Here is a 71,485-nt window from a genome sequence, read left to right on the forward strand (position 1 = left end):
TGACTTCCATAGTATTTTGAGTGATAAAGAACAAAATCCGTACTTTATAGAAGTTACCATTCACATTTTTTGGACTTGCAATTTTTCCCGAGGATACCACGAGTCATTTCTCCGTGAAACTTTTCATACGAGTATTACGCTATGTCAGGTTGGTTACAAGTTTCAAAAACATTTTGACTCCTTTTTACTTTTTGTAAAATTGCTTTTCCAATTTGGGTGCACTGGCTTCATGTTCGAAAGATCCACATCGATAATACACGAAAAGTCAATGAAAGCAACTATCATCTCTACTTTTTTATGAAAAAGCCCAAGGCTATGTATTAAATAAGACCGACCCTTATAAGAATATGAAATTATAGCTAAGTACTTGAAAATTTTAGCTTCGTGGTGGTGCGTCGTGACCTGAGCTCGTTATCTCCTTTGAACCTCCATCTTACCCCAACAACCTTGTTGAAAATCAAGGGCTTGAAAAAGCATCGGCCAAAAATACATTGGCGCTGGAGTGGAGCACGAAACCTTTTATCCTAGAGTTGGATTGCATCGGGAGCATGGCCTTAATCGGTCCCTGGTAGCAGGTCCCTGATAGCAGGCCGGGTGGAGGAGTCCAAACGCCTGCTACGATCTTGGCATGAGCAACCTTTTTTGAAGTAAAACTTTCAATCTATTCATCATCAATCATGATAGTACAACGAATACCAGAAATAATAAAAAATACACCTAAATCCATAGAACACCTAGCGACGACTACAAGCACTAAAGTAAGCCGAAGCAGCGCCGCCGCCGCCGCCCCTTTCTCACTCGAGCCGGGTAAAACTTGTTGTAGTAGAAACAAGAACTCAGTAACTCATGCACTTGCTCAGATGGGTAAGACGTCCTCTCACATGGCAGTAAGAGCATCTAAAGCCGGACGTCTCAAACCATCCCTCATACGCCCGCGGGCGCGCCCGGTCAGTGACCGGACATGAGAAAGAAGGAAAAACGTGACACAACCGGACCCCTCATATCATCCCTATATACCCGGGCTGTCCGTGAACCCTCATATACGCACTACATTATGAAATGGAGGGAGTACAACTTTAGTGCTAAACTTTTGCTAAAAATACTCCATCCAATCCAAAAAGTATCGTTTTAGTTCAATTTTGAAAAACTCAAACCACTACACTTTTTTGGATCGGAGGGAGTACAACTTTTAGTTGTTGACCGGTTTGGACGATTTAAACGTGTTTATGACAGATGAGGCCCACCCGTCAGAGTTGACGTGGCAAGAAAGTCAACTCCGTTTATTGTGAACCCTATATTTACCATTATTACAGGTGAAACCTACAGTCAGTTATATTTTTTTTACCCTTATAGGGATTGTAAGATGGAGAGCACCGTTGCAAAGGCTAAGCTCCATGGAGCTCGTTCGTTTTGCCAAAAAATATCAATATATATTTAAAAGTTTCAAAAAAATATCATATTTTTTCTACAAATATGTATGCATATTCTTCAAGTGTGCATAAAATTTCTCAACTAATTGTATTATTCGCATGCTACACAAAAAGACAAATATCTTACCCAAATACAACAAAAACCTATTTTAATCTGTGTATTTGTCTTTTTTGTGTACATCGCATATGAATATATATATGAAATTCTGTACATGTATACTAAAAATATATTTCAACCTGAACACTTTTTTTAGATTTTTCAGAGATGTGGAAAAAGGTATTTTCACTGAAAAAATGAAAGAGCTCTATGGAGCTTGGCCTTTGCTTGCACTTTTCGTTGTAAGATGTGCGAATCAGAAGGGCTGCTTCGTAAAAATTACAGGACGAGGTGGGTCCTGCTCGCAGTCCAAGGCCTCCCGCGGCCCTGCTCCTTGCACGGTTCTCTCGGTCTCTCCCCTGTACCGAAGCATCGCGGCTCTTCCCCCCGTTTGATAAGAGCCAAGCGGGGACGGTTAGGGTTTCACCTCGTTGCCCCCAATCCCCACCGCCGCAGCTGTCACCTCCCACCTCCCACTGACGTATAAAATAGGGACACATGTGATAATATGAGATTCAGGAAAATACCTGGGCTAAACTAAAAAAATGTCATGCCACCATGACATCCATCGTTGCCACATAAATCCGAAGAGCCTTACATAAAACTGCCCATAGCCTTGAGTCAGGTACTGCTGACGATAGGGCTCACACCTGGGCTGAAGGGACGGCTCTATCGCCGGGGATGACCCGTGCACTACACCGTGGGTGGCTCTTTATGGTGGTCGGAGGATGGATGATGCCTGGGAGAATTTGTCGACCAAGGCATGACACTGGAACAACATAGGTTGTCGTGCACAAGAGTACATCAAATCCAATTGGAGATCACATCTTATTTCTTCCCTCCTCTGCTCGGTTTTAGTTATCTAATAATCGTTGTTCTATTTAAAGTAGCCGTTGTGCTCTCGGTTAAAGCAATGCTGATAACGTGTTAGTTGTCATTGTAACTAGAGACGGACAATGGATTAACCATGATCTTTTTATTAATTGATTGATGATGCTGAGTGTTTACACATGGTGAAAAGAATTGAACCCATTAGCAGTCGCGCAATGTGCGCTCGCTCGTCGTGTCCACGTCGGTAGCTTGCATTGTGCGGGTGAGACCAAAAAAATGCAGCGATTGGTCAGGTTGTGGCCAATGAATTTCTAGGAAGCTTCCTCGTCCTTGTTTCCTTCGCTACCAAGCCAGCTCCACATCGACCGGCTCTCCTCTTCTCTCACAGCCAGATCCTCTCTCCCTCGCCTCGTCTCCGACGATTTTGCCTCTCAACAACAAATCCAGATCCGGTGGATGCCACGCTGGGAGGCACCAGGAGCAGGAGAGGTCGCGACCGACGGCGGGAGGAGAGGCCCCAGCGGTGGATGAAACGCTGCAGATCGCCGGCGTCTCCGCCACTCCCCCGCATGCCGCCTCCTCCACTCCCCTTCCCTCACAGCCCCACCCCCTCTCATCTCGTCTGCTACCCCTTTTTTCCTCTCAATACACTCAATAATGAATCCTGATCCATGGAGATGGATGGCAGAGTCCCTATGGTCGATGGCGCCGGGGAGGAGGCAGAGCGGCAGGACGGGTTCTGTCATGCTGGGTGGAGCGGCGGCCGGAACGGGTCACCGGCGTGAGAGGGTGGGGTCCTTTCGTTTGGCCAGGTAAGCAGATATCTAGCTGGTGGTGAATTTCTGAAGATGGTGTGAAGCTAGTCCGGCTTGCTGTGCTGAAATTATTCCTACATTTGATATACATTCTGTACAAGTGTCAGTTAATTCATTCACAACCCATTCATGATTCTTGTTTTTGATTGACTACGACATACTACAGAAATACTCCTATGATATGATTCTCATGCAGCTTCCCTTTTCTAACAGAAATATTCCTACGGACTACATCGCCCTTACTTTCAGAATGTCATACTATAGTTTGCATAGAGCGGGGCATGCTCAGTTTGGAGGCCAAGATGACACCAGATGGACCTTACTTTCAGAATGGCATATCGCTATCTATTCTATTTTCTAAATTTAATCTCTTGAAAGAATCACATCTACTGTATATTCTGATTCTACTGACTTAATCAATAGTTGTTGATCCATATTCCTTGCAACACCGTTGATCTCTTGGTGCGGTGGCGCGAGGCCAACCTGGGTTTGCCGGGGCGATCTCCCTGTCACTGGACGAGGAGGTTGACAAGGACACCGTGGTGGAACTTGGCGACGCAGACCACAGGAGGTAGGAGGAGAAGAAGAAGAACCGGCGCAAGAAGAGGAGGAAGAAGCAGCGGAAGGAGGACGCCACCGCAAACAAGGAGGTTAAATGTTGCAGGCCTATGCTCAGCTCGTGATTATGCAGTATCATGTATTTATTTTAGCAAAAGAGGATTTAGTAGCAATGTCATGTAAAATCACTTTAAATTGGAAGCTACTTTTTCAACTGCATGAAGTCTGAGCTCACTGGAAGTTTTTTTATGTGTGGATCTAGAGGAGCATGTCCGTTGCTTTTCTTTGGTAATGCTATTGTATTGCTACGGTCATTTGTTTAAATATGCCTTACTAGGATTCAATGGTCAATACTATCCAATTTTCTTTTTTTTTCGGACAATATAAATGCAAGTATGTTGTTTCCTGTGCAAAACGCACATACTTTTTGGTTTCGTGAAAATCAAAATGATGCAATGTTTTTGTTTTAACCCATTAAAAGTTAGTGAAACATGTGTGTGCACACTGAAACATTCATGAACTGAATAGCGAATTGAAAACCTTGCATGTGTAGTACAACTGATTTATCTTAGTGACTCGACATCTGTGTTTGATCTTCATGGAGCTGTAGTTGATGAATATATGCCTTTGATCAACAATTATGCAGTACGATTTCTGCTTGTATTGACATCAGTTCTTTCTTTGCACAATTATTAGTTTTGCTGAACACCACAAGATTTGTTTTATGTTTCTTCTTTTTTATGATCCATGTAGCTATTGCAAGATAAGTACCGTTGAAATAGAACTTCATTGTTGCTGCCTCCAGTTCAAAAATAACAAGGTACATGTAGATTGACAGCCAGCTAATATATTGACGACCTACCATCCTCGCATAGTCTCATCCTTGGTGTCAACTCTCTCTCTCTCTCTCTCTCTCTCTCTCTCTCTCTCTCTCTCTTACAACATACCATAAGTTCATCCATCTACGTGTGGGTAAATAATACAGAAAGAACAATCTTAACCTATTAGAGAATTCAGGAATAGCTAATTTCTGGAACACACATAAGGTCATCCATCTAGGTGTGGATAAATAATACACATAGAACAATGTTAACCTATTTAGAGAATTCAATAATTGCTAATTTCTGGAACACACATGCTCTTTGTCAGGTGAAATAGAAAAACATCACGATATGCAATCTGCTACTCAAAGTAAAGAAAGACGAGCATAAATGAGTTTTATGTTTTGCTATGTTACATGCATTCAATTAATTGCTGTTTGTATAAGAGCTATGCCTAAAACTGGAGTGAATTGCTGAAACTGATCATTTAAAAAGCATAATGAATTTGAATATGCAAAACTCCACCAATATTTAACTATTATTCTAAGTTTTTGTGTGCAAGGTCTTGCTGCTTGAAAAACTAATTCTACTGTCATCAACAAGTTGTGAGTGTTATGTGCATAAGAAGTTAACAATTCTTTTTTCTTGTCTATATCTTCTTACAGATATCACATTTGGTTCCAAATTGGTGCTGTGATGTATGCTTCAAGAATTGAAGATCGACACGGTGGCTGAGGGTTGTGTGTTGGCTGTCGGGGCTAGCTGTAGCGGAGGCGACAGCGGCCATTGCTAGCTAGAGGTATTGGCATGCGTCAGCTGGCACACAGCTGCAGCACAGGAGGCATGGTCAGAGGCAAGAAATAAGGAACTCTCTAAAGTATAGTATGAATCTCTCCCTGCACTATTAGCTTGATTTACTTGGTTATCTAGGTCACAGAGCATGTCACTGCTGTTACATGTTTCACTTCACTGTTTTTTTTTCCTTTTTGTAGAGATGATTTCAGTACTCTATCAGTGTGATGTTAATTAGCACCAAGATGCATGTGTCACTCGTTCCATCAAGTGTGTGATGAATTTTGTATTTTGTTCCTGGTGATCTGAAATCCCGGTTTTGTCCCGGCTAAATGTTGCTTAATATACACCTGATATTTTCAATCTGATGCAATAACAATAGATAATGTAAACAAGAAAGTGAAAGGAGCGCCTCCCACCACCGCTTAGCTTTCTCTCACGAGGCGTCACCAGGTGGCGCCCCAACCGCTAGTACAAACCAAGAGGTGATAAACCATCACGGCCTGGCAAAAGACACCTTTTCTTTGTAACACTTGTAGAGGGAAAGTGTGGACGTAGCCAGCAATTGGTCAATCAATACTCGGCGTTCGGCATGAGGATCAGTCTCTCAACCGAGTGTGGCTAGCGTAGCGAGCGACTGGTCCATCCTTGCAACACCCGAGTGAACAGTCCACATCATTGTTGTTAGTTTATCTCCAATATCTCAAAGAATTGCTGCGAGCGTGTGACATATCAGACACACACACACACACATGCCAAGTAGTTCAATCCATTTCTGGATCTCTACCAAGATGATCGAGAACGGCGCATGGTGTGGATTTATGTAGGAACCGCTCGTTGCCAGGATTACTAGAAGAGCTCTCATTCACTTTGTGTGTTGGGACTTGGGAGGCATGCCAAACGGATGCGTTGGCTCTTTGGCTAGCTATAGGAGCAGGCTGCATGCATGCGTGATCGAACTCAACTTGCAGCCCGGCTCTTTTACCCTCCCTCACCCGAAGCACACGCCCTTCTTTTCTTGTTCCTAGAAGCACTACACGATCTTGGCATCACACGTTTTCATTTTATTTTTTTGGTTGATCTCAACATGAGAACATGTAAAAGTAGTTTAACCAAATAGATTGACCATAATGCCAAAAAACAAGTTTTTTTGCAGTTTCAGAAATAAAAAAAAGGATGAATGGGCTCAATGGACCAGCCCAGCGCGGGAGGGTGGCGCGCCCGTTCATGTACAACGTATACGTATATGGTGGGCGTTTCTAAAAAAATGTATATGACAGGTGAAGATTTATAAAATATGACTATCGTGCCCTTACTTATGAAGAGGTATGGGCTAATCTAAGTCGTTTTTGTGTTTTTTTTAAACGGAGGCAAAAGAATTGCCCCATCGATTAATTAAGAAGAAAATAATTGCCCAATTAATTTACGGAAAACTGGGCGAAAACTGATTCAGACAAACTCACTCAACACGAAGCACCACGGCCACTTAGATGACCTGCCAAGTGCTCCCAACACCCAACAAGAATAACCTTCAACACTTCTATAATGCAACGGAACCCAGGGTGAGAAAATGGCAATGATGACTCAAAATACCAAGGCCATGTCGACAACACAAGAAAACAAGCACAATCCATCATGACATCGCGGATGCCTTCCCTCTCGCATCATCAACCATAGGAACCTCCAGCTGTTCACTTGACAAAGGTGAATCTTGTCCCTCGCTCGAGGTCGTCGACGTGTCCACCTTCATATGATCCACTGACAAACTCAGACATAGCTCCCTAAGCTCGGGCATGACCTGCAGTACCGGAGCCACAAGCACGGCAATGGATTCGCCCTCAGTGGAAGACAACATAGGATGGGAGGTAGGCATCGAGGATGAATTGTCTCCAACACGAGGGGAGAAGGAGCCATATAACTCCACCCTCCTATCCTCCACGGAGAAAACACCGGCCGCACAAGGAGAGTGCGGCGTCAGAGAGGTCTGCAACATAGCTGGCGCAAGGGAGAGTCTACTCAGAGCAGCCTCCGCTCGCTCTAAAAAGCTCCCAACACGCGCCAAACAACCTTGCAGCAACACAATCTGATCAGTCAAAGCGGACTGCAACATCAGCTCCGACAAGGTTAGTGAGCCAGCGGTACCAGAGACGACAGACACCCAAGTCCAACGATGAAACGGACCCTCACATGAAGCAAGAGCAGGACGATGCACGACGTCGAGCTGCAACATGCGCCACACATCAAGGCATGGCAGTGAGCTTAGAGGACGCCATGGGTTGCAACATCCACACGCACGATGACAGTTCTCCAAACAACGGGAGCACCGCAACGGCTCTTTGCAAACAGCCGTGCGATGACCATGAGCGAAGCATCTGTAACATCTACCGCGAAGCCAAGCGGAGATGGGACGAGGAGCCATTGTCGAGGAAGGAAACGAAGCCGGACGACACGGGCCGCGCCGCGGTAGCACCTCCTGCCAACTCTCATTTGTGTTTGCGTCATGCCCCCACGCACACCCCTCTAGAGTCGAGGGCCTTGGTGGCAGCCGGCGGTGTCTAGGGAGCCAACTCCTCTTCGTCATCTTCATCGTCATCGTCGTCAGCAGCAGAGGCACACAACACGGCCCGTGGTGGCAGCGTCATGACCATTTCCTCTTCACAGCCTACGGCGTCCCCATTGACAGAGGCAACTGAAGGAAATATGCCCTAGAGGCAATAATAAAGTTAATATTTATTTCCTTATATCATGATAAATGTTTTATTATTCATGCTAGAATTGTATTAGTCGGAAACATAATGCATGTGTGAATACATAGACAAACATATTGTCACTAGTATGCCTCTATTTGACTAGCTCGTTGATCAAAGATGGTTATGTTTCCTAACCATAAACATGAGTTGTCATTTGATTAACATGGTCACATCATTAGGAGAATGATGTGATTGACTTGACCCATTCTGTTAGCTTAGCACACGATCGTTTAGTATTCTGCTATTGCTTTTTTCATAACTTATACATGTTCCTATGACTATGAGATTATGCAACTCCTGTTTACCAAAGGAACACTTTGTGTGCTACCAAATGTCACAACGTAACTGAGTGATTATAAAGATGCTCTACAGGTGTCTCCGAAGGTACTTGTTGGGTTGGCATATTTCAAGATTAGGATTTGTCACTCCGAATATCGAAGAGGTATCTTTGGGCCCTCTCGGTAATGCACATCACTTAAGCCTTGCAAGCATTGCTACTAATGAGTTAGTTGCGGGATGATGTATTACAGAATGAGTAAAGAGACTTGCCGGTAACGAGATTAAACTAGGTATTGAGATACCGACGATCGAATCTCGGGCAAGTAACATACCGATGACAAAGAGAACAACGTATGTTGTTATGCGGTTTGACCAATAAAGATCTCCGTAGAATATGTAGGAGCCAATATGAGCATCCAGGTTCCGCTATTGGTTATTGACCGAAGACGTGTCTCGGTCGTGTCTACATAGTTCTCGAACCCGTAGGGTCCGCACGCTTAAAGTTCGATGACGGTTATATTATGAGTTTATGTGTTTTTATGTACCGAAGGAGTTTGGAGTGCCGGATGAGATCGGGGACATGACGAGGAGTCTCAAAATGGTCGAGACGTAAAGATTGATATATTGGACGACTATATTCGGACATCGGAAAGGTTCCGAGTGATTCGGGTATTTTCGGGAGTATCGGGGAGTTACAGGAATTCGAATTGGGCCTTAATGGGCCATACGGGAAAGGAGAGAAAGGCCTCAAAGGGTGGACGCACCCCTCCCCATGGGCTGGTCCGAATTGGACTAGGGAGGGGGGGCGCCCCCTTCCTTCCTTCTCCTTTTCCCTTCCCTTTCCTTCCCTCCTACTCCTACTACTTGGAAGGGCTCCTAGTTCTACTAGGAAAGGGGGAATCCTACTCCCGGTGGGAGTAGGACTCCCCTAGGGCGCGCCATAGAGAGGGCCGGCCCTCCCCCTCCTCCACTCCTTTATATACGGGGGCAGGGGGCACCCCAAAGAGACAACAATTGATCTCTTAGCCATGTGCGCTGCCCCCCTTCACCATAATCCACCTCGATCATATCGTAGCAGTGCTTAGGCGAAGCCCTGCGTCGGTAGAACATCATCATCGTCACCACGCCGTCGTGCTGACGAAACTCTCTCTCAACAATCGGCTGGATCGGAGTTCGAGGGACGTCATCGAGTTGAACGTGTGCAGAACTCGGAGGTGTCGTGCGTTCGGTACTTGATCGGTCGGATCATGAAGACGTACGACTACATCAACCGCGTTGTGCTAAAGCTTCCGCTTTCGGTCTACGAGGGTACGCGGACAACACTCTTCCCTCTTGTTGATATGCATCTCCATGATCTTGCGTGTGCGTATGGATTTTTTTGAAATTACTACATTCCCCAACAGCAACAGAGGCCGACAACAACACATCCGAGGCGGCATCGGCAAGGACAGGGGAGCCCGGCGTCGGGGCCGAAGCAGTCTCGGCGGCCCCCCGTCTCTCGGTTCGCCCGGCAATGCTGCTCGCCCGAGCCTCCGCGGCGGCCACCACTCCATCGGCATCTCCGGCTGCTGCACCCGTCGTCCTTCCGCCGTCTGCGTCGTGTGCTCAGGCTGCAGGCACTACCCCGATCGCCGGTGTTCTCCCTCGACCGTGGCCGCTGCCCCCAGCTTCCAGGTTCAGGAAGGAGGACAGGGGTGTTAAGGCTGCGTGCATGCCCTGTTCGAAGTCTGTGTCGTCGTTCTTGTGTTTAGAGGGGTGTACTCAAGCAGAAGTGTTTAGACATTTGAGTAAAATCTATCACTGGTGGCGGCAACGTTTTAGTCTGTTACTTTGGATTGATTTTTTCTTTTTGAGATCCATTTTGTATTGAATTTGACACCCTAAACTTTGGCATGTGTGGTCACTTTGTCCAAAATCAGTCAGGGAGTCCAACACATGTCACCATTACCTGCTGACTCACGCTATAGACACACGTTACACCTCAATCAGCTATGCAGATTTGCAAAAATGGAATCGACCTTTCCAATCATTCCTGTAGCGTGTTATACATATTCCTTTTGTCCAATCCCTAGCAACAATCTGTTTGGATGTCGGTAGTAGGCAGATTCAATCAATCATGAGCCTCCATACGAGCGATCAGCCTGTCCACCAAGTTGATCTCCTGCACCTCCCTCTGCCCCATCGCGACGGTGACCAAGCAATGAATCATCGTCGACGTGGTTAGTTTATCTCCAATATCTCATTGAATTGTTGCAGTGTGTGATATAATATGGACATATATCCATCACATCGATCTCTACCAAGACGAACGAGAGAGGCGTTCGGTAGTGTCTTATGTAGCCATTGTCATTGCCAAGTTTCTCACCCGGTTTGTATTTCTATATGAATGCCAAACAGATGGGCTGGCTCTTTGACTAGGAACAAGCTGCATGCTCGGAAGATCAGCAACTTGCAGATTGCAGCAAGGCTCTTTCACCCTTCTTCCTCTCAAGCACACTTTTCTTTTGTTGTTTCTAGAAGCACACGATCTTGGCATGTGGCGTACAAAATTTCCAATTTTTTATTTCCCATTAATTTCAACACAGAAATGTGAAAAAAAAGGTTAACCAAACAAACCCGCCAACACACACACAATTTGATAAGCGAAACATTTGTTTCTTTAGCTAGATAAGTGAAACATTTTGGTTCATCAACATGCAAATAGTTAAGTCGGCACCTTTCTCGATCCCTGACAGGAGTGGTCACTTTGCAAAAACATACAACCATGACGTGCTAACTCAGATGGTAGACACACACTACAAACCTCAACAGGACCCTTTTAAATCATCCTCTAACGTGTTATACATACTCCTTTGACCGAATTCCATGCAACAAGAAATTCTTCACTTGCTCGTCAAAATCACTAGCCCCGCTTCTCCTCGTTCTCCATAATATTTCAAATCCCTGCCCCATGGTCTACTCCAGTCCAAAACGCTTCTGTTCAATGTTTTCTTACTCATCCAATCACTCACATTTTAGTGACATAGTACACCGGGAAGAGCCAATGGGTCTCAGGTCCCAATGCACCCGAAATAGATTCTTTCAAAAAAATATATCAAAAAGAGTATAAAAAAATGAAACCTTTTTTATAACAAACATGACTTAGAGTGATATTTGTGTGAAAAGTTTCATAAAGAAATGACTTCCATGGTATTTTGAGCGATAAGAAACAAAACCTGTACAATATAAAAGTTATTATTCACATTTTTTGGACTTGCAATTTTTTTCTTGAGGATACCACGAGAGTCATTTCTCTGCGAAACTTTTCATACGAGTATTACGCTAGATTGTGTTGGTTACAAGTTTCAAAAGCTTTTTGACTCCTTTTGACTTTTTTGTAAAATTGCTTTTCCAATTCGGGTGCATTGGCCTCATGCCCCAAAGATCCGCATCGATAATACACAAAGAAATCAACGAAAGCGACTATCTTCTCTATATATTTTTTCGAAAAAAGCCCAAGGCTATATATTAAATAGGACTAACCCTAAGAATATGAAATTACAGCCAAGTACTTGAAAAAAATAGGGTCGTGGTAGTGCGCCGTGACCTGAGCTTGTTGTCTCCTTTGGATCTCCATCTTACCCAGCAACCTTGTTGAAAATCAAGGGCTTGAAAAGGCACGGGCCAAAAATACATTGGCGCAGGAGTTGAGCATGAAACCTCCTATCCTAGAGTTGGATTGCATCGCAAGCATGGCCTTAATCGGTCCCTGGTAGCAGGTCCCCGGTAGCAGACCGGGTGGATGAGTCCAAACGCCTGCTACGATCTTGGTGTGAGCAACCTGTTAGTACATGTACATAGAAACAAGAACTCAGTAGCTCATGCACTTGCTCAGATGGGTAAGAGGATGTACATAGAAACAAGAACTCAATAGCTCACGAACTTGCTCAGATGGGTAAGGCGTCCTCTTGCACGGGAGTAATCTTTCCTTAATAATAAAGCACGGATTGATTTCGTGGGTTCACCGTCACAATACGCTTTCGCCCAGTCGCAATACACTTTTAGGATTCGTATAGACAAAATCGTAATATAAACGAGGTGGTACTAATAGCATGATGTTAGCACGTTTTCACCGTCGCGTCTTTTCTACACAAAGGTCACTGTACTATTTAGTAATTCGGCTCGCAGTCCTCATATTAACTGAACCTGGAGCGGTACGAGTGATAGAATAGAAAAACAAACCCAGCCTTCCTCTCGATCTCATCTGGACATCCAGCCCCGCCCCGCCCCTCACAGCCGTCCGCCGCCGCCTCCTACCCCGCCGCCGCGCCTACCCCTACACCAAGTGCCAACACACTCGCACCCATCCACTACCGGGGACCCGCGGCCTTCTACCGCCGGTGGCACTCGACGTCGCGGCCATTGGCGGCTCCCCGACCTTGCTACCATGGCGCCTCCGGGACTCCTCCCCGCTGCTTCCACCTTGACATTGGTTTCCCCAACACCGCTGGCTTCGCCACCAGCCACTCCTTCTAGGCACACTCTATCTGCCGTCGGACCCATCCGCCTGGTTCCAATGGTGAACATCGCCACCACCCTATTGTGAGGCGAGGTGATGTTCTTCGAACTGCCGGCTTGATTCTGCCTAGGTAATTTCTTCTTTCTACTGTACCACTTCATAGAAAAATTTGACTGCCTAAAAATTCCCCAATTTGGTACACTTTTTTTTTTATCAGAGTGAGCTTTTCAACGGAAATTATACTTTGATCCTATCCAATCTTACTGTGACAGTAATATATTCCCCTTTCCTTTATATGAAAGGAAAATTGCGGCTCTTTATCATATTGTCATTATATTGTAACCGTGTGCAAGTGTGTTCAGTTCAACTAGATGCAACTCATTGACATATGAGATTCCATTGAGCCTGATAATCTTGAATTTTGCTTCACAATTTAAAATGTAGTATTAGACCTAGAGTTTTTATGTATTACAGAACCTGTCCTATAAATATGCCAGTTACAAATAAAGGTGATATTGATGTGGAAACACAACACATATGTAGTAGATGAATTGTACGAAGTAAATCGCCTTGGAATGATGGTTGCTGAATGTTACAATTATAGTCATCTACCTGGACGACCTTCAAGCACCAATAACTTAATCCTTTTAGGTTTTGCTCTTCTTTCTTCGGTACAAACATAATATTGTTTGGTGCTTCCCAATACTTGGATGTGAAAAATAAAGAAGTTTTACATTTTAAGAACTAATAGATTTTTAACAAGAAAATATGGTCCAAGTGGGACTACTACTTCTAAATATTTTGTCTTTCACAGAAGGGGATATCATACTTCTCCTAATCAGGATTGTTGTGTAACGGAATGATGGTAGGATGGTAAGTAACTACATCCTTTTTTGGTATGGCAAAGAAAAAAATACATCTTACCCATTAGATGATTTGCATCTGCAGCTGAATAATAATGGAAGAAAAAGGAGTACAGGCTTTACCTAATGTACCTACAGCAACAATGGGTTGCCCCACCAAACATCACTAGAGGACTAGGAAGGAAAACGGTGATTTCTCAATCAGGTTCTATTGGCCGTTCTAGCATTAGCATCATGAAGATTCTGGAACAGTGCACGACATGCCCAATCCCAAGGTCTTCCCTTAGCTGGTGAAGCACATGAGCCGGTGTCAAGCAATATCCCCTGTATACTTTGTCCTTGTGTTCTTTCCAGGTATGCATCCATATCAGCTGCATCAGGGAGCTCCATGCACAGTGGTACTACTTCCGAACGTGTAGAACATGCAATTGTATGTAAATCGCCTTGAAATGATGGTTGCTGAATACTGCATTATGCTTGATAGTCGTCTACCTGGACGACTTCAAGCGCTAATAGCTAAATCCTTTTAGATTTTGTAGTTCTTTTCAGTACAGAGATAATTCTGTTTCTTGCTTCCCAATTTTTGGACGACAAAACAGAGAGGCTTTACATTATAAAAGTTACAGTAATAGATTATAAATAAGAAAATAAGGTCCAAGCCAGACTCCAACTTATAAAGGTTTTGTCTTTCACGTAAGGGGATATCATACTTCATCTAATCATGGTTGTCGTGTAACCTAATGATGGTTAGTTACTACATCCATAGAGAAAATGAACATGGAGATATTCTCATGTCCATAGTTTCCAGCGATGAGAATGGGCTACCCGGCATTGCTCGGCTGCTGAAACTGAGCAAACTTTGTGTAGTTATTCATGGTAGAAATTCCTACTTAAATTATCTATTTCGCCAGATTGAGAAACTGCATACATGCCTTCGTCAATGCGCAATCGAACAGCCGTCAGGTGGTGATGAGAGGACTACTAAAAGCAAGGGAAACACACTTAAGTTTGCTATCCACAGTTTCTTCAGAATCTAAATACCAGTGGCATCACAAGTGGGCTTCTCAATTAATCCAAAAGATCCATCAGGTTGCAAAGATAAAAACAATGAACAGAACATATCTGAAAGCGGCCCAAGCATCCTCTACTACTTTCGTTTAGATGTTATTTATCTTGCTCTGTGTTGACATATTTTCTTCTTCCGTAGATGCAAAGCATCCAGGATGTGATCAATCATATGCTGGAGAATGGCATTGAGACCTTACTTCACTGGATAATGGCATTTATATGCGATTCCAGTCCTTTCACAGTGCAGGTGAACTGGAAATTCTATCAAAGACAACTGTCCTTTCTTTAGTGTACATGCATGATATTACATGATTAAACATACCATTTTTAACTTCATTTAGTTGTCTATATTATTCTCTATGTGCTATTACCAACAAAAATAGTGTTACCTCCGTACCAGGCCTTCCAAATATCTTATATTTTGGTACGGAGGTAGTACTTTTAGCCTGCAAAGCGACTTCTATGCCCATTGTGGCAATAATGTGTTTGCACCACTGAAGAGATAACTTATTTTTTTCATTGTAAGAAACACATCATGTTTCTTCCCCATCATTTAAGTGTGTGCCATGTTATCTTTGTTCATGTTGCTGGCTGTACATTTTCAGTATTCTCAGGATATATCTGATTATGATGATGTTCCGTACTGCTCTGGAGCCGACAACTTTTTGGACTGCTCGATGTTTATAACCAATGAGACTACTTTTTTGGTTGTTGGCTGGAGCTATCACTATGACTGAAATTTTCTTTTCACCCAAGTAAATTTATATGGTCATCAAAAACCAACGACAGGTCAACACTTGTCAGCAGTTTGCAATTTGTATTACAGTATGCCTAAGCCAATGTTCAGACAATGTTGTTTTAGTTAGGAAATGTAGAAAACATGGTCATGATTTATGTAGATTGGACAGTCCCTTCAAACTGCAGTCTTTGATCTAGAGTGGACAATCTAACTATATGTTTCCTTTTAGAAAATGACTATATGTTCCATGAATTCACTGCTTATTTTGGCCAGATCAGATTAAACTAGGTCTTGATTTCAAGGTTCAGTTAAGGCAGTTGGTGCAGGTTTGTTTGCTGTAATACTAACTGTGCTATTTAGACAGAGACATTTGCTCTTTCTCATTCCTCGACATTTTCCTTTGCTACCAAGATTTTTCATTCTAGGTTGTGGAAAACGCATGTAGCGTTCCTTCTACAAGTCGTCATGAGCTGGGACATAGAAGAAGAGAGCCGACGAGAAGTCGCAAAGCGGTTCGCTCCGGTGTTGCTGCCAATGGCGCTGCACAAAGTGCAGATTGCAGGCTAGATGCGTACAAGTCCGTCCCTACTTCCACGACGTGGAAGCAAAGGAAATTTAGTCAATTAGATAGTATATTTGGTTATGAAAGTTATCTTTTGTGTATGCAGTTTTGCCATCATTTTGTAAAAGCTTTGAGTTTTTTATAATGTAATTGTCTTACTAATCACACTTTTAATTGATTTGTGCCAAGGCTAATAGTCAAGTTATGCACAAACTGTTCATGTTTCCTTGATGACTGCTATTGTCAGAAGATTCTTTTCAGCATTTAAGTAATACCGATCCCACTTTCAGTTATGTGTGCAAAGGCCAGTAGCAAAATAATGACTGCTCCCTGCTGGTCGGATATTTCCTACTTCCAGGATATCTCATTATGCTTTCCGCAGCATGCTGATTTGTGAACGAGGACCTACATGATCACCCACCCTGATTTGTTAATTCGTAGTCACATCCAGACACTCAGGTATGCAATATGGTTTTGCTCTTTTGTGTGATTGTGAGCATTCCCCACTGTTTTTTACGATCAGAGAAAAACAAAAGAAGATTTCACTCTACAATGGAGGTCTTTCTCCCAGACATATGTAATTTCACCTCTCTTATTGCCATCTATCTTTGATGGCGACGATGCTCTACCTCAACGCGGTCCAAGTCTATCTCCGCCAGGTACGGTGCCATGAGGAAACACCCAAGGTACATGTGTGTGTGGGCGCTAATATAGATTAACTACAGATATGTACATCGATCCCATCAGTGATCGCCTTGTAAATCAGCAGCAGCCAGCAGTACACGAATTCTCTTATAAATACTAAAAAAACATCCTACTTATTTTAACTCAAAATTAAGCTACTATTGTTCTAAAAATAATAAAATCACTTGACTTCAAAAACAATATTCTGGTTGAATTTAAGGTGACTTGCAAAGTATCATCGTATATTCTTGTCGTTTTCCTTTACCCAAAATTAAGCTACTACTTAATGCTTTAGTCTAATCTTTCAAAGTGGAAGTTTAAAATACTTATTTTAAATAACTTCAACATTAAATGTTGTTGAACATGCCATAAGTTGGTGATGCTTGAACCGAAAACCGTCCATGATGCATGCATGTCTCCGTATAGTGTGCTAATGTATCATCGTATATTCTTGTCGTTTTCCTTTACCCACAATAACACATTATTCCGCGCATGTCTTGAATAAATGGATTATCGCTAGCCTGTTTGTATGTACTTTTTAAATCTATATGCAAGGCATGTTGAAATAGACGAGCTGGAATTGTGGAACAGATTCCTAGATTATATACCACCTTTTCTAGATTAGAAGAGAATGTGATATATTTTTCTCCCGTTCCAACTCCATAGCTCACGAACTTGCTCAGATGGGTAAGGCGTCCTCTTGCACGGGAGTAATTGATAAAAAGAATATATCACATTTTGGGTACCGTTCCCTTTCAAATTTGTGACTAAAACATATTCCCTCCGTTTCGAATTACTTGTTTTGGATTTGTCTAGATACAGAGGTATCTAGCACTAAAATGAGTCTAGATACATCCGTATCTACACAAATTCAAGACAAGTAATTCGGAACGGAGGGAGTACAAATTTAGTGCTAAACTTTTGCTAAAAATACTCCGTCCGAATCCAAAAAAAAGGTGTAGTGGTAAACTAAAACCACGACACTTATTTGGATTGGAGGGAGTACCACCTTTACTTAGTGACCGATTTGGACGATTTAAACGTGTTTATGGCAGGTGAGGCCCACCCGTCAGAGCCGACGTGACAGGAAAGCCAACTCTGTTTATTTTAACCCTTCTATTTGCCGTTATTACAGGTGGGACCCACTTGTCAGTTACGGTATATCTTTTTGACCCTTCTATGGATTGTAAGATGTGCGAATCAGAAGGGGCGCTTCGTAAAAATCACAGGACGCGGTGGGCCCTGCTCGCAGTCCAAGCCCCCCGCTCCTCGCACGGTTCTCTCGGTCTCTCCCCTCCGCCCAAGCGTCGCCGCTCTTCCTCCCGTTTGGCAAGCTCCAAGCGGGTAGGGTTTCACCTCGTCGCCCCCAATCCCCGCCGCCGCAGCCGTCGCCTCCCACCTCCCGCCTCCCTTCCCGCCGCAGCCCCGCCCCGCCCCGCCCGCGCCATCTTCCGCCCACCGCATCCTCCAGCCACATCTGCCGAGCTCCTTCACCAGCAGGTCGCCGCTGCCGGACCCGTCCACCCCGTCTCGCCGCCGCCGGACCCGTCCACCCCGGTCTCCCGTATCGCCGCCGTCCAGATCGTCCTCGGCCTCCAGCTCGCCTCCGCTCAGGTAGACCTCGGCCTACTTTCTTTGATTATTATTGGCCAATTGGAAATAGGCAATGCGTGAGTGACACACTAGCCTGCCTGCCTGCCTGCCTGCCTGCCATGTTAATTCGACAAATTGACGAGTGCCCCGTGATCAACAGAATCAAAGTCATGTGTCAAACCTGTTATAAAACCGCACGCCTGCTGTTAGTACATCCTAATCCCGTAACCGAGGACACAGGCACGAAAGGCTTACTCATTTGTTGTGCTATGTTTTGCAGTTTAGCTGGACTTACAAGCTTGGAAAAAGAATGTTTAAGAATACATTCCAGTCCGGGTTTCTGTCGATTCTCTACAGCCTTGGGTATGCAGCATGGTGGCCTTGTATTGGTCTCACTAGTTACAATGCTTTCTTTTCTTTAGTCTGGATACCTCATGTCTTGTGTTTTTCTCTGTGTTATTTGGCCAGGACCAAGCCGTTGCAGATATGGGACAAGGAAGGTGAGTCAGTAATGCCTGGGGTTCTCTAAATTTCACTTTTTACTCCTATGCTGTAGAATGCAGATACTTTTCCCCTGGCAACCTAAAGCATTATTTGCTTCTTACAGCGAAGGCAGGTCTGGTATAGTTAACTCTGCAAGCTGTTAGTCTTTTGATGAATATTGTGTTTAGGGTGGACTGTTCTGCCTCTCTGCATGCTAACAACCTATTTGAGACCTGAGCCTAATATATTACTATGGTAATGATGTGGGAGTAGCTATGGGTAACATAATTCTAATAGTTTATATTGGGCAGTTAAGGACAGTGGACTTACTTTCGAGTATGTATGTACATGTGCTTCAGCCTTTTACTTAGCTTGTCCTGCATGAAAGTCAGGTTTAGTTACTTAATACCTCGTCTGCTTTGCAGTTGTTGATGGGCACATTAAAAGACCCCAGGATGAAGATATTAAGTCTAACGTACTTGAAATTGTTGGAACAAATGTGCAATCAACATACATCACTTGCCCAGCTGACCCTGCTGCCACTCTTGGAATTAAACTTCCATTTCTTGCCCTTGTTGTGAAGAATCTTAAAAAATACTTCACATTTGAGGTCCAAGTTTTGGATGACAAGAATGTTCGCCGACGATTCCGAGCATCAAATTTTCAAGTCTGTAAGAGCTATGGTTCCATTTAGAAGTAAATTCTGTGCGGTGCTTAACTGCTTATTGCTTATCTATTACTCCCTCCGTCCCACAATGTGAGACGCTTTTGCAAGGTATGTTAGCTTGCAAAAACATCTTATATTGTGAGACAGAGGGAGTAGATTTGGAAGTGTTCCTTCACCGTGCCTTTCCTCATGTTCTTTTGATTTGTATTTGTCAATTTAATCGTTATCAAATGCATTTTACTGTTAAATCCATTGGTTGAGCTTTCACTGTATTAGTATTAATAACTGCTACCTACAATATATCAATTAGATTTGTAAGTGTTCCTTCACTGTGCCTCTCCTCATGTTCTTTTGATTTATATCTGTTAATTTAAGCGTTATCAAGTGCATTTTACTGTTAAATCCATTGGTTGAGCTTTCATCATATTGGTATTAATAACTGCTACCTACAATATTCTCATGCATACCTTGAAGTAGTATGATTTCTGCTAACTTTGCAAACTAGATTATTTCTTTGAGCAATGCCAATATGGCATCAACCCGTGCAGAAGTTGTTTATCTCAATTTTGCCCTTGGAATCAAGAAAGATAATTTACGCTCCCACTTGAACTCGTCAGCTTCATACTCAGATAAACCTCAGTTCATTATAGTTCTCTTCTGTTAATGCTAATCTCCAATTGCCCCTTTCTGAAGTTCATACTCAGACGAACTCAGATGTGTATATGCATTTTTGTTAATTTTAACTTCTGTGTATGATATGGTTGTGACAATTTGTATTGTGATGTGCTTGATTCGTGCTAGAAAGTGTGTGGTGTTTGATGTGGTTTCTTTTCCAATGTAGATTTATGTCTTCCAGGCATGCCTGATTTTTAGCAATGTTTATTTTAAATTTGAAATCGCATAGGTCACGGGTGTCTACGTTTTGTTCATGCAACCACCGTATACTAACTTGTAGTGACATACATTCTTTGTGCAGTCCGTCACAAGGGTAAAGCCATACATCTGCACGATGCCGTTGAAGCTTGATGATGGCTGGAACAACATCCAGCTGAATCTCACCGACCTGACAAAAAGAGCCTATGGCACAAACTATGTCGAGACGCTGCGAGTGCAAGTCCACGCAAACTGCCGGCTCCGCAGGGTCTACTTCGCCGACCGCCTCTACTCGGAGGAGGAGCTGCCGGCGGAGTTCAAGCTCTACCTTCCAATTCAGGTGAGTACTGTGCAATGTCTGCACCCTTCTGTTATAGAACACCACTACTTGCTCATACATTCCTTCCTTTTACATGAGCTTCAGAAATCATAGAGCTCAGACCAAGATGGATGGTTGGGAGTCATGACCTCCCCAGGAGCCAAGGCGACTATCGACGCATGTCACCTCGACGTCCGTCAGCGTGTAAACTATGCGTAAAGTATCAGAATGCTTAATGGATGTATCTGGATGTACGCTAATTGTTGTATGGATAACCTGTGTAGAACTGTTGCTAATTGAACCCCCTCCACTGCTGTAGCTGCCGGTCCAAATGCATCGATAATATAGCATGGCCACCCTCAGTTTACTGCACCTACGAGGACGCCATGATCATGTTGATTCGGACCTCAACAAGATATTATAACAAAGATAAATAAATACTCTTTACTCAACATGAATATTGAATGGGGCACAACTCACTGGAACGGCTGATGGCCCACAAAATAAATGGTGAAGAGCTATGAACCGTAGGCCCTCGGAGGTGCTGGAAATCGAAGCAGTCAACACTCCAACAGTAGATACAGGAGGTGTTTTTTTTTTTGAGAAAGCTTCAATTCATCAAAAACAAAAAGGATACAGAATACATGGAATGCCGATTTTCGATAGGGCCTGGGCCAGCATCTCCGTGGCCCACCTGCGCGGCTGCATAGGAGAGATACGCTCGGTACGCTGCTGTACGGACACTCTCGAGGTCGAGCCCCTTCTTCTCCGAGAAATTGGATCTTTTGCCCCACTTTACTTCTCCATAAGATCATTTGCCCCCCCCCTAAGAGGCTATCGGGTGGGGCCCGGGGCCACTGTCATTGAGACAATCACAGGGCAAATCATCCAATCCCTCCTTCTCCTCCTCTCCCTCGCTGTGCCAGCCATCGATCTGCATCGCCCCCAAATCCCTCGTTGGAGTGCACCCCGTCCGCTGCCGTGGCTCTCCACGGACATGGGGCCGGTTTCTCCACCTCCCGCCCAACCTCGTCGCGCAACCATCGACGTCGGTGAGCAGGGGAGGCGGCCACCATGAGAGGAGGAGGAGGAGGAGGAGGAGGAGAAGGAGGAGCATTAGGGTTGCGCGTCGGCACGTCCGTGCGGAAGCGAAGGGCCGAAGGGAGCGCGCGCCGGAGCGGCAGGGGACGCCAGTCGGCTCTGTTACGGGTAAGTCGACGGATACTGCTGCATCTGTTTAGTCCCACATCGCCGATCTACAAGACTTTGCACCGATTTAAAAGTGTTTCCCTCAGCCAGGCTATCAGCAAGTAGTAGTAGAGTAGAAGATAGATAGAGTATAGGGTATAGATACGGTAATGGGTAGTGGGTCTAGGGTTACAGGGGGAGGGGGGGGGCAGGTAGATGGTGGAGGTATGCCCGAGGCACAGGTAAAGGGGGGGGGACTATGCCCCGGGGGACAGTGGGGGCGGGGGGTAGGGGGGAGGTATGCCCGGACTGCGGGGTGGAGGGGGCGGGCGGAGCCCAGCTGCGGAGGGAGGGGGATGGCCGGGCAGCGGTGGAGGGGGAGTATAGGGGGGAGCCTCCCAGGAAAAATGCCAAAAGAGGGGGTAAAGGGGGGGGGGGGGTTCCAAATTCTTCTTCCTAAGCAACTAAAGAAAAGATAGATTAAAATAAGAAATTTAAATTCCTGAAAAAATTCGCTATCCGTGTAATTTGATTATTTTTTATTTTGTGCGTCGTATTCAAAAGACGGGTCACCGCTCCCTATATCCCTTGTTTAATTAGAACTAGTTAGGCGCCCGTGTGTTGCCACGGAACCCACGCACAAAAAAAAGAGAGGTAGCACTGTTCTCAAAAAGATGAAGCACAAGTAGTTTTGAATATGGCATGTTTGTACCAGAAGTCATGGTCTTTGATGATTCCGGTTATTCAAGTGTTCAGTGAGCAAAGGTGTAATCACACTATGCCAATTCTTGTGTTCTATCTAAAAAAAGGACGCGACTAGCCAGCAACCGTTGGCTAGCTAGCGGTCCAGGGCACACGCCCTAAATAAGGCAGTGGACCCTCTCTTGTTGCCAGCTGGCGTCAAAAAAGGAAAGAAACGATCTGATCGTGCACATGGCCAGATTTCCTTTTCTCCCAATCGTAACCGACGCAACCCAGTGTGTGTGAACACACGGCACAAAACCTCTGGAGACTTTTCTCCCTTCCCCGCTCCTCCTCCACCCTTTCTTCCCCATCAACCCCTTCCTCCTCCATCTTCTGCAGGATCCATCCACCCAACCATCAGCACTTGAACCTTCCGTGCGCCACCTCTCTATCTGGACAACTTGGGGGTGTGCCACTATGCCCTGATCCCTGCGACAAGGAAACACAAAAGGCATCAGTGTTATGCATGCAACTTGGATGTTATGCATGCAACCCCTCCTTGAGTCCTTGTATTAGGTTGGTTCTTCAGTTTGATTTATCGAGAGCAAAAAACCGTCAACAACTTATGGCAGTTATTTTGGGCAAGTTCAGTAAACCCCAATAGGCAAATCTCTGTAATGCACTCTGACTTGCGAGGGTAGAAAAAACCTTGTGTTCCTTTATAGGAAGCATGCAAAAAATGTTTTTTGAATACTGTGGACATTGAAACACACAAGTTACAGGTTTGTTGTTTGGAAAACATAGTAAGGGAGGGGGAAAAGGTTTGTGTGTCAGATAAATCACAAAATGCAAAATAGGCAAATCACAGATGCAGAGCAGGCAAGTCACATGCTTAGCACTAGCAAGTCACAGCCAAATTTCAAGCAAGTCGTACTCATCACTAGCTGCAATGCACTGTGTAATGCACTCTGACTTGCTAGTGCCAGACAAAAAAACATAATGTTCCTTTGAAAAAAATGTGGACATTGAAAAACAACAAGTTATAGGTTCGTTGTTTGGAAAAACTTAAAAATAATTTGATCCATCCCCCCCCCCCCCCCTCCCCAACTCAGCAGTAAAAGGGGCAGCAAAAATTCTGAGGAAAAAAGTTCTAATTGTTCAGGAAAAGCAGGAATTTAGCAAAGAAAGAGTTTGCCTACATCAGCGAAAATCCTAGTAAAATGGTTGTGAGACACTTTTTCTATATTTGTATGATACTCTTGTGTGGCTTTTTGGTTAGACAAGTTGTGCCGAGTTGTAGGCAATTTCCCTAATGCTTGCAGGCAACTTTTGTTTTTGAAAAAATAAAATCATCAGTAGGATAGTGTTTTGCACTTTTTTCTGCTTGGCAAGTTGTGTTTGCGGTCTAGGCAAATTTTGCGAGTTAAAACCTATTTATGTAGCCAGCTTGTTACTTTGGTGCCAAAAAAGAGAAGGGGAAATCAAAAGCAAGTCTTCCTGTAATGTACGCAATTTGTATTTATGTTTCAGGCAACTCTCATTTTTGCCGAACAAAAAAGGCACCTACTAGGAATTCATAAAGAACATGTTGGAAAAAGCTCTGGGGGTTTTGTGAACTTTACCTGGAAGTTGCTGGTAAAACTTTTTGCTGGCAATAAAAGGGCGGCGTAGGAAGGAAGTATTCCTGTGATGTAGCAATTTGCACATAAGTTTCAGGCAACTCCCTTAATTTTTTGGGACAAAAAAAAACTAACAGCGAGCTACTTGGGAGGTAGAAAAAACTAGTTGAAAAGCTACTGGGGATGTGTGAAATTCACCTTGAAGTGGCTGGCAAAGCTTATTGCTTGCAAAGATGGAAAATAAAAAAAGCAAGTCCTGCTGGGATGTAGGCAAAATGCATATAAGTTTGAGACAACTCCTATTTTTTGCCGAAACAAAAAAACAAAACAAAAAATGGATAGCTTTGTGCAAAGCTTACCTGGAAGTGTATGTTGAAGCCTCTTGCTTGGGCGTGTGCACAAAACCTCGAAAATGTTGCTTTGACATCATTTGAGAATTTAGTGAGGCCCTTCAAGCAAAACAAACAATTTTTTTAGGCAAGAATATTTACAACACTTAGGTGATTAGGGGTTTTGTTTGCTCCAGCAAGAGCAGGTATTACTAGTCAAATATTCAAATATGATAGGATATGATAGTCATTGCAGTACAAGTAGTAGCAACCATACAAATGACTCAGAATCATGAATGCCACTACATCTTCTCTCTCTCTCTCATGTTCATCTTCTCTCTCTCTCTCATGTTCATCTTCTTCCCTCCCTCCCTCTCTCATGTTCATCTTCTTCTCTCCCTCCCTCCCCCCATCCCTCCCTCTCCCTCTCCCTCTCCCTCTCCCTCCCTCTCTCTCTCTCTCATGTTCATCTTCTTCTCCCTGCCAGGGGATGTCATAGATTAGCATAGCAACAATTTTTTATGCTTCTAGTCCGCATGAGGGATCTTTGTAGCCGTTGTAGGCCTCTAGACCTCTGTGGTAGTGCTGCAGGATCGAAGCAAATACAAAGGTGGGGCACGGCCAAGCTTTCAGGTTAAAGTGAGGAAGGGGGTATGCGTCTCTTGTGCAGATTGGTTTGTGTTATACAACTACAAGTATCCGTTCATGTGTAGTACTGTACGTAATACAATAAGTAGCCTCTATATTTGCCCTCTGCTCCAAGTGAAAAACGCTAAGTCAGGAGCAACTACTATAAGTAGCCACTATAAACTTGCACTGGGTTTGTAGGAAATTTCCATAAATTTTGTAGCCAATTCATTAGCTTGAATACCAAAGAAAAAATAAATAATGGAAGTCGGGAGAATCTACTACTTGGTTCATAGGCAATTTGACATGTTGCGAGAAAAAAATGTGGACTTATATTGTGTAGAACATCAAGTTGTGTTGTGTCAATGCACCAGTGGTTGAAGGAAAGTTGTGCTCTGATCTAAGAAAATTGCATAGCATATCCAGGCAACTCTAAGCTTTGTTTAGAAAAAGAGGATTGAAAGGTAGCAATTCGTATTGGGTTTGTAGGCAATTTCCATAGTTTTTGCAGCCAACTCATTGGTTTGCTAGCCGTAGAAAAAAAGTAGTGGAAGTCAGGAGCACCTACTACTTGGTTTGTAGGCAATTTGCCTACAAGTTTTAGGCAAAAAAAGTGGACCTATATTGTGTGGAACATCAAGTTGTGTTGTGTCCCCTGGGCAAATGTTTTAGTTGTTGTAGGCAAGTTGTGCTCTAATCTAAGCAAATTGCATACTATATCCAGGCAATCCAGGTTTTGTTTAGAAAAAAAGATTAAAAGGTAGCAACTCATACTAGGTTTGTAGACAATTCCCATAGATTCTGCAGCCAACTTGCCGAAGAAATAAGATAGGGGATACAAATTGCCTGTCGAGTGTCGACCCATTGAGCAAGTCCAATAGCAGAAATGAGGCATCTACTTATCAAAACATCATGCAAGTTTCAGCAAGTCTAATAGAAGAAATGAGTCCAATAGCTCAATATAAATCTTGAATTTTTTCTGCTTTATTATATGATCATAGTACAGTTACCACTATACTATCAACTAACCATTCAAGAGAGTTTGTACTTGCTACTATCATCTCTCCAACTGTCACAGGCTCACACAGATCAATGTCAAGCAGTAAAACAACCCAAACCACAATGCACCAAGCAATAGAATCATCACGCATAGGGGAAGCACAATTGCAGAATATGAAAAGAGAGAAAAAACCGACGTCTTCAAATTGCAGCCATCACCAGCAACAATTCAAGAGAAAAGGCACAAACACCATCATCCACCTTCTACCTTGATGCAATTTTCCTGCTCCAGTCCAAGCTATAGCCAGCACCTGTACACGGTCAGGTGTAGAAGTTCAGACATCGGAGCTAGGGTAGTTGTATGGTGCAGAAGGAGATAGCAGTAGGGATACAGAGGTGCACCTGCAGCTAGCAGCAGGAGGTCGAGGCCGTCCTAGATGCGGTCGGCAGCGAGCTGCTGGAGAGGAAGAGGCCCGCTGTGATGGTGTCAGGGCCAACGGCCCTGAATGAGGAGCATGGAGGCAGTGCGCGCTCGCCTTCGTCATGGATATGGGTCGGCCCGGCGTTGGAGCGGGAGACCCGACGGCGATGGGATCCAGGAGGCCGCGGGGATCCGAGCGCAGCGGCTGCATCCGGCAGGCTGCTGAGATCCTGGCGATGCGGCGATCCGGAGGGGTCGGTGGCGTGCGGCGGCTGTGGAGATGCGGTGGCGGGGGGAGGGGCTGTTGGCATCCGATGGCTGCGGAGGCGCAACGGCGCTCTCCGGCGAGTGGGAGGGGGCATTTCGCCGATTGGAGGAGGCGGGGTGCGTCGCCGGGAGGAGGAGTTGGTGAGGATCGGGTCGCGAGAGAGAGGATGAAGAGGATCGGGCTCCTCCAATCTACCGCCTCCCCCTCGACCACCCGGGAATCGACGCCGGCGCTCCTCTGCTCGACAAGGAAAAGGGGATCGGGCTAGGTGTTTTTTCTGGGAAGAAATAGCGAAGCTTTTATTTTACACTGGCTGCCGCTTCGGCGGTTGAATTAGCACGGACGATTTCCTCCTACAGCGGCACACCTGGGGACCGTGATCGCGCATCCAACGGCTCGCAGGCCTGTGTGCTCGGGACGTCTAAAAAGTGCAGCTGCACTTTTTAGAATTTGGGCTAAAAAAATGCAGTATGTATGCTATCAATGTAGCAATTTTCAGTTTATATGGTAATTACGTACTTGTGAAATACAAAAAAAAAGGACATGTCCTTTGCTGAAATATTGTTCTATTTAACAAAACATATCAGGATGAGATGCATTGGAATATACTCTATAAACATTGATAAATTGTAATCATCAGGACCCTTTAGTTCAATAAGTTTAGAAGCATTCAGACCTTGTCATAAGCACACTATAAGTAGATCATTAGGTTACAAGCATTCAAGAGTTTAAAAATGCTAAACTTTGTGTGAAGTAAATAGACCCAAAAGACAACCAAAATGCCAAGAATTTCACAAGTAGAGTGGTACACAATCTACAAGTCTTTATTGCTCATTGCATTACAAATGAAAGATGTCACATGAATGTTTTTATGCTTAATAAAACTGATCGTCAAATGAAACAGCATCAGTTGTGCTAAACTTATAGGATTTTTCTTCTTTGAGGGCTATGAAGACAGTCATACGTTAAGACCATGCTGAGATGAGTTGAAACTCATAACAACAACTGACACTGAAGCAAATCTACATGCTGTTAATATTTTCATAGTAGCAGTGTAGTAGAGAATTGTTCCAAAGTCCAAAAGTTCCTGGTTCACGCAGCAGGACAAAAAACAATTATTCAGAATTCGGACTTGCTCAAAAATTAGGAACACTTTCTTTCGCCAAAAGAAAAGGGAGGAACACTCCAGAATTAGTATAACTTACTACGTACTATCTAATTATAAGTGAAGTAAATCTGAATAAAAAATGAGCAAGACATGGCAAATAGAAGTGTATGGGTAAACTTCTTGGATTTAATTATTGATGCCCTCCAAAATTATGTATAGTAGAAGTAGAAAGGCCAAAGCGAGGCCAGAGAGCCTTAGAGTTGAAACTGCATTTCACATAGTAGAAACTGATGCTTTGAACCCTGGTTTGATTATTTATACCACCTTACGAGTAGGGAATCAAAGGGTATACTGCTTGATTAAACTGAATATGGCAGGAATGATGTTGTAAATTTCATTACCACGTGATGTCAACAGAGACAACTCCAAGTCATATGCAATAGAGACCCTAAATAACATACAACTATGCAATTTTGGCATTGGTCTACCAGAACTCCAGAAGACAGCTTGTCTTCTGTTGGTAGTTTGGCACCACCCAAATAGAACAGAATTTTGTGCAAAACAGTAGTGGCACATTGACATGATTTTTGGCTATATTTCAAAACCGACCTGCTCAGTCAGATCACCAAAATTTTGCACAACGCTTATAAACATATTGCCAGTTCTAGATCAGTCTTCACCAAAGACTGTTCCATGACCAAATTCTCTTCAAATTGACAGTTGACAGATGTTAGTTTGAGTTCTCTGAAACAAACTATATAAGAATAGACACAGTAGCCACCTTGCTCGTCGTAACCCTGTTGCGAAGTGCCCTTCTATCCTGAAATCCTCAAGAAAAAACAAAATCAAAATCAGAGACAAGGAAGGGATTATCTTCTGAAATAGGCACCTAATCGAACATTAAGCAAACTGGAAAAGGTCAAGCACAAATATACCACTCATCCTCTATGGGCAGTTTGGCATTGGCAGCGCCGGGAGCAAGTAGCTCGTCGGCAGAGCCTGATACGCCCAAGCATACTCATGGCGTCCTGCCACTAGTAGCCTCCATTGGTAGCACGGAAGAAGGGACACTTGTTGGAAGTTGACAACCAGAGCCAGCTCAAAAGTGTAGCAAACACTGCTATCGTTGCCGTCTCCGGTGGCCTTTCCAGCCAGATCTAAAAGGAGAGATACCGGCAAAAGCTCGAAGTCAAATCTGATTCATTAAGACCCTAAATACAACTACAGCTACAAAGGGGAGGGACTCTTGCCCAACTCCGGCGGTCTCCGGGGAAGAGTGGGGAGGGACCGTCCACAAGGAATCTGGGAGTGGTTCTCAAACGCTCGGGTTCATTCGCGAGAGAAGGAGAAAGGAGAACCTCGCGTGGTGTGATGTGGAGTTCAGATGTCTGCATGGGATGTCTTTGCAGAAGTACGAGTGGATCGGGGACAACCCATCTCAGCCTTACGTTCCAAATCAGACGGTGCAGATGGCATGAAGGCAGGCACACCATCATCACCAACTCGCATTTTCGTAGGAGTAGAGATATGCTAGGAGAATATGCACGCTGTAGCTAAGGATGAGGGAGAAGTTAACACATAGTGAGAAAGACAAAGCTGTTAGCTGTTACACTGTTATTTTGAACTGAAAGCCAATAGCACTTTTATCCAACATCGCTTCTTTTTCTGAAAGCCAATAGCCTTTTTTTACAAATCCTGGAAAATGAAAACCTCTGTGTAGTCATACTTTTTCCTGTGATCTTTTCTGCACCCTGCTTGTTAGTGTTTCCTGCCTATTATCACTTGTTGGATTGGCCCGGGATTGAGGAATCTTGTACGAACTCGTGAAAGCAAATGTAGCTCATGTTTATCGTACCTATAGGGGAGTGGAAACTGCATAAGAGACAGGCGTTTCTCAGAGCTAAATAACCAATCAATGGAGCATACAAGTGTAATGTGTACTCTATGTCTTTTTTTATTTGTGTGTGTGTGTCTGCTTCGTTTATGTATTAAGAGGCCAATCAAAACACTCTTTGCAAAGGATTGCCTACTAGTACTAGGTATACTGTATGTATAGGAAGGTGGCCGCTCTCTAGTTCTCTTGCGTATCTATGGTCTATGTTTTCTCTCTTTCAACTAGAGTTGAACAACTAATTCATGACACACAACAACATGCTTTGAATTTGTAAGGATCTGTTCTAAAAATGTATTTAAAATTTAAAAATATATGCTCAAAAATAAAACAAAACCTTTTTTGTGTTAGTTGGCAGATTTTTCTATTAGTAGCTGTGCAAGTGACTACACTTGCCAAGCTTTTCTCTAATTTTCACCCTTTTTTGTGAGAATCCTGACTTGTGACTTTTTGGTCGTACTTGTCCTAAAACAAACAATTGAAATTGTTCTACATCTGATGAAACACGGACTTAACAAAAGTGTATTTTTACTTGATGATTCATCCATGTAATTTGGGTATTTTTATTTTGTGCACAACAACCCCACACAGCTAGCCTATATATCTGCACTGTCCTTGTTTATCTAATCGAAAATAACCCCACAGTGCTAGGTTATATATCCCTTGTTTCATCAGAATAAAAGAGTAGTAGGCGCTGTGGAGAATATAGACTCTGACACTCTGTAGCTAAGGAACTAGCACAAGTGATAGTACAATCATGTGTGTAAGTTCTGAACTGTGTAAAGATGAGGGAGAAGTAAAGACATAATGAGAAAGACAAAGCTGTTAGCTGTTACACACTTACACTGTTACTTTGAGCTGAAAGCCAATAGCACTTTTATCCAACATCGCTTCTTTTTCTGACCAGTGTTGGCATGGTGTGGTGACATATACAAATGATGACTCTTAAGCTGTTTCTCAGTGAACCTAGAGCTATTATTTTCAGCTTTGCTATATTTTTCCCCTTTGCTCGTGCAACCACTGTGTAGAGTATGAACTTGTGGTAACATGCATTCTTTGTTCAGTCTGTCACAAAGGGTGAAGCCATATATATGCACAATGCCGTTGAAGCTTCATGGCGTCTGGAACAGCATTCAGTTGAATCTCTCCTAACGGATGAAAAGAGGAGGAGCTCCCGCCTGAGTTCAAGCTCTACCTTCCAGTTCTTCAGGTGAATCCTGCACCATGATTGCAATCTTCTGTTATAAAACATTACTGCAGTACTGCTTACTCATCCAGTCCTTCCTTCCATATGAACTTCAGGTATCATAGAGCCCAGACCAAGGTGGAGGGAGAGACCAATGTTCGGAGCCCAGGCATCATTGACGCGTATCGCTGTGACATCCGTTAGCGCATAGCTACGATTGTATGCTAATTGTTGTCTGAATCGACCTGTCTAAAACTGGTGCTAATCGAACCCTCGTTCAGTACTGTACCTGTGCATCATTGCAAGCAAAGCCCATAGGGGCCCGTGCAACCCATATACTGTCTTGTTTTTTGTTTTTTTCCCCAAAAATGTGAAATGTTTCATGGATGTAAATAATGCTCTATCATGGGCAGTTGCAAAAACTAAAGGGAAATATATGGCCAGCTGTGTCAAGTACTTCCTCAGTCCGAAAATACTTGTCATTAAAATGGATAAAAAGAGATGTATCTAGAACTAAAATACATCTAGATACATCCCCTTTTATCCATTTTGATGACAAGTATTTCTGTACGGAGGGAGTACCAAGTACCATGCCCATGATATAGTTATGTCGTTTCCATACGGGTCACAAGAAGTCATGTTTTGTTGTGAGTTTTTGCGGCACGCCTTATTTGGCACGGCTTACATCCATGAAAGATTTCACAGCTTTTAGAAACCTGGGAAACAAAAGGAAGAGGAGTGCAAGACTGCCGGTCAAAGTCAATACCATTTCCGACTCCCTCTAAAGTTTTAGTGGATGTCCATTGTGAGTGGAAGACTGCCGGTCATTGTGAGTGGCAGAGCTGTAGCCTTCTCACAACAATGCCCCTTTAAGATGTCTTCTTAGTTCACTAATCGAGTATTGCGTGCTAATTACTAGCCTCAAACACAGGTGTTTGTGAGTACATTGCTTCCTCTAATCTTACAGGAACCAGAAGCAAAATTCGACAGTAGAGCATTCGTCCCAGGTTCCGCAAACATGAGCACCGTTTTCCGCTCTGCTCCCAAAGGAAGAAGGGTATCGATCCAAGCTTTTGAGGTTGCCAACACAATTGCCAGGGCCTCCAGTCTCATAAAATCCCTCTCCAAGCAAAGAATAAGGCACCTGAAAGAGGGCGTGCTTAGGTCTGAAGGTGTCCGCTGTCTTATTTCTGAAGATTACAGTCTGCTGTCCATTCTCGTTGAAGATGATATACGGTAACATGATTTTCTGGGCCTGTCTGTTTAGCAGTTTATTTAAGAAAAGTCTTACATGCATCCTCTTTATTGGAATTATGCAGAGAAGAGTTGAGACTACTTTGTATAGAGGTTGCCCGGCTTGGAGATCTGTGTGAAGGCCCTCAATGGCACAATCTCAGTATCTGCAGGTAAAACTTATCGCCGTTACCACTTAATTCACTTCGGAGTCCATGTCTTCACCATGCCTCATCTTTTTTTGTTCTGTGTACATAACATACACTGTTCTTGTCAATGAACAGATGTGGTTCTGCACTGCCATCTAAGAACAACTCCAGTGAAGAAGCACCTCCCAGTTTGCAGTATCTGATAAAATTGGCACAAAATACATGGGTCAGTATTTCTTCTTGAGAGAGAAATTTCTAAACCATGGTCGCAGAGCTGTTTTCACCTGACAAGCCAGCTATGTCTTTTCTTTGCGCGCTTACATCCTTGTAGAGATGTTTTCAGCAGACAAAACACTGAAATCCCGTTTTCACTTTTCCATGTGTTCAGGTTCTGCGCCAAGAAATGCTAGCACTGGACAGACTTGAGCACACTCATTGTACGACAAACCATTTTGTCACTGGCATTCGATGAGTCTCCTCTCCTTTCTAATTACACGGTAACCATATGCAGATGTGGCAGCTATTCCTGTTAAGAAACAAATTGATGCTATCAAGAGCCAAAGGGGTGCGGTGAAGGTCTTGAAAAGGAAATCGCTCTGGTCGAAGAGTATGGAAGATGTAATAACGCATGAGGAATTGAGGACGATGACTTATGATTAGTGCTTCTTCAATCCAGCTAAAAGCTTTGGTATGTCTCCCTTTTCACATACTTGACATCAAGTTATATAGACATACCAAAACACACATACCCGCTTAAAGTTCAAAATTAAGGATCCTTAGCTCCTTACAGCAGAAAATTCAGACAAGAGTAAAGCAGAGGACAAAACACACATGACCAACATTACAACAATGAAGCAAAAAAAACCGCATTAGAAATTTCGTTGACTCTTGTTATGCTCTAATGACATATATACATATCCCATTGCCAGGCATTGGCATCACCAGCGGTTCCTCAAAATGCTCGGGTGGCTTTATACCAAGCACTGCCTCCTCGGATCAAACCAGTCCTGCATACCCAACTGCGGCGGCGTTTTCCCCTCGGAGAAAAGCAGGTAGGTGGCCAACTCTTTTCAGCAAACATTACATATGAATAGGGAATCCACCCCTTGTCATCTTGGCTGCATCTGCATCTTGTAGACCATGACGGTAGCAGAGGTGAGAGCTGAAATGAACAGGGTATTGCGGTGGCTTGTGCCAGCTGCAGAATCCACCAGGTACTTCATACAACTTTTCCAGTTAACGGAACACCACTACTTAAAGAGTTGAAGTACATTACTTTTAACAATATTGCACAGAAAGCTATAGATGTTGGAAAATTGTTCTTAATTGTATATATGTTCACGGCTCACCTGGTTGCCTTCTTGATGCATCAGGCTTTGCCTTCAAGAATGGGCGATGAAAGGGTACGTAACGTACGACCACTCGTCTCGTTTCTGCGTTTGCTCATGCAACAGATGTATAAGCTGCAATGTTCTGTCAGGCTGTCCCTGATGTCTCATGAATCAAATCTCTTTTACAGGATGGAGGGTGTCAATGTTGACGAAACAAACTGGTTCGAACAAGAGAATCATGTCAGTGTCGGTTCCATGCTCGCTCATGCAGATGCCAAAGTGAGCAAGGTAGAGACGCTGTACTACGCCGACAAGGAGACGACCGAAGGTTACATAGCGGAGCTTGTTCTGGCTCTTCATCTTCTTGTTTCGCTGCCTACGGAGGAGAAGTGAGTCCAAGCTGAAGGCACTGATGAACAGTTGAGGCGAGCACAACTTGAAGCATCTGAATTAACTTATCGTCGAATCTACGCTGTCGAAGCAATGAGGGGATAAGGCAGAGCCATGGATGCCTGATTTTTTCGCCCTCTTCAGATGCGTCAAACAGTTATAACGCTGAGGGAAATGACCTGATTCTTGTGAAGTTTCAGCTGTAAGCAGGCTCTCTGTTGTTTCTGAAACTTCTCCAAGAACTCTGTTCACTCAGTCTTATATATAGACAACTAGTAAATGATAACCTCACATTTGTGCAGTTAGATTTTCTGCATCTTTTTAGACATGTTGCTTTATATTTGAACACGCTATTGTATACACAAAATTTATCCAGTACTTCTTATCTGCTGTATACAAAACAAAATACTATGCCAATGTCATTTTTGCTTGACCTATCGAAATATCTTTCGTTTTCTGTAGTGGAATTGTTTTTCTGACTACTCTGTTGTCAAGCAAGTTGATGCGTTACATGGGGCAATCACAAAAGAATCTGTAAACCTCTCTCAAGTTTGAGTTATACTGAAACGTCAAGCATGTCAACCAGGGGCCATATAAATTATAAATATAATTTCGGTCCGGACAAGTTTGATAAGGAATTATAAATATGGTCACAATTTATGAACGTCAGAGCATGACTAAGATGATCACAATTAGTAAGTACGATACTAATCTAATACTTTTTTCTTTGCGGGTGGTACTAATCTAATACTTCATCCTCTAATGACATAGGTAGGCTGATAACGCTGCTGAATCGCTGATGGAGTGGGCGTAGAACCTGAAAATCTGTAACCATTCGCTCCATGCGTAGCTTGGCATATTTATTCTGCTTCTTGCTTCCTTCCATGGTATGTGACCACAACCACTGTGGGTGGCTTGCTGAGTTTGCTGGATGGATACGTCAGATTGTCTGGGCCAAGATTGCAGTAAAGGCTTCATAGATCAGCCTAGCTTTGTTGGGCGTCATCCGTGCCGGCCGATGATCCATCCCTGCTCTTTCTTCAGTCTCTTCTGCTGCTGCCGGTGGTGGTGGTAATGGCATCGGCCTACCCCGTGGGCACGACCTGGCCGCTCCATCTCCCTCCATGCATGTGGTGTCTGTCACTGTGTCACGCCTGGCAAATGGTCAAGGCGTTCTGTGATGCCGGCCCTTGTCTTTTCACTGAAAACTCATGCCGTCTCCACTCTCTGGTGAGTGGAGATCAGTACTGTTCCTACCACTGCTAGCTAGGCTAGGCCTGCCTTATTAGCTGCCTAGCCATGTAGTGGTGGTATTGGCTGATAATGCTGCTGATGGAGTGGGCGTGGTAGCAATAACCAAACCATCCATGTGGCCGGCTAGCGTGGCGGTGGTGGAGTCAGTTTGGTTCATTGTAGGTTTGGTGAGGCGGTCGTTGGGCAACGGCCGGCCGCGCGTGACCACCGGGCCACCGCCCGTACGTGGCCCCGGCCTGCATCATGCACCGGCAGGCAGGCCGCCGGCGAGGCGGGCTGGGAGAGGGAGCACCGCACGTGGCCGGTGGTGCCCACCTGCGCCGTACGTACGGCCGCCGGAGCCGGACCACGTACGTACGTACGATCCGGCCGTCCACGACTGCCGACTGCCGTCTGCGGCGGCCTGCGACACCGCGCCGGCCGCGGCGCTGCGGTTGCATACATATGGACGGTTTTTGGTTGCTTACTTGCCGTTGAGGGTGGCCGGGATGGGCGCGTCGCCTTGCCCCGCGGCCGGATTCGGCTCATAAGTGGTGGATGGATGGATCGATCAGCCACCCGGCCCGGCCGCCCGGCCCACACACTCATGGACCAACAAACATGCAGGCTCTTCTTTACACGCACCAAAACTCTGGCTCCCGCAATTTTTCTGTCGAAAGGCTTTCGTTACCATGAGCGTGTGGAGGTGGCAACCTCAAACGATCTTCATAGAAAAAAACTTTCAATTTTATCATGGTTTGTTGTCATCCTTTAGTTATTTTGGTTTCTTAGATATGGTTTAATTTGTTACACTCCCTCCGTTCCTTTATATAAGGTGTTTTTATTTTTTAATAAAATTCCACAATGTAAATTTCTTGTAATTCCGATCTTGGCCCTCTGTAAAAAGGAAAGTATTAATCAACAAAGTTGGATCTTGCTGAAGAAATGCAAGATCGCCCCCCCCCCCCCCCTCCCTCCTCTCCCCGGTCGATAGCGCCTCTTAGAAAATATTAGATGGAAGTACCCGGTAATAGTTTGATTTTTTTAGAGGAGGTTGAAGCCCCAGATCTCTTCATCAATATTTTTATTGAACTTGATGCAAGGCAACAAGGTCAAAGATGTGAACAAATGGACTTCTATTGAAGTTGATGCAAGGCAACGAGGCCAAAGTTGTCAACAAATGGAGTACACACAACATTGTGTGCACGATTCTTGCATGACAGCATGCATCACATTATCTATGCATGTGCAAAAAAATGCAGCGAACAGCTGGGTTGCCTATTGTGCAGCTGTCGTGCAGATCTACATCGTCCGCACAACAGTTCCGTTCCAGTTTAGAGGGTAGAAATCTGAAATCTCATCAACCAAGATAGATTGCGAGTTGATGACACGAGTTTTGAGGATACAAAATTGTCCAATAAAATATTTCCCATGCATTCGAAGCAATAAGTGTAGCACCCTCTGTCTCATTGGACTTGCATGGTGCATGTAAAAAAATATGCATGCATGACCACTAATTCTCCTTCTCTTATCCCTATGAGTTAAATGTGGTGTGATGAGACTCAAAGCACTTTAACTCCATTGGATTCATAGTGAGCTAAATATAATAGAAATCTGATTCTTTTTAGATTAACCCTTTAAACCAGAAAGGAGGGAGCATGACACAACCATTACAAGATATTAATTTAACAACTACTACTAGGTTGACTTTTTCCGCAACACCTTCTTGAAGGATAGACGTCCTCGCTTATTGTGTGATTACTCGTTTTGTGCTTTTGGCTATCAGGTACTCCCTCTGTTCCAAAATAGATGACCCAACTTTGTATTAAAGTTAGTACAAAGTTGAGTCATCTATTTTGGAACGGAGGGAGTAATTAACACAGCGGTCAGGTTCTATCTGAACAAGTTGCGCGTTCCGATCCATTCTCTTGTTGCATGTCTCAAACAAAATCACAAGTGCGGTACGTGCACTCTGGTCGGGTGGTAAAACATGCATGCATGTATCTTCCCAAGCAGGCTTGGTACCAGGTACCTCTCCGTGGCACACAAAATCCAACAAGCTACGTACCAGTAACAATCAACAAAATCACGGCCGCCCCACCTGGCTAGGTCGCCGCCGACGTGCTGCCGCAGCATTGGCCCGAGGCGCGCTGCCGGCCGGCCAGCCCCACGGTCCATCCTTGCCATGCATCGCCTGCATGTTCTGCCGTACGTAGGCCCGCCCGCGGCACCCAAAAGCACATGTCCAGGGACCATGCATGGCCATTCGCTTTGCCATCGCCGTCGCCTGTTAGACGACGACGGGCGGAGCAGCCCGCCGCCGGCCGGGGTCCATCCATGGCGCCGATCACGCATGGGCGCGGCCGTGCGCGCGGGGCCATGCTGGCCGGTACGGGGCCAGTGCATGCACACGCAGAGCTTGCGCCCATGGCGGATGCACAGCGCGAGATCGGCGCCTCCATCCCTCGCTGCCGCCCGTACGTAGGCAGTATCTCGCGCCAAGCGCGGCGTAGAGACCACGTGCGTGCGGCCGGGCCCAGACCGACCCAGGGAAGGGCTGGCTGTGCGTTCCATGGGCCGATGGTGTTTGCGTGCAGTGATCTGAAGATTCTTCCCTGTAGTCGGCTTTTAAGACACGCCAACCAACTGTTGTTTTAGCTTTATTTTTCCTTCTTCTGGTCATCGGTTGGCGTGCAGTGCATGCATGCATGATTGATCGTCGGCCCAGCAAATGATGCGAGTCGCAGCTGTGGTAATAGTGCCTGCGATCCTGCTGCATGCATGCAGGGACACGTACCATGTACGTACAGCTATAGAGATCAAGACCAACTGTTTGGGTATCTAGGCCTCTAGCTAGCTGTAACAGGATGATTAAACTTGCTTTGCGTTTCGCGTTGTTGCAGGGTCCGCTAGCTTCACCAGCGGCAGAATGGAATGGCAGGGGGTGACTCCAAAGCTACGCACGGGGCATGCATTATTCCAATATATATATATAAACAATAGCTACTTTTGTAAGTCGTCTGAAAATAATTTTTGGGTCAGTTTTTTTTAGGTGTAACTAGGGTTTTATTCATCAACCAAAACTGACGGGATACAAATGATGTCTGGTGTGTTCCCTAGCTACACATGTCGACCGATAGGAAGTGTCGAGGATGCTTTTGCCAAGGCATGAGCCTCACAATTCGCCTCCCTATTTTCAAAACGAAAACTAACTTTAACAAAGTCTAAAGATCTATCTTTAATCTCTTCGATGATACAAGCATAAGAAGATGATTGGACAGCGCCATTGATGTCTGAGACGACTTGCATGCAGTCCGACGCTATGATCACATGTGATAGATGAAGATCTTGAGCGAGGGCGAGTGCCTCGTTGCATGCTTGGGCCTCCAGACTTGCAGCGTGCACTAGGCCCTCGAAAACCACCGCCGATGCGCCAATGTAGTTTCCTTCTTTGTCCCTGCAGATAGCAGCGCATGCTCCCGTCCTCCCTGATCTGGAGACAGCGCCATCCACATTTATCTTCGCCGCATCCTCGCTAGGAGGGATCCACTTCCGGCCTCTGGGCTTTGCCTCGCCGCCATGCACCATGGGATTGCAATTCGATGATATTTCAAGGTCCTGCAGATACCTGTTAATGAAGCACATGGTTGACAATGGGCTCTGGAATTTATTATCATGGATTGCCCTTCTCCGTGCCCACCATATTGCCCACATGGTGATTAGAACTCTGGCGAGGTCTTGCTGATTCAGAGATTCAAATAGCCATAATAGCCATAAATGTGCATCATCACTGCTGTTGGAAATCAGATGTTCCAATGTTTCCTCATCACCTAGAGCCCAGACGCATTGTGCCATCCTGCACTCAAACAAAGAATGCCACCATGAGTCATATTCCGCTTCGCATAAACCACAAACAGGTGATGTGGCCATGTTATGCTCGTGGCGGACTGAACTAGTAGGCAACGCCATTTGTGCTAATCTCCACACAAAAACCTTGACCTTAGACGAAACTTTCACTTTCCACAATTGAGACCATGATCTGCTTTCAGCTTCAGTGTTCGAGTGGCTCGGCTTGTGCTCTAGCCAGTCCTCTCGCCGGTGTTTAATTCCACTCATCATCCTATAAGCTGACTTAACTGTGAAGATTCCCCGACGATCGTAGTGCCATGACCAAAAGTCAGGCTATACACGAGTGCTTAAAGAGATGTTCAAAATAACATCCACATCCGGCTGAACGAAGTTCTCGGTCAGTACTTGTACGTTCCATGATCTGGACGTTGCATCAATGAGTTCTGACACTAACTGCGGCGGGGCGGGGGAAATAGAACATATAGGTCTCAAAATGAAATCACGCGGCAGCCAGTTGTCTTCCCAAATGTGTGTTTCACTCCCCGACCCGATTCTCTTTATAAGGCCCAAAGCGAGCACATCTCTCCCCTCCATCAGCGAGCGCCAAACCTGAGAAGGCCTGGCGCCAAGGTTAGCAACCAATATGTTGCTCTGAGGGTAGTAACGAGCACGAAGAACACGCGCACTCAAGGACTCCGGGTCCTGAAGTAGCCGCCAGACTTGACGAGCAAGCAAAGCAAGGTTGAAAAACTCTATATCCCTGAATCCGATGCCTCCCATATGCTTTGGTTTACACATAGTCTTCCAAGAAACCCAAGCCGGTTTTCTCTGACCTCGCTTACTCCCCCACCAAAACTTCCGAATAAGGCTATTAATATGTCCAGTTAGGCCGCGACACAATTTAAAGCATGACATGGAATATGTCGGTATGGACTGTGCAACCGATTTGATCAAGACTTCTTTCCCTCCTGCTGATAAACATTTCTCCATCCACCCTTGGATGTGTTTCCAAATTCTGTCCTTTAAATACTTGAAACTTCCTTCCTTGTTCTTCCCTACATCCGTGGGCAGGCCCAAATACTTCTCTGACAAGGATTCGTTTTGAACATTCAATGCATTCTTTATCTCGTTCCGTGTTGCCTCTGGCACCCCCTTGCTGAAATATATAGAGGATTTATCTGTGTTTACTCGTTGGCCCGACGCTTCGCAGTACATCCTCAAAATGTTCTGGACTTGAGTTGCATTCTCCATGTTTGCTTCAAAGAACAGTAGACTATCGTCCGCAAAGAGCAAGTGATTAACTTGCGGGGCTGTTTCTACAACAGCTAAACCCCGTATGCCGCCACCGTGATATTTTAATAAGGATGAGAGCCCCTCAGCTGCAAGTAGAAATAAGTACGGGGAGATAGGATCCCCTTGCCTCATACCCCTTGATGGCCTGAAATCATGCAGACTGCCACCGTTAAAAAGAACTGAAAATGTGACTGAAGAAACACATCTCATAATAGTCTCTGTGAAACGTGGACTAATGCCCATTCTCAACATAACTGCCTTCAGATAAGGCCATTCCAGGCGGTCATAAGCTTTCATCATGTCTAACTTCAGTGCAACAAACCGATTATTCTTTACTCTCCTCGTTTTCATATAGTGCAAGCACTCGTAAGCTGTCAAAAAATCATCCGTGATAAGACGTCCAGGCACAAAAGCTGACTGCTCCTCAGAAATTACCTCCGGAAGGATGATCTTCAACCTATTAGCTAAGACCTTTGACGCAATCATATAGATCACGTTGCAAAGACTTATAGGCCGAAACTGTCCTAGAATTTTTGGACCGGCAATCTTGGGAATAAGAACGATGAACGTGCGGTTGATATCCTCCGGCGAGTCCTCGCCGTCGAGCAATCTGATGATCATGCCAGTAACCTCCTCTCCACATAGGTCCCAATGTCTCTGAAAGAAATGTGCAGAAAAACCATCGGGACCCGGTGCTTTTGTTGGAAACATTTAAAAAGAGTAACTTTGACCTCTTCTTTTGTATATGGTGCATTAAGCTTCACATTCATATTTCCATCCACTGTGACAGGGATGTGGGACAAAACCTCCTCCATCCCAATACATCCTTCAGACTTGTACAAATTCTCGTAGAACTCATTAGCCATTCCGGCCATCTCTTTAGTATCAGAAGTAAGTGTCCCATCCAGCCTTTCAAGCTGAGATATATTGTTTTTTGCTCTTCTAGCACTTGCCTTCTTCTAGAAGTACTGCGTATTGCTGTCCCCTGCAGACAGCCAATCAATGCGCGATCGTTGTCTCATCATTATCTCCTCCCTATATGATATCTCAACTATTTTTGGGTCAGTTGATTTTGAAAGGAAGGAAAAAGCCACCGGATAGAAGGAAGTAGTCGCCGGCCCGTAAGAGAAGCCCTCTCGGTCTATCTTAGAATGGCAGATGACCCCACTATCTATTTTAGGGTGGCAGGTGGCCTCATTATTTATGTTAGGGGCGTTGGGGGTGGGGGTGTAGATTCACCCAGAAAAAATGGTTCAGGGTCAGGGTTAGAGGGATGTCGGGGGGCGGCGGTTGGGGGAAGAGCGGGGTGGCGATGCTGGTGTAGGAGTACCGCCGACCACGGAAGGGTGGTTAGGCCTGATGTATATAGGCAGTTCGATGTTGAAGAAGATGAACAGTGAATCATTACGGAGGTTGAAGATCCCGACCTGGCTCTTCATCTTGCATCTAACGGCTCATAGCGAATCGACTGACCCAAATTAGATTTTCAGTCACCTAACATCTAGCCAATCCCTTATTTCAAGCTCTCTGAAAAAGTAGTAGTGTAGTAAGGCCAACTTCACAGCGCGACCCCATTCTGTCCGCGTGCGTCTGTTTGGGGTAAAACGGACGAATCAGACGGCCCAGCGCGCGGGCGCAAACGGACTTTTGTCCGTTTTCTGTCCGCTTTCGACCCAGCACCGGCTCAAGTTTGCGCCACTTTTGGGGTGAAACAGACAGCACGCGGACGGGCGCGGCGTCTGCGCTTATCCTTCCCTGGCCTGCCCGCCGGTGGCACAGGGGCGCCTTTTTCTATCCGCCCCCTCCCTCCCTCCGGCCGCACCCCCCCCCCACTCTTCTCAACTATTCCCCACTCTTCCTCCGCCGCGCCATGGACTGGCCGGGCATCGGGCCGGAAGGCCCTGGCAGGGCCGCAAGGCTGCATGTAGGCAGTGGCTCCTCCTCTAGCCGCTCGGATCTACACCGTCGGTGGTACGTCGGCAGATACACGAATGGTGGTCGGCCGGGCTCGGTGCTAGCCCAAAAGCTCGTCGGCGCACCGTTGCCACTCATTAAGTGAGACCACTGCTCAAAGAAGGTCGTGCGCCGCGTGTCTACAACGCTGGAACATCCTGGATGGGTGTTCATCAAGTGCTTAAACGATGGGGTATGTGCTCTTTGTAGCTTCGGCTTGTGCTCTTAGATTTGACTAGTTGTGCTAACTTAAAATTTTATTGTGTAGCATGGATGCAAGTTTTGGTATTGGGAAGAAGAGTACATCGATATATTGATAGATCGCAATTTAGTAGATGTTCGTGCACTTTTAGCTAGCATAGAGGCTAGAGATGAGACTAGTGCATTTGTTGCTAGATTAGAGGCTAGGCATGAGACTAGATGTGAGGAAGCAACCTCTGCTTCTTTAGACTCAAAGAAGACAGAAGCACGCAAGATCGAGCCTCCTCCGCAGATAAATTAAACAATGACTGCATCGAGAAGGCACTAATCCAACTTACAGGGACAGTTATGGAAGTTGGATATCTTCTAAAATGTATTCTTGTGGTTCTTGCTTTGTTTGTCTTGCTTTTCTAGTCAAAATTTGGTGATGTATCCCCATGTACCAAAAATGAATGATGAAAAAAAGTTAAGGGCTTGCAAAAAAAATATACGCGGACAGAATGCGGCCGGGATGCGTCCGCGCGTTGGGCGCACGACCACCGCATCTCAGAAACGGCCCGGACACGACCCCATTGCCCTACCCAAACGGATATAATCCGGGCAAAACGGACGTTCGTTTGGGGTCGTGCGGTGGAGTTGGCCTAACCCACTCCCTCCGTTCTATGATCTGCATTTGTTAGGCCTTCATATTTTGAAATAAATTTGAATATTAAAATTTAAGTTATATGAGACGAAAATATATTAGTATCGGATTTGTATTAGAAATAAGTTTTCAATGGCCAGGGCCACACCAGAACCAGGGCGAGCGATGCGGCTGGCCATGGCATTGCTGGTGGAGGAGCGGCAACGGGTTCATTGGTTTGGGTGGGGGTGTGGTGCTGTCAGGGAAATATCAGATGTGGGAAGGTTTAGAGGATTCCAGAGTGCGGTGAGGGCATCGTAGAGAAAGTAACTCTGGCAAGGTGGGGCGGCCTGCAACAGGGTCATGGCTGGAGGGAGGAGGAAGGTGAACCCATAATAGTTGCACTTCAATCCATTGATCCAACAAATTGATTAAGACTATAAAAAAACAATTAACTCGTGCCTAGGGGACAAGGGCAAGCCTGCTTTGATAGGGAGAGCGATAACAGTGGTGATCTGATGATGGTAGTGGTCGTTCGATGGTAACTTTTATTTATTTTTTGAAACGGAGGTGGTAATTTTTATTACGTTTGAGGTGCATCGTAGTTCTGATGAACATCTACTATTATAGATCTATATAGATCTTCTGCGAGGAAAGAAAAAACTCACGCTAATGTGGGCTGGCGATCCCGAAATTACTTGGGGATGGCTCTGTAGAGGCTTTCTCGCACCCACGTCGACCGATGGATGATTCCATGCATGCATGCATGACGGTAGGTGCATTCAAGTAGCGCAACCGATCGATCGGCCGGCAGGCGGCTGCAGGGCCAGGCCAGGCTGCTAGGCGGTTGATGGTGGTGGGCTTCCGCGTAATTAAATGCATGCGTCTGGACCTCATCAGGTCACTGTGCTAGCTGCGATCGATCGCAGCCCGCTCTTGCATGCTGCGACGCAGTTTACGTGGCTTTTAGCCGTCGTATTTGTACGAGCAGCCACTGTTTCGATCGGTATCGGCTTTCGAGCTGAGCATGCACGCACGTACGTACGTACGCACGCACGCACCACCACGGCATGTTTTCCGCGCAAAAGGGCACGGAGAGCAGGCAGCGCGGCATGGAGGCTGCATGTACGTACGTGCGTCCTGGTAATTCTCATCGTGCACTGCATGCGTGGTAGCTTTGTCACCGATATGTGTGATGTACCGGCCATCTACATCGTTGGCCCATAACCTATGGAGTATATGCGTGCATGTGCCTTTTTTACATCGACCATTGCAATTGGTCCACATATGCATGCATGCATGCGTACGTACGGATATACTGTATGTACGCTGGAGGACCATCTCCGGTTCGATGGTATTTACGTCCAGCCTACCACCAGGCCGGGGTCAACAGTCTAAGAGCACCTTCAATTCGATGCCATGTGTAGGTTACAGTGGTATAGCTAGCCTTCAAGATGTCCTGTCTCTCTCTCAAAAAAAAAAAAGATGTTCTCAAGAAAAGCCTCAAGGCCTCAACCACGATCGTACATGAAAGCTGGTCTGCAGACTATCTTGTTGTCGGCACATGCATTGATCCCGTGGAACCACAGTTTTCCAGCTAGTTAGGTAGCTCCGTCACAAATTATGCCACGTCCACGGACACACAAACGCACGTACACCGTCTCTCTCTCTCTCTCTCGATCAATCATTATCGCTCACCGCCAAGGCGGCAACCGATGAGTCAACGATCCACCCGAACCGACCTTCAATCATCAAAGACGAGACGGGTGGTGGATCAGCTGGCAGCGTCCTTGTCGAGCGGTCCGGGCGTACGTGTTCCTCCCCCGCGAGACCTCCGCGCCCACACCCGGCCAACCGATCGGTATCGATGGTAATCAAGCAGCTGGCCGACGTCGACCCGGCCGGCGGACGGCGACCGCTGCAGTCCTAGGACGACACCGTCACGCGCCCATGCTGCGCTGCCGGTGTGCGCGCCATCCGATCAACGGGCAGCGGCCACCTGCCATGCATTCGCGTGCGTTTCGGGCGCGCTGACATATATGTCCGTGTGCACACGGGCGGGCGGGCGGGCTCGCCGGCCGGCCGGCACGGCGCCGCGGGCCAGAGCTCGCCGTGTCGTCCGGCGGAAGGGCCAGGGGGACAGATGGTACGGTGATTTCATCCTTTGACGACGGACGGATGGATACAGCTGCCTGCGGCCAGCGCGGGTACGTGCGTTGATCGATAACGGATGCCGCGGGGACTATATATGTGCATTTCGATTGGACGGACGGAGACCCGGGCGATCGATCGAGGTCCATCCATCCATCGATGCCTTGCTGTGTGAAGTGACTGCAGGTTTGTTGCCCGATGACCAGAACCGGTCGGCCAGCTGCGACCTCGCTAGCTAGTTCGATTGTGAAGTGGCGATTTTTTTTTTTTGAAAAATATTCAATCTGTTCATCAACTATCAATGCAGTACAAAAAATATCAAAAGTAACACAGATTACATCCATATCTGTAGACCATCTAGTGACTACTATAAGCACTGAAACGAGACAAAGGCGCGTCGTCGCCATCACCCCTCCTTCATCGGAGCTGGGCAAACTTTGTTCTAGTAAACAGCCGGGAAGTAGTCGTACTAAGTCCCCATAAGACCAGCGCACCAGAACGGCAACCGTCGTAGATGAAGAGACGCATAGATCAAAAGGATTCAACCTGTAGACATGAACGCAGACGAACAGAGGTCGGATCCAATCAGATCCACTGAAGACAAGCATTGATCGAATCCCGCAATATCTGCCGCAGACACACCTCCACATGCCCTCCGATGACGCTAGACGCACCGTTGGAATGGAGGCTAGGTAAGGAGAAACTTATTCCATCTTCAGGAAGCCACAATTGTCTCGTTTTCCTGAGCAGGACAGAAAATCTAACCAAACTAAAAACATATCTAAAAATAGAGTGCTCCTGTCAGTAAGGGTCGGGATCCACCATGCCCCCATATGGCCCTAGCTCCACTGGTTATGAAGTAGATCGACATCGGCGCCGAAGGGAGGCAAAAAACCTAACCACATATTCGCACCCGACGAGAAACTTATGTCATGTGAAATGGCGATAGATCGTGCTGTCTAGCCAAAGTGCACAAATCTTGCAGCAAGCAGCTGACTGAAGTGGACTAGTGTACCTGGGAAACCTGGAGTACGAACATAGTTCAAAAGTGCTACTGAAATTCCTAAAAATGGACAATTAAAAGGAAAAGGATCCAATCCAATGGACAGATCTCGAAGAAAAATCGGTTGCTCTCACCTAAGAACAAACTACCCCTCTTCTTCCCCCGTTGTCTCTCTTTCTCTCTGTAAAACCACATGTAAGGTCACTCTCAAGTTCTTCTGATGTCAGCCTGTGAGGCGTGGTGTTTTGACATTTGCCAAATTCTATGATGTTTGTTGTCTACTCAGGTTCACTATGTTGCAATGGTTCCTTATGCCTGTTGGGAAGGATTCAACTTTATATTGCGAATGTGTTTTCACATTGTTGTATGTGTGATGCATGTGTTTGTCTTGCATGATGCGAGTGTTGCGATCCATTTCCAAACCTAACTCTACAAATCGTTGGGGATTCATTGTGTGCCAAGATTTTTCTTGTTGCATGTATGTGTTGAAATGTTGCATCATTTTCTCATACTTTTCTTCAGGAAATGTCGCAACACACGACACACATGTTGGATGGGGGAATTCTTTACTATTGCATAGACCAGATTGCTCTGGATCCTGACTTAAAATCAAATCCGATGGCCGGGTACGCAGTTGGTTTTCACCCAATTATAGTCGGCTCATGCCTAGCACAACCTTAATTAAATGACATGGCATCACATGCTGCTATCCACATACACATACCGTATTTTGATTTCCTAAGACATGAGTTTATTTTGCAATAACACTTTAACTATGTAGATTAATTAACATAATCTCAAAAGGTTTATAATCAATAGTAACTATAACTATCGTTTATACTACATAAAATATATTTTAATGAAGTACTTGTTAGTCAAAGACATGTCTTAACAACCAGTGAAAATGCACGGTATGTATCCACACGGAGGGAGTACCACCAAAATCGGAAAGAGTTTTTTTATGACGTGCATGAATAATGTTAGATTGCGTACGAGAATAACTAAAAGAAAGATACATCGAAGTTTTGGAAGAAAAATTTCACGAGCCTCATGCTTGAATTACTCCAATGCTTGTAATAAAAATCTCAGTCTTGTGAACCCTTTTTCAATTTCAGTTATGTGCTACTATGGATAAGAGTTTTTTCATAGGATTACGATTCTCGATGCCCACCCTAAAACCTTTGTTTCACTATAAACTAGGCATCATAGTGTTCACATGTTGTTCCGGTTCATGTTAGGCTCACGCAGAGAGCCTATCATAGGCTCACTCGTCCCCAACATTTCCCACCAATTGCCGCTATCTAGACCATGACTTCTTTCGCCAACATGATCCAGCAAGACAGGCGAAGTAGTAGATGAGTTCCAGCAGCACGACGACGTGGTGACGGTTGGTGATGAAGAACAATCTCCGCAGGGCTTCGCCAAGCATTACAGATACTAGACGGAGGATAAACTAGAGGGGACGGGGTTGCCAACACACGGCTTGATGAATCTTGATGTGTCTTGGGTGCTACCCCTGCCCCTCTATTTATATGTTGAGCCCTGTGGTCGAAACTTGGAGTAAAAGCCTCCTCAAAGTCGGTTTTGCCCGAAAGGCAAGAGTCCTTCTCGGACTCCAGGGCTGGACGCCAGGGTTCCCGACGTCTACCCCCTAGACGCCAGGGTTCCTGGCGTCTAGCCTCTGGTCTCCGCAAAACTCCCTTTTGCACTTTCCAAAAGCCTCGTGGGCTTTCCCCTTTGGCCCAAATAATGTGTTCTCATACCCAAACATTTCGGGAAACATCCGAAACCCCTTCCGGTGAACTCCAGAACCCTTCCGGAGACCAAACACAATTATCCCATATATCAATCTTTACCTCTAGACCATTACGGATCTCCTCGCCATGTCCGTGATCACATCCGAGACTCTGAACAACATTCGGTCACCAACATACATAACTCATATAAAACTGTATCGTCAATGAGCGTTAAGCGCGCGGACCCTACGGGTTCAAGAACTATGTAGACATGACCGAGACACCTCTCCGGTCAATAACCAATAGCGAATCTTTATCGGTCGAACCTTATGACAACATACATAATTCCCTTTGTCCATCGGTATGTTACTTGCCCGAGATTCGATCGTCAGTATCTTCATACCTAGTTCAATCTCGTTACTGTCAAGGCTCTTTACTCGTTCCATAATACATCATCCTGTAACTAACTCATTAGTCACTTTGCTTGCAAGGCTTCTTATGATGTGTATTACCGAGAGAGCCCAGAGATACCTCTCCGATACTTGGAGTGACAAATCATAATCTCGATCTATGCCAACCCAACAAACACCTCCGGAGATACATGTACAGCATCTTTATAATCACCCAGTTACGTTGTGATGTTTGATAGCACACAAGGTATTCCTCTGGTATTCGCGAGTTGCATAATCTCATAGTCAAAGGAATATGTATATGGCATGAAGAAAGTAATAGCAATAAAACTGAACAATCAATATGCTAAGCTAACGGATGGGTCTTGTCCTTCACATCATTCTCCTAATGATGTGATCCCGTTCATCAAATGACAACACGTGTCAATGGTTAGGAAATTTAACCATCTTTGATTAACGAGCTAGTCTAGTAGAGGCTTACTAGGGATACGGTGTTTTGTCTATGTATCCACAATTGTATCAAGTTTCCGGTTAATATAATTCTAGCATGAATAATAAACATTTATCATGATATAAGTAAATATAAAATAATAACTTTATTATTGCCTCCAGGGCATATTTCCTTCAGTCTCCCACTTGCACTAGAGTCAATAATCGGGATGACATTGTAATGATTCTAACACCCATGGAGTCTTGGTGTTGATCATGTTTTCCTCGTGGAAGAGGCTTAGTTAATGGGTCTGCCACATTCAGATCAGTATGTATTTTGCAAATCTCTATGTCTCCCTCCTTGACTTGATCATGGATGGAGTTGAAGCGTCTCTTGATGTGTTTGGTTCTTTTATGAAATTTGGATTCCTTTGCCAAGGCAATTGCTCCAGAATTGTCACAATAGATTTTCATTGGACCCGATGCACTAGGTATTACACCTAGATCGTATATGAACTCCTTCATCCAGACTCCTTCATTTGCTGCTTCCGAAGCAGCTATGTACTCTGCTTCACACGTAGATCCCGCCACGATGCTCTGCTTGGAACTGCACCAAGTGATAGCTCCACCATTCAATATAAATATGTATCCGGTTTGTGAATTAGAGTCATCCGGATCAGTGTCAAAGCTAGCATCAACATAACCATTTACGATGAGCTCTTTGTCACCTCCAAAAACGAGAAACATATCCTCGGTCCTTTTCGGGTACTTCAGGATGTTCTTCACCGTTGTCCAGTGATCCACCCCTGGATTACTTTGGTACCTCCCTGCTAAACTTATAGTAAGGCACACATAAGATCTGGTACACAACATAGCATACATGATAGAACCTATGGCTGAGGCATAGCGAATGACTTTCATTTTCTCTCTATCTTCTGCAGTGGTCGAGCATTAAGTCTGACTCAACTTCACACCTTGTAACACAGGCCAGAACCCTTTCTTTGACTGATTCATTTTGAACTTCTTCAAAACTTTATCAGGGTATGTGCTTTGTGAAAGTCCAATTAAGCGTCTTGATCTATCTCTATAGATCTTGATGCCCAATATATAAGCAGCTTCACCGAGGTCTTTCATTGAAAAACTTTTATTCAAGTATCCTTTTATGATATCCAGAAATTCTATATCATTTCTAATCAACAATATGCCATCCACATATAATATTGGAAATGCTACAGAGCTCCTACTCACTTTATTGCAAATACAGACTTCTTCGGAAGTCTGTATAAAACCATATGCTTTGATCACCTCATCAAAGTGTATATTCCAACTCCGAGATGCTTGCACCAGTCCATAGATGGATCACTGGAGCTTGCACACTTTGTTAGCACCGTTAGGATCGACAAAACCTTTTGGTTGCATCATATACAACTCTTCTTTAAGAAATCCATTAGGGAATGCAGTTTGGACGTCCATTGGCCAGATTTCATAATCATAAAATGCAGCAATTGCTAAAATGATTCAGACAGACTTAAGCATCGCTATGGGTGAGAAAGTCTCCTCGTAGTCAACTCCTTAAACTTGCCAAAAACCTTTCGCGACAAGTCGAGCTTTATAGACAATAACATTAGCATCAGCGTCAGTCTTCTTCTTGAAGATCCATTTATTCTATATGGCTCGCCGATCATCAGACAAGTCAACTAAAGTCCACACTTTGTTCTCATACATGGACCCTATCTCAGATTTCATGGCTTCAAGCCATTTATTGGAATCTGGGCTCATCGTAGCTTCTTCATAGTTCGTAGGTTCGTCATGGTCTCGTAACATGACTTCTGGAACAGGGTTACCATACCACTCTGTTGCCGAACATGCTCTGGTTGACCTATGAGGTTCAGTAGTAACTTGATCTGAAGTTTCATGATCATTATCATTAGCTTCCTCTCTAGTTGGTGTAGGTATCACGGGAATGGTTTTCTGTGATGGGCTACTTTCCAATTCGAGAGAAGGCACAATTACCTCATTAAGTTCTACTTTCCTCCCACTCACTTCTTTCGAGAGAAACTCCTTCTCTAGAAAGGATCCATTCTTAGCAACAAAGATGTTGCCTTCAGATCTATGGTAGAAGGTGTACCCAACGGTTTCTTTTGGGGTATCCTATGAAGACGCACTTCTTTGATTTGGGTTCTAGCTTATCAGGCTGAAGCTTTTTCACATAAGCATCGCAACCCCAAACTTTAAGAAATGACAACTTAGGTTTCTTGCCAAACCACAGTTCATACGGTTTCATCTCAACGGATTTAGATGGTGCCCTATTTAACATGAATGCAGCTGTCTCTAATGCATAACCCCAAAACGGTACTGGTAAATCGATAAAAGACATCATAGATCGCACCATATCTAATAAAGTACAGTTACAACGTTCGGACACACCATTACACTGTGGTGTTCCAGGTGGCACGAGTTGTGAAACTATTCCACATTGTTTTACATGAAGGCTAAACTCGTAACTCAAATATTCGCCTCTGCTATCAGATCGTGGAAACTTTATTTTCTTGCTACGATGATTCTCCACTTCACTCTGAAATCCTTCGAACTTTTCAAATGTTTCAGACTTGTGTTTCATCAAGTAGATATACCCATATCTGCTCAGATCATCTATGAACATTAGAAAATAACGATACCTGCCGCGAACTTCAACACTCATTGGACCGCATACATCGGTATGTGTTATTTCCAATAAGTCATTGATAACCCACAAGTATAGGGGATCGCAACAGTTTTCGATAAGTAAGAGTGTCGAACCCAATGAGGAGCTAAAGGCAGAACAAATATTTCCTCAAGTTCTATCGACCACCGATACAACTCTATGCACGCTTAATGTTCGCTTTACCTAGAACAAGTATGAAACTAGAAGTACTTTGTAGGTGTTGTTGGATAGGTTTGCAAGAATATAAAGAGCACGTAAATAAAAGGTAGGGGCTTTTTAGATAAAGAAACAATAATGTAAATATAGCGAGTGTGGAAAAGTGGTGGTAGGAGTTGCGAAATTGCCCCTAAGGAATTGACTACTTTACTAGACCGATAGCAAGTATTATGTGGGAGAGGCCACTACTAGCATGTCATCCCTGACTTGGAATTCTATGCACTTATGATTGGAACTATTAGCAAGCATCCGCAACTACTAATGTTCATTAAGGTAAAACCCAACCATAGCATTAAGGTATATTGGTCCCCCTTCAATCCCGTATGCATCAATTTCTATGCTAGGTAGAAGCTTCTGTCACTCTTGCCCTCCAATACATAGTCCTATCAACATACAACTAATCCTAGGGTGTGATCCACGCGCGCAATCATATGATGGGCACCAAAGGACAGCAACATAACCACAAGCAAATTAAATCAATCATAGCAATTCATCAACTGCCGATAGGACAACGAAAATCTACTCAGACATCATAGGATGGCAACACATCATTGGATAATAATATGAAGCATAAAGCACCATGTTCAAGTAGAGGGTACAGCGGGTTGCGGGATAGTGGACCGCTGTAGATAGAGGGGGGAAGGTGATGGAGATGTTGGTGAAGATGGCGGAGGTGTTGGTGTAGATCGCGGTGATGATGATGGCCCCCGGTGGCACTCCGGTGCCACCGGAAGCGAGGGGGAGAGAGCCCCCCTCCTTCTTCTTCTTCCTTGACCTCCTCCCTAGATGGGAGAAGGGTTTCCCCTCTGGTCCATGGCCTCCATGGCACAGGAGGGGCGAGAGCCCCTTCGAGATTGGATCTGTCTCTCTGTCTCTCTCTGTTTCTGCGTTCTCAGATTCTACCCTTTCATCGTTTCTTATATTCCCGGAGATCCGTAACTCCGATTGGGCTGAAATTTTGACACGATCTCTATCCGGATATTAGCTTTCTTGTGGCGAAAGAAGGGCATCAACTGCCTTACGGGGTGGCCACGAGGGTCAAGGGCGCGCCCCCTGCCTCGTGGGCCCCTCGAGCATCGTCTCGCGTGGATTTTTCTTCCTAAAAATCATATATATTCCAAAAAAAATCCCCGTCAGTTTTTATTCCATTTGGACTCCGTTTGATATGGATATTCTGCGAAACAAAAAACATGCAACAAACCGGAACTGGCACTGGGCACTGGATCAATATGTTAGTCCCAAAAATAGTATAAAAAGTTGCCAAAAGTATATGAAAGTTGTAGAATATTGGCATGGAATAATCAAAAATTATAGATACGACGGAGACGTATCAGCATCCCCAAGTTTAATTCCTGCTCGTCCTCAAGTAGGTAAATGATAAAAAAGATAATATTTGATGTGGAATGCTACCTAGCATAATCTTGATCACATATCTAATCATGGCATGAATATTAAGATACGAGTGATTCAAAGCAATAGTCTATCATTTGACATAAAACAATAATACTTCAAGCCTACTAATAAAGAAATCACGTCTTTTCAAAATAACATGGCCAAAGAAAGTTATCCCTACAAAATCATATAGTCTGGCTATGCTCCATCTTCACCACACAAAATGTTCACATCATGCACAACCCCGATGACAAGCCAAGCAATTGTTTCATACTTTTGACGTTCTCAAACCTTTTCAACTTTCACGCAATACATGAGCGTTAGCCATGGACATAGCACTATAGGTGGAATAGAATATGATGGTGGAGAAGTCAAAAAGGAGAAGATAGTCTCACATCAACTAGGCGTATCAACGGGCTATGGAGATGCCCATCAATAGATATCAATGTGAGTGAGTAGGGATTGCCATGCAACGGATGCACCAGAGCTATAAGTGTATGAAAGCTCCAACTGAAACTAAGTGGGTGTGCATCCAACTTGCTTGCTCATGAAGACCTCGGGCATTTGAGGATGCCCATCATCAGAATATACAAGCCAAGTTCTATAATGAAAATTCCCACTTGTATATGAAAGTGATAACTCAAGAGACTCTCTATATGAAGAACATGGTGCTACTTTGAAGCACAAGTGTGGAAAAAGGATAGTAGCACTGCCCCTTCTCTCTTTTTCTCTCATTTTTTTTTGTTTTTATTTTTTTGGTGGGCTTCTTTGGCCTCTTTTTTTATTTGGGCTTCTTTGGCCTCTTTTATTTTTTGTAAAGTCCGGAGTCTCATCCCGACTTATGTGGGGATCATAGTCTCCATCATCCTTTCCTCACTGGGGAAATGCTCTAATAATGATGGTCATCACACTTTTATTTACTTACAACTCAATATTACAACTCAATGTCTAAAACAAAGATATGACTCTATATGGATGCCTCCGGCGGTGTACTGGGATGTGCAATGATCTAGCGTAGCAATGACATCAAAAAACAGACAAGCCATGAAAACATCATGCTAGCTATCTTACGATCATGCAAAGCAATATCACAATGAATGCTCAAGTCATGTATATGATGATGATGGAAGTTGCATGGCAATATATCTCGGAATGACTATGGAAATGCCATGATAGGTAGGTATGGTGGCTGTTTTGAGGAAGATATATGGTGGGTTTAAGGTACCGGCGAAAGTTGCGCGATACTAGAGAGGCTAGCAATGGTGGAAGGGTGAGAGTGCGTATAATCCATGGACTCAACATTAGTCATAAAGAACTCACATACTTATTGCAAAAGTCTATTAGTTATCAGAAAAAAGTACTACTAAGCATGCTCCTAGGGGGATAGATTGGTAGGAAAAGACCATGGCTCGTCCCCGACCGCCACTCATAAGGAAGACAATCAATAAATAAATCATGCTCCGACTTCATCACATAACGGTTCACCATACGTGCATGCTACAAGAATCACAAACCTCAACGCAAGTATTTCTACTAATCCACAACTACCCACTAGCATGACTCTAATATCACCATTTTTATATCGCAAAACTATTGCAAGGAATCAAACATATCATATTCAGTGATCTACAAGTTTTATGTAGGATTTTATGACTAACCATGTGAATGACCAGTTCCTGTCATCTCTCCAAATAGATATAAGTGAAGCGAGAGAGTTTAATTCTTTCTACAAAAGATATGCCCGTGCTCTAAAAAATCTAAGTGAAGCAAAAGAGCATTCTACAAATGGCGGTTTTCTATGTAAAGAGAAACAGGCAATCCAAACTTCAAATGATATAAGTGAAGCACATGAAGCATTCTATAAAGCCATACTCAAAAGATATAAGTGAAGTGCATAGAGCATTCTATAAATCAACCAAGGACTATCTCATACCAGCATGGTGCATAAAAGAAAAATGAAAACTAAATGCAAAAGATGCTCCAAGATTGCACATATTGCATGAACGAAACGAATCCGAAAACATACCGATATTTGTTGAAGAAAGAGGGGATGCCTTCCGGGGCATCCCCAAGCTTAGACGCTTGAGTCTCCTTGAATATTTACTTGGGGTGCCTTGGTCATCCCCAAGCTTGAGATCTTGCCTCTCTTCCTTCTTCTCACATCGAGACCTTCTTGATCATCGAACACTTCATCCACACAAAACTTCAACAGAAAACTCGGTAAGATCCGTTAGTATAATAAAGCAAATCACTACTCTAAGTACTGTTGCAAACCAATTCATATGTTGTTTTTGCATTGCGTCTACTGTAGTATAACTTTTTCATGGCTTAATCCACTGATATGAATCGTTAGTTTCATCAAAACAAGCAAACTATGCATCAAAAACAGAATCTATCTAAAACAGAACAGTCTGTAATAATCTAAACATTCACCATACTTCTGATACTTGAAAATTCTACCAAAATTAGGAAAAATAAAAAATTTGTATAGGAAGACAGTGCAAAAAGAATCAGAACCATTTGACGTTCCAGCAAAAAAATGTAAAATCACACACTACAGCCATAGTTTCTGTCCTACACCGTACAAACCATCAAGCAAATGTAAACATCCTAAAGGCAAACCTTGGCACATTATTTTTATAATACAATGGAATTGTACAAGGGGATAATTATTTTTATCGAAAAGTTTCTGTAATCAAGATTCACAAAGTTTCCGTGAGCATGAACAAAGTTCAAGGCTAGCTCCCACTTCAACAATGCTTGTCTTTCTCACTTTCGCTTTCCTTTTTGAAAAGGTTTTGGGTTCCCCTGTTTATTTTTGTTTTTTTAAACTATATAAAAGCACTAAACAGAAATAAATGACTCTCTAAAACTTCCGGGTTGTCTCCCTGGCAGCGCTTTCTTTAAAGCCATTAAGCTAGGCATATAGTGCTCAAGTAATGGATCCACCCGGATCCCAAGGTATATCAAAGCCAATTTTAATTAACAATGATTTGTAATTTAGTGGTGAGCACAAGGTAACATATATCATGTAATGACGAAGTCTAACTCTCTTCCTATGCATCGACATGTCATAAAAGAACAATTCATGCACACAAAGTAAAGGCCAATGCATAGTATAAACAGTTTCTTGCAATTTTATCATATTGGAAACATAGAGAGGTGGAGATATAGTTCCTCTCTCATAATAATTGCCAGTAGGAGCAGCAAGCACATGCATATTATATTCATCAAAATCATCATGTGCAACGGTAAAAGGCAACCCATCAATATATTCCTTAATAAGAGCAAACTTCTCCGATATAGTGTAGTTTGGAGAATTCAAAAAGATAATAGGACTATCATGTGTGGGTGCAATAGCAACAATTTCATGTTTAACATAGGGAACTATAGCAAGTTCATCTCCATAAGCATAATTCATATTGGCATCTTGGCCACAAGCATAGCAAGCATCATCAAAAAGGGATATTTCAAAAGAATCAACGAGATCATAACAATCATCATAGAAATCATCCTCCGGTAAGCACGAAGGGAAATTAAACAATGTATGGGTTGAAGAGTTACTCTCATTAGAAGATGGGCACGGGTAGCTAATCCGCTCTTCCTCCTTTTGTTCTTCGCTCTCCTCCTCATCTTTTTCATCCAATGAGCTCACAGTTTCATCAATTTCTTCTTGGACAACGGAGACTTTCTCAATAAGCGCATTAATATAGGAATTATATACATAATTATCATAGCAATATTTTAGGATAGCTAAATTTTCAGGCCTATAAACATCATCATCATAAGCTTCATTCTTTTCAAACAAAGATTCAATTTCATAAGCACCCTTAAAAGCAACAAATTCTTCTATTTGTTCCACATCATAGTAATCATATATACCATTAGCATAAGAAGCTAAGGTTTCATTATCATTAAATTCACATGAAAAGGGAAGGTGTGGAGCCTTCACCTTAGAGCAACAAGTATAATCATATCTCAAGCATAGTTGCCTAGCATACCAATTCAATATATGAATTTGATCCCATAATAGTTTCCCTTTTTGTGTCAAGCGGTAATCCCTAAAGTATTCATGTTGATCCAATGTTATTCCCATTATATAATTGAATGGGTTTTTCTCAGGATTATTAAAGTAGTACATAATATTTTTCACATAACCAGCATCGAGGGTTTTAGGAGGTTCCCCATCTCCATGAGTAGCAAGTACACCTAATTTTTTTGGTATTTCGTGTTCCATATCCATAACTAAAGATAGAGAACAACTAAGAACAACAAATAAAAATTACTTAGTGATAAAGCAAAGAAGCACACACGAGAATATTCACCCCACGCTATTGCTCCCCGGCAACGGCGTCACAAAAAGGTCTTGATAACCCACAAGTATAGGGGATCGCAACAGTTTTCGATTAGTAAGAGTGTCAAACCCAATGAGGAGTGATACATCTCCGTCGTATCTACTTTTCCAAACACTTTGCCCTTGTTTTGGACTCTAACTTGTATGATTTGAATGGAACTAACCCGGACTGACACTGTTTTCAGCAGAATTACCATGATGTTGTTTTATGTGCAGAAAACAAATATTCTCGGAATGACCTGAAACTCCACGGGAGGTCTTAGAAAAAATAATAAAAAATCCTCGCCAAATATGAAGACCAGGGGGCCCACACCCTTTCCACGAGGGTGGGGGCGCGCCCCCCTAGGGCACGCCCCCTACCTTGTGGGCCCCCTATTGACCCTCCGACGCCAACTCCAACTCTATATATTTGCTTTCAGAGAGAGAAAAAAATCAGAGAGAAGAAATCATCGCGTTTTACGATACGAAGCCGCCGCCAAGGCCTAGAACCTCTCGGGAGGGCTGATCTGGAGTCCGTTCGGGGCTCCGGAGAGGGGGATTCGTCGTCGTCGTCAGTATCAACCATCCTCCATCACCAATTTCATGATGCTCACCGCTGTGTGTGAGTAATTCCATCATACGCTTGCTAGACGGTGATGGGTTGGATGAGATTTATCATGTAATCGAGTTAGTTTTGTTAGGGTTTGATCCCTAGTATCCATTATGTTCTGAGATTGATGTTGCTATGACTTTGCTATGCTTAATGCTTGTCACTAGGGCCCGAGTGCCATGATTTCAGATCTGAACCTATTATGTTTTCACGAATATATGTGAGTTCTTGATCCTATCTTGCAAGTTTATAGTCACCTACTATGTGTTATGATCCGGCAACCCCGAAGTGACAATACTCGGGACCACTCCCGGTGATGACCATAGTTTGAGGAGTTCATGTATTCACTATGTGCTAATGCTTTGTTCCGGTTCTCTATTAAAAGGAGGCCTTAATATCCCTTAGTTTCCAATAGGACCCCGCTGCCACGGGAGGGTAGGACAAAAGATGTCATGCAAGTTCTTTTCCATAAGCACGTATGACTATATACGGAATACATGCCTACATTACATTGACGAATTGGAGCTAGTTCTGTGTCACCCTATGTTATGACTGATACATGATGAACCGCATCCGACATAATTATCCATCACTGATCCGGTGCCTACGAGTTTTCCATATACTGGTTCTCGCTTATTTACTTTTCCGTTGCTACTGTTACAGTCACTACAAAATACCAAAAACATTACTTTTGCTGTCTTTACTTTTGTTGCCGCTACCACCACTATCATATTACTTTGCTACTAAACACTTTGCTGCAGATACTAAGTTTCTAGGTGTGGTTGAATTGACAACTCAGCTGCTAATACTTGAGAATATTCTTTGGCTCCCCTTGTGTCGAATCAATAAATTTGGGTTGAATACTCTACCCTCGAAAGCTGTTGCGATCCCCTATACTTGTGGGTTATCAAGACAAATTTCCGGCGCCGTTGCCGGGGAGCATAGCTCTATTCTTTGAGTCACTTTGGATTTATATTTGCTGGACACTATGCAGAACTTGAGAGATCCAAAAACCAAGATCTATCCCTCAACTACGAGGGGAGGCAAGGAACTGCCATCTAGCTCTGCACTTGATTCACCTTCTGTTATGAGTAAGTTTGCGACACCTACACCTGCTTCTGCTATTCGTTCTGATATGTCGCATGTTATTGATGATGCCACTTCTGCTATGCATGATACTTATGATGAAACTGCTTCTATGCCTGATACTACTGTGCCCCTTAGTGAATTTCTTGATGAACAACTTGCTAGGTCTAGAGAAAGAGAAATTATTGAATCTGAATACGATGATGATAATGATGATGAAAATATGCCTGTTATTCCTGAGGGTTATTTATTTGATCATGATGCTTCTTGAGCTATTTTAGCTTGCAGAGATAGATATGGGCTTAAGAGGTTCTTAATTAAATGGAACAAAGAATCACTTAGAGATAAAATGAAACCCGACCTTGCTTTTGCTACTTCACCTATATGTGTTCCTGATAAAGATTATGAATTCTCTATTGATCCTGATATAATTACTTTGGTTGAATCTGATCCGTTTTATGGCTATGAATCTGAAACTGTTGTGGCACATCTTACTAAGTTAAATGATATAGCTGCCCTGTTCACTAATAATGAGAGATCACGTTACCTCTATTTACTCAAAATATTTCCGTTCTCATTAAAGGGTGATGCTAAGATATGGTTTAATTCTCTTGATCCTGGTTGTGTGCGTAGTCCCGAGGATATGATTTATTACTTCTCTGCTAAATATTTCCCTGCTCATAAGAAACAAGCTGCTTTGAGGGAAATATACAACTTTGTGCAAATTAAAGAAGAGAGTCTCCCACAAGCTTGGGGGAGGCTTCTCAAGTTACTTAATGCTTTGCCTGATCATCCTCTTAAGAAACCTGAAATACTTGATATCTTTTATAATGGACTAACCGATGCTTCCAGAGATTACCTGGATAGTTGTGCTGGTTCTCTTTTCAGGGAAAGAACACTGGATGAAGCTGAAATTCTATTGAATAATATGTTGACAAATGAAAATAATTGAGCACCTCCTGAGCCAGCTCCTGAGCCAACTCCTGCTCCAATTACTGAGCCTATTCCTAAACCAACTCCGAAGAAGAGAGGTGTTCTATTCCTCAGTCCCGAAGATATGCAAGAGGCAAAGAAATCTATGAAAGAAAAAGGTATTGAAGCTGAAGACGTTAAGAATTTACCTCCTATTGAAGAAATACATGGTCTTAATTCACCACCTGTTGAAGAAACATATGATCTCAATTATTTATTTACTGAAGGACCTCCTGATCCCGATATCCCGACACAGGTAGTAAAGGTAAATTCTCTCTATAGATATGATAAAGCTGAAGTCCCTCCTACTAAAATTGCTAGTCAATGCTTGGATGAGTTTGATAACTTTATGTATAAGCAAGACGACTTCAATGCTTATTTTGGTAGACAATTAAAAGAAAATGCTTATATGATTAGACGCTTGGGTGATTATATGGCTGATATTAAAGGTGAACTTAAACTTGTTAGCAAACATGCTTCTATGGTTACCACTCAAGTAGAACAAGTACTTAAGTCTCAAAAAGAAGTGCTTGATGAAATGAATAGTAAGAAAAATGATTATGCAGTTAGAGTGGCTACTAGAACTGGTAGAATGACCCAGGAACCTTTGTATCCTTAAGGCCACCCTAAGAGAATCGAGCAAGATTCTCAAAGAAATAATATTGATGTTCCTAGTTCTTCTAAAAAGAAGAAGAAGAAAAATGATAGAACTGTGCAAACTTCTAGTGAACCTATTGCTGAACCACCTGATAATCCAAATGATATATCTATGTCTGATGCTGAAACACAATCTGGTAATGAACATGAACCTAATAAAAATGTCCATGATGATGTTCAACCTAGTAATGATAATGACGTAGAAATTGAACCTGCTGTTGATCTTGATAACCCACAATCAAAGAATCAACGTTATGATAAAAGAGACTTTGTTGCTAGGAAACATGGTAAAGAAAGAGAACCTTGGGTTCAGAAACCCATGCCTTTTCCTCCGAAACCATCCAAGAAAAAGGATGATGAGGATTTTGAGCGCTTTGCTGAAATGATTAGGCCTATCTTTTTGCGTATGAGATTAACTGATGTGCTCAAAACAAATCCTTATGCTAAATATATGAAAGATATCATTACTAATAAAAGAAAGATACCGGAAGCTAGAATTTCCACCATGCTTGCTAATTACACTTTTAAGGGTGGAATACCAAAGAAACTTGGAGACCCCGGAGTACCTACTATATCTTGCTCCATTAAAAGAAATTATATTAAAACTGCTTTATGTGATCTTGGAGCCGGTGTTAGTGTTATGCCTCTCTCTTTATATCGTAGACTTGACTTGAATAAGCTGACACCTACCGAAATATCTTTGCAAATGGCTGATAAATCAACTGCTATACCTGTCGGTATTTGTGAGGATGTGCCCGTTGTGGTTGCAAATGTTACTATTTTAACGGACTTTGTTATTCTTGATATTCCCGAGGATGATAGTACGTCTATTATTCTTGGAAGACCTTTTCTTAATACTGCAGGGGCTGTTATTGATTGCAACAAAGGCAATGTCACTTTTCATGTTAATGGTAATGAGCATACGGTACACTTTCTGAGGAAACAACCTCAAGTTCTTAGTATCAACTCTATTGGAAAAATTCCATCGATTATATTTGGAGGTTTTGAATTTCCTCTTCCTACTGTCAAGAAGAAATATGATATACTTATTATAGGGGATGTGCATATCCCCATTGAGGTAACCTAGTGTTATTCGAAATTTCTCTGGTTTCATGTTAATCGGAATGAGTTTGTTAACAAGACTTGATCAACCTTGTTAGTGGATTCTTTTTGATGAGCATGAGATGGATGAAACTAGAAGCACAAACTTCTATACCCTCTTTATATTTTCTGTCATTTATATTAAATAAAGTAAAAATAGTAATTTTCTGTCTGTTTCTTGATTTATCTGTGCAATATAAAAATATCCCGAAAATAAAAGTCCTCAGAATGCCATGCCAATTTAATATGATTTTTTCGGGAATATTTGAGGATTTACTGTGCAAAAATTACTGCGGGAGGAGCTGCCACCTGGCCACGAGGGTGGTGGGCGCGCCCCCCTATAGGGCGCGCCCCCTGCCTCGTGGGCCCACGGTGGCCCTCCTCCACTTATCCTAGCACCCATCTTCTTCTCTGTCTCACACAAACCCGAAAAACCAACTCAAGCACGAGTGCCATCCACTTTTGCTGTAATTTTCGATCTCCTTGCTCAAAGCACCTCTCGCAAAACTGCTTGGGGAGATTGTTCCTTGGTATGTGACTCCTCCATTGGTCCAATTGGTTTTTGTTCTAGTGCTTTACTCTTTGCAAATTTGTGCTGCATAGGTGACCATGTTCTTGAGCTTGCATGTCAAATTTATATGGTTCTAAGTAGTTCTAATGCTTGATATAGGCTCTAGGCACTTGTAGGAGTAGTTGCTATCAGTTTTATTGAGTTTGGTTTACTTTTATTTTGAAGTTACTAAAAAATTTCAGAATTTTTCAGAGAAAAACAATATGTTTAGGAAGATGTTCCAAGGTGGTTCCTCTAAGAAGCAAGGATCCAGGATTGCTATGCGCGATGCTGACGAGGATCCACCAAGAGACGCTTCGGTACGGCCTTGTGAATGGCCGTCGGAAAATTTTATGGACCGTGCGGGAATTAAAGAAGAATTCAAGTCATATTTGCGCGATGCCAATTTTGAAGATTTTCAGGCTAACAAATGCCCCGAGTATCATGATCTCACAAGTTCATTTGTGAGGAGGTTTGAGTATTCATCTTCGCGTAATTCTCCTTCAGTCATGTTTGATCTTTATGACAAATCTTATACCATGGACCTAGAGGATTTCACTTCTGCTTGCAAACTTCCATCATGGGGCAGTATTAGGGATCCCCCTAAATCTGAATTTAGAAACTTTCTTGCTAGTATAACTGTGGGGGAATCTAGAGATATAACGCATGCTACTATAGGGAGCATTCACTTTCCTGCTATACATTATTTTGCTCTTTTCATCGGTAGATGCATAAATGCTAAGGATGAAGCATGTCACATGTGTGTCCCTGATCTCAACATTCTTAGGAGTGCTGTGTTAGGAGACCAATCTTATCATATGGGAGCCATTGTAGCTCGTAGGTTGCATCATAATAGACATAATGGAGATTTCTTTGGAGGAATTTATGCAACCCGCTTGGCTCATTTTATTGAAATAGACATTCGTGAGGGTGATATGGAGTTGCCTCCTGCATATTTAGATTATAACTCTATGGCTTCACACCAGTTTGTCGAGAGGCCTGAATCACCTCTCTTATATCGCTTAATTTTTGATAAACGACATGTTTTCCATATAACTCTCCCTGCTCCTGCCTTCTTTGATTCACAGACAAAAGGAAGACATGTTATTACCAGAGAGGAGGCAGAAGAGTACAAGAGGAGAGCGGAGGCAGCCCGACTCCACGCTGTAGCTCAGCAGGCAATAACCACTGCACATCAGTATGATCCCAATTATCCTTCCTCATCATAGTACGACCCCAACAACTATTATTATGGATATCCGCTAGGCCAGCCGTGGCCATAGACCAACTTAGGCCAAAAGCCTAAGCTTGGGGGAGTACGTATTTCTCACCGACATTACATTTATGTTCACACACACTCATTGCTAGATGTCGGTGCTCATACTTTTTCATTGTAATATCCATGCTAGTTTATTTTCCTTTTCCTGCTTTCTTCTTGTGTGTTTAATAAACCTTAAGAAAAACCAAAAAAAATTAGTAGTAGTTTATTTTCTGTTGTAGTAGTAATAACTGAATGAAAACCCAAAACTATTTCCCGTTCTTCTTTTGCTTGTTGGGAGCTTTCCCGTGTAAATAGTTTTATTTCTTTTCTTTTCTTTGGGGGTCAGTAGGAGAATACCATAATTAAATTGTTGAAGTGGCTCTTATATGCATTATTGTTGATTTAACCAGAGCCCATATTGCCTTGTCTTCTCCTGTTTATTGAATGCTCGCAGATTCCAGCTTAGTCCAATGCACGTGCACTCTTATTATTATTCACACCATTCGATCATGCAAGTGAAAGACAATTATGATGATATATGATGGACTGACTGAGATAAGAAAAGCTGGTATGAACTCGACCTCTTTTGTTTTTGTAAATATGATGAATCCCGCGTTCTTGATTCAGCTTATTATGAATAAACATGTTTGCAATGACAATTAGAGATCATAGTTGCTTGTGCCATGCTTGATTAGCTATGAGTTATAATGGTTTACCTTGTGTGCCAACATGCTATTGAGATGATTATGATGTGGTATGATGGGGTGGTATCCTCCTTTGAATGATTTAAGTGACTTGACTTGGCACATGTTCACGCATGTAGTTGAAACAAAATCAACATAGCCTTCACGATATTTATGTTCATGGTGGATTATATCCTACTCATGCTTGCATCCAATGTTTATTAATTTTAATGCATGTACATGGCTGTTGTCGCTCTCTAGTTGGTCGCTTCCCAGTATTTTGCTAGCCTTCACTTGTACTAAGCGGGAATACTGCTTGTGCATCCAATCCCTTAAACCCCAAAGTTATTCCAGATGAGTCCACTATACCTTCCTATATGCGGTATCTACCTGCCGTTCTAAGTAAATTTGTATGTGCCAAACTCTAAACCTTCAAATAAATATTCTATTTTGTATGCTCGAATAGCTTATGTATCAACAAAGGTTGCCCTTATCTTCCGTGTTAGGCGGGTTATTCTCAAGAGGAGTGGACTCCGCTCCTCACTCACGAGAAAATGGTTGGTCACCGGGATGCCCAGTCCCATGCTTTACGCAAACTAAATCAAAATTAATTGCAAACAAAACTCCCCCTGGGACCTGATGTATGTTGGAGGCACTCATTGTTTCGAGCAAGCCATGGATTGATGCCTATTGGTGGAGGGGGAGTATAAACTTTACCATTCTGTTTGGGAACCGCCTATAATGTGTGTAGCATGGAAGATATCGCCATCTCTTAGTTGTTACGTTGACAATGGAAGTATACCGCTCAAAATACAATTTATCTCTATTTCAAAACTGAGCTCTCGCACCTCTACAAATCCCTTCTTCCCTCTGCGAAGGGCCTATCCATTTACTTTTATGTTGAGTCATCACCCTCTTATTAAAAAGCACTAGCTGGAGAGCACAGCTGTCATTTGCATTCGTCACTATTAATCTATGTTGGGCATTGGATCTCTTTTACCATGAATTACAATGTCTAGTCAGTCCTTGATCTTTAAAGGTGCTCTGCATTTATGTTTTGCGGTCTCAGAAAGGGCTAGCGAGATACCATCTTGTTATATCATACTATGATTGTTTTGAGAAAGTGTTGTCATCCGAGATTTATTATTATGACTTGCTAGTTGATTATGCTATTGATATGAGTAATGATGAGACCTAAGACTTATTGCAAGTGTGGTTAGTTATGATCTATGCTGAAAACTTGAATGCTGGCTTGACATAGTTACAACAACAAGAGCAAACAGAGTTTGTAAAAGTTTTCTTTCTGTCTTTCAGTTTGTCAACTGAATTGCTTGAGGACAAGCAAGGGTTTAAGCTTGGGGGAGTTGATACGTCTTCATCGTATCTACTTTTCCAAACACTTTTGCCCTTGTTTTAGACTCTAACTTGTATGATTTGAATGGAACTAACCCGGACTGACGCTGTTTTCGGCAGAATTACCATGATGTTGTTTTATGTGCAGAAAACAAATATTCCCGGAATGACCTGAAACTCCACGGGAGGTCTTAGAAAAAATTAAAAAAAATCATCGCCAAATATGAAGACCAGGGGGCCCACACCCTTTCCACGAGGGTGGGGGCGCGCCCCCCTAGGGCACGCCCCCTACCTTGTGGGCCCCCTGTTGACCCTCCGACGCCAACTCCAACTCTATATATTTGCTTTCAGAGAGAGAAAAAAATCAGAGAGAAGAAATCATCGCGTTTTACGATACGAAGCCGCCGCCAAGGCCTAGAACCTCTCGGGAGGGCTGATCTGGAGTCCGTTCGGGGCTCCGGAGAGGGGGATTCGTTGCCGTCGTCATCATCAACCATCCTCCATCACCAATTTCATGATGCTCACCGCCGTGCGTGAGTAATTCCATCGTAGGCTTGCTGGACGATGATGGATTGGATGAGATTTATCATGTAATCGAGTTAGTTTTGTTAGGGTTCGATCCCTAGTATCCATTATGTTCTGAGATTGATGTTGCTATGACTTTGCTATGCTTAATGCTTGTCACTAGGGCCGGAGTGCCATGATTTCAGATCCGAACCTATTATGTTTTCATGAATATATGTGAGTTCTTGATCCTATCTTGCAAGTTTATAGTCACCTACTATGTGTTATGATCCGACAACCCCGAAGTGACAATAATCGGGACCACTCCCGGCGATGACCATAGTTTGAGGAGTTCATGTATTCACTATGTGCTAATGCTTTGTTCCGGTTCTCTATTAAAAGGAGGCCTTAATATCCCTTAGTTTCCAATAGGACCCCGCTGCCACGGGAGAGTAGGACAAAAGATGTCATGCAAGTTCTTTTCCATAAGAACGTATGACTATTTACGAAATATATGCCTACATTACATTGATGAACTAGAGCTAGTTCTGTGTCACCCTATGTTATGACTATTACATGATGAACCGCATCCGGCATAATTATCCATCACTGATCCAGTGCCTACGAGTTTTCCATATACTGGTTCTCGCTTATTTACTTTTCCGTTGCTACTGTTACAATCACTACAAAATACCAAAAACATTACTTTTGATGTCTTTACTTTTGTTGCCGCTACCACCACTATCATATTACTTTGCTACTAAACACTTTGCTGCAGATACTAAGTTTCCAGGTGTGGTTGAATTGACAACTCAGCTGCTAATACTTGAGAATATTCTTTGGCTCCCCTTGTGTCGAATCAATAAATTTGGGTTGAATACTCTACCCTCGAAAGCTGTTGCGATCCCCTATACTTGTGGGTTATCAAGGAGCTAAAGGCAGAACAAATATTCCCTCAAGTTCTATCGACCACCAATACAACTCTACGCACGCTTAACATTCGCTTTACCTAGAAGAAGTATGAAACTAGAAGTACTTTGTAGGTGTTGTTGGATAGGTTTGCAAGAATATAAAGAGCACGTAAATAAAAGGTAGGGGCTGTTTAGATAAAGAAACAATAATGTAAATATAGCGAGTGTGGAAAAGTGGTGGTAGGAGTTGCGAAATTGCCCCTGAGCAATTGACTACTTTACTAGACCGATAGCAAGTATTATGTGGGAGAGGCCACTGCTAGCATGTCATCCCTGACTTAGAATTCTATGCTCTTATGATTGGAACTATTAGCAAGCATCCGCAACTACTAATGTTCATTAAGGTAAAACCCAACCATAGCATTAAAATATATTGCAACAATTTCTATGATAGGTTGAAGCTTCTGTCACTCTTGCCCTCCAATACATAGTCGTATCAACATAGAACTAACCCTAGGGTGTGATCCACGCACGCAATCATATGATGGGCACCAAAGGACAGCAACATAACCACAAGCAAATTAAATAAATCATAGAAATTCATCAACCACCGATAGGACAACGAAAATCTACTCAGACATCATAGGATGGCAACACATCATTGGATAATAATATGAAGCATAAAGCACCATGTTCAAGTAGAGGATACAGCGGATTGCGGGAGAGTGGACCACTGTAGATAGAGGGGGGAAGGTGATGGAGATGTTGGTGAAGATGGCGGAGGTGTTGGTGTAGATCGCGGTGATGATGATGGCCCCCGGTGGCACTCCGGTGCCACCGGAAGCGAGGGGGAGAGAGCCCCCCCTCCTTCTTCTTCTTCCTTGACCTCCTCCCTAGATGGGAGAAGGGTTTCCCCTCTGTTCCATGGCCTCCATGGCACGGGAGGGGCAAGAGCCCCTCCGAGATTGGATCTGTCTCTCTCTGTTTCTGCGTTCTCAGATTCTACCCTTTCACTGTTTCTTATATTCCCGGAGATCCGTAACTCCGATTGGGCTGAAATTTTGACACGATCTCTATCCGGATATTAGCTTTCTTGCGGAGAAACAAGGACATCAACCACATTACGGGGTGGCCACGGGGGTCAGGGGCGCGCCTGCCCCCCCGGGGGCGCCCCTTGCCTCGTGGGCCCCTTGAGCATCGTCTCGCGTGGATTTTTCTTCCCAAAAATCATATATATTCCAAAAAAATCTCCGTCAGTTTTTATTCCGTTTGGACTCCATTTGATATGGATATTCTGCGAAACAAAAAACATGCAACAAACAGGAACTGGCATTGGGCACTAGATCAATATGTTAGTCCCAAAAATAGTATAAAAAGTTGCCGAAAGTATATGAAAGTTGTAGAATATTGGCATGGAACAATCAAAAATTATAGATACGATAGAGACGTATCAGTCATTAGCTCACTCCACTCTTGTGGAGAACAGAGTCTTAGTCATCTTGTCCATGAGGCATGGTTCGCAAGTATCAAATGATTTATAATCAAGTGATTCCAAAAGCCCATCTGCATGGAGTTTCTTCATACGCTTTACACCAATATGACCTAAACGGCAGTGCCACAAATATGTTGCACTATCATTATCAACTTTGTATCTTTTGGCATCAATATTATGAATATGTGTATCACCACAATCGAGATTGAACAAAAATAGACCACTTTTCAAGGGTGCATGACCATAAAAGATATTACTCATATAAATAGAACAACCATTATTCTTTGATTTAAAAGAATAATTGTCTCGCATCAAACAAGATCCAGATATAATGTTCATGCCCAACGCTGACACCAAATAACAATTATTCAGGTCTTAAACTAATCCCGGAGGTAGATGTAGAGGTAGCGTGCCGACGGCGATCACATCGACCTTGGAACCATTCCTGACGCGCATCGTCACCTCGTCGTTAGCCAATCTTCGTTTAATCCGTAGCCCATGTTTCGAATTACAATATGAGCGATCGAACCAGTATCAAATACCCAGGCGCTACTACGAGCATTAGTAAGGTACACATCAATAACATGTATATCAAATATACCTTTGTTCACTTTGCCATCGTTCTTATCCACCAAATACTTGGGGCAGTTTCGCTTCCAGTGACCAATCCCTTTGCAGTAGAAGCACTCGGTTTCAGGCTTGGGTCCAAATTTGGGATTCTTCCTGGGAGTGGCAACTTTCTTGCCATTCTTCCTGAAGTTCCCCTTCTTTCACTTACCCTTTTTCTTGAAACTAGTGGTCTTGTTAACCATCAACACTTGATGCTCCTTCTTGATTTCTACCTCCGCAGCTTTGAGCATAGCGAAGAGCTCCGGAATTGTCTTATCCATCCCTTGCATATTATAGTTCATCACGAAGCCTTTGTAGCTTGGTGGCAGTTATTGAAGAACTCTGTCAGCAACACTATCATCTGGAAGATTAACTCCCAACTTAGTCAATTGGTTATGATACCCCAACATTTCGAGTATTTGTTCACTGACAGAACTGTTCTCATCCATCTTGCAGCGATAGAACTTGTTGGAGACTTCATATCTCTCAACTCGAGCATTTGGTTGAAATATTAATTTCAACTCCTAGAACATCTCATATGCTCCATTACGTTCAAAACGCCCTTGAAGTCCCGATTCTAAGCCGTAAAGCATGGCACACTGAACTATCGAGTAGTCATCAACACGCGACAGCCAGGCGTTCACAACGTCCGCAGTTGCTGCTGAAGGTAATATGCCCTAGGGGCAATAATAAAGTTGTTAGTTATTTTTCCTTATGTCATGATAAATGTTTATTATTCATGCTAGAATTGTATTAACCGGAAACTTAGTACATGTGTGAATACATAGACAAACATAGTGTCACTAGTATGCCTCTACTTGACTAGCTCGTTAATCAAAGATGGTTAAGTTTCCTAGCCATAAACATGAGTTGTCATTTGATGAACGGGATCACATCATTATAGAATGATGTGATTGACCTGACCCATCCGTTAGCTTAGCACTTTGATTGTTTAGTTTATTGCTATTGCATTCTCCATAACTTATACATGTTCCTATGACTATGAGATTGTGCAACTCCCGAATACCAGAGGAACACTTAGTGTGTTACCAAACGTCACAACGTAACTGGGTGATTATAAAGATGCTCTACAGGTGTCTCCGATGGTGTTTGTTGAGTTGGCATAGATCGAGATTAGGATTTGTCACTCCAATTGTCGGAGAGGTATCTCTGGGCCCTCTCAGTAATGCACATCACTACCAGCCTTGCAAGCAATGTAACTAATGAGTTAGTTGCGGGATGATACATTACGGAACGAGTAAAGAGACTTGCCGGTAACAAGATTGAACTAGGTATGATGATACCAACAATCGAATCTCGGGCAAGTAACATACTGATACGTCTCCAACGTATCTATAATTTTTGATTGCTCCATGCTATATTATCTACTGTTTTGGACATTATTGGGCTTTATTATCCACTTTTATATTATTTTTGGGACTAACCTATTAACCGGAGGCCCAGCCCAGAATTGCTGTTTTTTGCTTGTTTTAGGGTTTAAGAAAATGAATATCAAACGGAGTCCAAACGGAATGAAACCTTCGGGAACGTGATTTTCTCATCGAATACAACTCAGGAGACTTGGACCCTACGTCAAGGCACGTAACAGGAGGCCACAAGGTAGGGGGGCGCGCCTACCCCCCAGGCGCGCCCTCCACCCTCGTGGGCCCCCTATTGCTCCACCGACGTACTTCTTCCTCCTATATATACCCACGTACCCTCAAACAATCAGATATGGAGCCAAAACCCTAATTCCACCGCCGCAACTTTCTGTATCCACGAGATCCCATCTTGGGGCCTGTTCCGGAGCTCCGCCAGAGGGGGCATCAATCATGGAGGGCTTCTACATCAACACCATAGCCTCTCCGATGAAGTGTGAGTAGTTTACTTCAGACCTACGGTCCATAGTTAGTAGCTAGATGGCTTCTTCTCTCTTTTTGGATCTCAATACAATGTTCTCCCCCTCTCTTGTGGAGATCTATTCAATGTAATCTTCTTTTTGCGGTGTGTTTATTGAGACCGATGA

At 43.6% G+C, this 71,485-nt stretch overlaps 3 protein-coding genes and 2 long non-coding RNA genes across 14 annotated transcripts; 4 read left to right on the forward strand and 1 right to left on the reverse strand.

Annotated features, from left to right (window-relative positions):
* The first annotated feature begins 2,671 nt into the window (after positions 1-2,671).
* Positions 2,672-5,650, forward strand: LOC123104346 (uncharacterized). The gene is made up of 3 exons (XR_006450281.1): positions 2,672-3,170; positions 3,387-3,823; positions 5,218-5,650. It is a non-coding gene; the product is annotated as an uncharacterized lncRNA (long non-coding RNA).
* Positions 5,651-12,593: 6,943 nt separating this feature from the next.
* LOC123104347 (uncharacterized) lies at positions 12,594-16,309 on the forward strand. Of its 2 annotated transcripts, none has more exons than XR_006450283.1 (3): positions 12,594-13,744; positions 13,820-14,088; positions 14,942-16,309. It is a non-coding gene; the product is annotated as an uncharacterized lncRNA (long non-coding RNA). The 2 variants fall into 2 exon arrangements; XR_006450282.1 differs by lacking the exon at positions 14,942-16,309 and having other exon boundaries at positions 12,594-13,001; positions 13,686-13,744; positions 13,820-14,006.
* A 1,789-nt stretch (positions 16,310-18,098) lies between these two features.
* On the forward strand, positions 18,099-21,174 carry LOC123104348 (cilia- and flagella-associated protein 20). Its single transcript, XM_044526175.1, has 6 exons — positions 18,099-18,401; positions 18,661-18,743; positions 18,849-18,880; positions 19,289-19,530; positions 20,507-20,743; positions 20,828-21,174. Exons 2-6 carry the CDS (start codon positions 18,691-18,693, stop codon positions 20,834-20,836), a joined length of 573 nt encoding a protein of 190 aa, XP_044382110.1. The 5' UTR covers positions 18,099-18,401; positions 18,661-18,690; the 3' UTR covers positions 20,837-21,174.
* Positions 21,175-22,596: 1,422 nt separating this feature from the next.
* Positions 22,597-29,328, reverse strand: LOC123104349 (uncharacterized). 9 transcript variants are annotated; one of them, XR_006450290.1, is made up of 8 exons: positions 28,901-29,328; positions 28,747-28,785; positions 26,571-28,671; positions 26,437-26,479; positions 24,573-24,662; positions 24,412-24,469; positions 24,217-24,278; positions 22,597-23,083 (listed from the first exon to the last, which is right to left on the reverse strand). XR_006450290.1 is itself a non-coding variant. In XM_044526178.1 (6 exons), exons 3-6 carry the CDS (start codon positions 24,641-24,643, stop codon positions 22,771-22,773), a joined length of 504 nt encoding a protein of 167 aa, XP_044382113.1. In that variant the 5' UTR covers positions 24,644-24,662; positions 28,747-28,785; positions 28,901-29,328; the 3' UTR covers positions 22,597-22,770. The 9 variants fall into 9 exon arrangements, 2 of the variants coding, with proteins under 2 accessions (XP_044382113.1, XP_044382112.1); XR_006450286.1 differs by having other exon boundaries at positions 24,412-24,472; XR_006450289.1 differs by having other exon boundaries at positions 26,366-26,479.
* Positions 29,329-31,848: 2,520 nt separating this feature from the next.
* Positions 31,849-34,554, forward strand: LOC123107384 (protein PSK SIMULATOR 1-like). The gene is made up of 9 exons (XM_044529368.1): positions 31,849-32,278; positions 32,362-32,448; positions 32,560-32,650; positions 32,813-32,861; positions 32,936-33,112; positions 33,354-33,476; positions 33,562-33,638; positions 33,798-33,827; positions 33,944-34,554. Exons 5-9 carry the CDS (start codon positions 33,077-33,079, stop codon positions 34,146-34,148), a joined length of 471 nt encoding a protein of 156 aa, XP_044385303.1. The 5' UTR covers positions 31,849-32,278; positions 32,362-32,448; positions 32,560-32,650; positions 32,813-32,861; positions 32,936-33,076; the 3' UTR covers positions 34,149-34,554.
* The last annotated feature ends 36,931 nt before the right edge of the window (positions 34,555-71,485 follow it).

The sequence above is a fragment of the Triticum aestivum genome, chromosome 5A (assembly GCF_018294505.1).
Source record: "Triticum aestivum cultivar Chinese Spring chromosome 5A, IWGSC CS RefSeq v2.1, whole genome shotgun sequence".
Taxonomy (NCBI): domain Eukaryota; kingdom Viridiplantae; phylum Streptophyta; class Magnoliopsida; order Poales; family Poaceae; genus Triticum; species Triticum aestivum.

Bases quoted from the DNA above. Each gene is read 5' to 3' on its own strand.
- LOC123107384 (XM_044529368.1), top strand. From the start codon at position 33,077: ATGATTAGTGCTTCTTCAATCCAGCTAAAAGCTTTG. The intron at 33,113-33,353 runs GTATGTCTCCCT...TCCCATTGCCAG, and splicing joins CAATCCAGCTAAAAGCTTTG to GCATTGGCATCACCAGCGGT. The intron at 33,477-33,561 runs GTAGGTGGCCAA...TGCATCTTGTAG, and splicing joins TTCCCCTCGGAGAAAAGCAG to ACCATGACGGTAGCAGAGGT.
- LOC123104348 (XM_044526175.1), top strand. From the start codon at position 18,691: ATGTTTAAGAATACATTCCAGTCCGGGTTTCTGTCGATTCTCTACAGC. The intron at 18,744-18,848 runs GTATGCAGCATG...TTATTTGGCCAG, and splicing joins TCGATTCTCTACAGCCTTGG to GACCAAGCCGTTGCAGATAT. The intron at 19,531-20,506 runs GTCTGTAAGAGC...TTCTTTGTGCAG, and splicing joins TCCGAGCATCAAATTTTCAA to TCCGTCACAAGGGTAAAGCC.
- LOC123104349 (XM_044526177.1), bottom strand. From the start codon at position 24,643: ATGATGTCAAAGCAACATTTTCGAGGTTTTGTGCACACGCCCAAGCAA. The intron at 24,473-24,572 runs GTAAGCTTTGCA...CCTACATCCCAG, and splicing joins GCTTCAACATACACTTCCAG to CAGGACTTGCTTTTTTTATT. The intron at 24,279-24,411 runs GTGAATTTCACA...GCTACATCACAG, and splicing joins GCTTTGCCAGCCACTTCAAG to GAATACTTCCTTCCTACGCC.